This window comes from Papilio machaon, chromosome W, assembly GCF_912999745.1.
Source record: "Papilio machaon chromosome W, ilPapMach1.1, whole genome shotgun sequence".
Taxonomy (NCBI): Eukaryota; Metazoa; Arthropoda; class Insecta; order Lepidoptera; family Papilionidae; genus Papilio; species Papilio machaon.
The window spans coordinates 7,975,232-8,047,320 of record NC_060015.1 but is presented as its reverse complement, the minus strand read 5'-3'; the positions used below and the strand labels follow the sequence as shown (position 1 = coordinate 8,047,320).

At 38.5% G+C, this 72,089-nt stretch overlaps 4 protein-coding genes, 1 long non-coding RNA gene and 1 other non-coding gene across 8 annotated transcripts in view; 3 read left to right on the top strand and 3 right to left on the bottom strand.

The window, feature by feature from the left end:
* Positions 1-39,546: 39,546 nt before the first annotated feature.
* On the top strand, positions 39,547-40,396 carry LOC123723063 (RCC1 domain-containing protein 1-like). The gene is made up of 2 exons (XM_045685605.1): positions 39,547-39,764; positions 39,883-40,396. The coding sequence occupies exons 1-2, from the start codon at positions 39,547-39,549 to the stop codon at positions 40,370-40,372; spliced, it is 708 nt and encodes a 235-aa protein (XP_045541561.1). The 3' UTR covers positions 40,373-40,396.
* Positions 40,397-42,324: 1,928 nt separating this feature from the next.
* On the top strand, positions 42,325-53,542 carry LOC106713457 (putative nuclease HARBI1). The gene is given in 6 exon segments (XM_045685772.1): positions 42,325-42,489; positions 42,799-42,970; positions 43,081-43,271; positions 49,152-49,287; positions 52,914-53,055; positions 53,145-53,542. Coding segments are annotated over 6 exon segments (1,131 nt in total). The 5' UTR covers positions 42,325-42,397.
* A 44-nt stretch (positions 53,543-53,586) lies between these two features.
* LOC106711320 lies at positions 53,587-58,889 on the bottom strand. Its single transcript, XR_006756657.1, has 5 exons — positions 58,779-58,889; positions 58,560-58,692; positions 58,210-58,401; positions 58,028-58,109; positions 53,587-54,020 (listed from the first exon to the last, which is right to left on the bottom strand). It is a non-coding gene; the product is annotated as an uncharacterized LOC106711320 (transcript).
* An 8,784-nt stretch (positions 58,890-67,673) lies between these two features.
* LOC123723205 (putative nuclease HARBI1) lies at positions 67,674-69,165 on the top strand. The gene is made up of 5 exons (XM_045685769.1): positions 67,674-67,879; positions 68,009-68,193; positions 68,277-68,409; positions 68,481-68,622; positions 68,713-69,165. Exons 1-5 carry the CDS (start codon positions 67,697-67,699, stop codon positions 68,841-68,843), a joined length of 774 nt encoding a protein of 257 aa, XP_045541725.1. The 5' UTR covers positions 67,674-67,696; the 3' UTR covers positions 68,844-69,165.
* Positions 69,166-69,172: 7 nt separating this feature from the next.
* Positions 69,173-70,425, bottom strand: LOC123723206. 3 transcript variants are annotated; one of them, XR_006756676.1, is made up of 3 exons: positions 69,965-70,425; positions 69,604-69,753; positions 69,173-69,420 (listed from the first exon to the last, which is right to left on the bottom strand). It is a non-coding gene; the product is annotated as an uncharacterized LOC123723206 (long non-coding RNA). The 3 variants fall into 3 exon arrangements; XR_006756677.1 differs by having other exon boundaries at positions 69,608-69,753; XR_006756675.1 differs by having other exon boundaries at positions 69,667-69,753.
* Positions 70,426-71,414: 989 nt separating this feature from the next.
* LOC123723062 overlaps positions 71,415-72,089 on the bottom strand; it is a 3,937-nt gene continuing 3,262 nt past the window's right edge. The window contains exons 3-4 of the mRNA XM_045685604.1: positions 71,867-72,089; positions 71,415-71,425 (exon numbers count right to left, since the gene is read on the bottom strand). The exon at positions 71,867-72,089 is cut by the window's right edge and continues 1,265 nt beyond it. Coding sequence (XP_045541560.1) covers positions 71,415-71,425; positions 71,867-72,089 — 234 coding nt within the window. The remainder of the gene's footprint in view (positions 71,426-71,866) is intronic.

Below are 72,089 nucleotides of genomic sequence, written 5' to 3'. Positions count from 1 at the left end.
CATCATGGTTTGCAATTGCTGACAATAGACATCAGCCGTAATAGTCTGGCCAGATTTGAGAAAACTGTAATGAACAATACCGGCACTAGTCCACCAAACGCTTACAAGTAACTTTTTTGGGGTTAATTTTCGCTTGGGGCAGGACTTGGCTGGCTGGCCAGGATCCAACCATTGCGTTGAGCGCTTCCGATTATCGTAAAGAACCCATTTTTCATCACAGGTAATGATTCGGTTTAAAATACCTTCATTATTGTGCCGGTTTAGTAATGTAACGCAACAGTCGACGCGCGTTTGCCGGTTTGCTTCAGTCAATTCGTGAGGTACCCACCTTTCAAGCTTTTTAATCTTCCCAATTTGCTTCAAGTGAATTAAAACAGTTTTATCACTAACATCGCAGCCTGCAGCTAACTCGGACGTGGTTTGCGATGGATCCGCTTCCACAATAGCCTTCAACTCTTCATTATCAACTTGAGTCTCAGGCCGTCCACGGGGCTCGTTCTGCAGATCGAAATTTCCAGAACGAAAACGTTGGAACCAAAAACAAACTGTGTTTTCTTTTGCAACACGACCGCCATACACATCATTCACCTTTCGAGTCGTTTCCGCAGCACTAGTGCCACGGCGGAACTCGTACTCGTAAATAATGCGATATTTCAAGTTTTCCATTTTGTAAAATGAGTGACGCAAACAGAAAAAACAGAAGAAAAAAAAACAAATGAATGACGGTCTTCGAACCACAAATACATGAGTCTGTAGCTGTACAAATTTGAATTTGGAATTCCTTACCAAAGAGGAGAAATTCGTGATTAAAGTGGCCAGTACGAAAAACGCCAATTTCATATGTAAGGACCTAATATTATAATAAGAAGAACACATACGAAACATTATTCACAACGACACACAATAACACCACACACACACACACACACACACACACATACACACACACACACTCTACACGCACAACACGTTACACACAAATGTAACATACTGCACTACGCACAAAACACTAATCCAATAATTCAAGTTCATTGTAAAGGAAAGGCGCCGGTGCTTGTCACACAGTTCATACTATGACAGGCTCCAACGCTCAACCTATTTGCATAACCTTATGTTTGTAAAAAATTTAATAAATAAATAATAAATAATAAATAAAATTTAAAGTCTCCCATGCAACATCGTAATTTCTTTCCGTGATTTGTATTTGTCTTAATAATTGCTCTGCCTCACCGGTTATACTTGATTTTAAATAATGTAGTTTTTGAACTTTGGATAAAGAATGATTGTTATGTATAAGTGTTGTATACAAATCTCTAAATGTACTCCAGTCATGATAATTTCCAGGAAATTGGGGTATATTAATTTTTGGTAGCTTGACTTCCTGTGTTTGGTTATGTGTTATATTTTTCTCTAATGACTCAGGTGCTTTCTCACTTAACTCCTCTATTTTCTCTAACAGGTCTGATTTTGTGTTGATATATTCCTCTTCTCCTATGCCAAACATGTCTATAGCGAAATATTTATGCTTTAATTTTTGCTCAGAAGTAGCTATTTGCACTATAGAAAAATGTGTTGTTCTGAATTTCGTCCAATACTCATTTAACGTCTCAACTTTCACTTGAATTGTAGCAACTTTCAATCTTGACTTAGAGGATTTTCTGAAATTTACTCCGATTTTTTTAATAAGTTCTAAAGTAACTTCTTGTTCTGATATTAAGGTCTCCATTTGCAATGTTATTGATTCACTTGTAATTTACAAAATTTTCTAAGTCCAAATTTATTGAAAATTTTTCTAAGTCCAAATTTCTTCAAATTTTTCTAAGTCCCTTGATCAGTGAACTTGAAAATTTTACAAGTCTCGTAATCAGTAAAATATTCTAAGTCGCTTATAAGCGAAATTCTCCAAATTATTCTAAGTGTTTGAATAATCGAAAGTCCCGTTATCTCAAAATCCGGCGTAGATTGGACCATAAAATTGTAGGGGAAAGCACTAGACACTCACTCACTGATATAGATTTATTACTCACAACTCACTTAATAATTCACAAGAAAAAGAACAACTCAGAAAATCTTAAATTAATACAATGTATATTCAAAATAGTTACACCAAACCATATCGCGTTTCGTTATCGAACAGCACCATCTAGTTTTGTAATCGTTACTAACAAATACACTAAATTAGACTTGTCTAATGCTTTTCAGCAATGTTTGTTACATAAAGATTCTCAAGCGATGACGGCCATCACTACTCATGTCGGCACTTTTGTATATAAGCGAGTGCCTTTTGGTATCAAATGTATTCCTGAAAATTTTCAAAAGATAATGGAGGAAACATTGAGTGGACTGTCCTCGACCGCTGTATTTGCCGATGATATTTGCGTCACTGGGCGAGATAAAAAGACTTATTTGGCAAATTTAAGAGCGGTGCTACAACGGCTTAGCGAAAATGGCTTAAGAATAAATTTTAGTAAATGTAAATTTTTTCAAGATAGTGTTACTTATTTAGGCTATAAAATCGACAAGTTTGGATTGCATACCGATGAAAAAAAAATCGAAACCATTGTAGCAGCGCCGCCTCCTACCAATGTAAGCCAACTAAAAAGTTTTATGGGGTTAATCAACTTTTATTCTAAGTTTATTGTTAATATGAGTGACATTTTAAGACCCATGTACAATTTACTAAAAAAAGAAATTAAGTGGAATTGGACATCCGAATGTGATAGTGCCTTTAGAAAAATTAAAAATGTTCTCAGCAGTAGTCCTGTGCTCGCGCATTATGATCCGAGTTTAGATTTAATACTTTCAGTGGACAGCAGCGCGTACGGGCTAGGCGCGGTGTTGACGCAGCGCGACGCGGAGGGCCGCGAGCGCCCTCTGTGCTGCGCCTCGCGCACTCTCAATGCGGCCGAGCTCAACTACTCGCAGCTCGACAAGGAGGCGCTCGCGATCGTGTTCGGCGTCACCAAACATCATAATTATTTATACGGCCGGTTTTTTACTATACGCAGCGACCATCGCCCGCTCAGTTATATTTTCGATAAAAACAAAGGGCTGCCGGTAACTGCCGCTAGTCGCTTACAACGATATGCCGTAAAATTAGCCGCTTATAATTTCGGTATTGAAATTGTTACTTCTACAAAAAATTGTTTCGCAGACGCCTTATCGCGCCTTCCTTTAAAATATTGCGATAAGCCAACAAATTATATAAAGAGCAAAAATACCAGTAGCTATCTTAATTTCGTACAGGAAAACTTTCCTATCAGTTTTAAAGAGACTTCCTCGGCCCCTTCAACGATAAGTACTATCTCGTTGTAATTGACGCGCACTCCAAGTGGATAGAAGTCGAACACGTAAGTTCCATTTCCGCGGGAGTAGTTTGCGACTGTCTTCGGCGTTTGTTTTCGCGCTTTGGGCTACCTAAACGCATCGTTAGCGACAATGGCCCACCATTGTCCTCCGCCGCCTTCGCACAATATCTCGAATGCAACGGTATTAAACACACGTTGACGCCGCCTTATCACCCGGCGAGTAATGGGGCAGCGGAAAATGCTGTTCGCACGGTAAAACGGGTGCTTAAAAAAGCAGTTAGAACGAGTCGACGTAAATAGGGCTTTGAGCAAATTTTTATTTATGTATCGAAACACAGAACAGAGCACGACAGGACGCGAGCCTGCGGTAGCTATGTTCGGGCGCCGGCTTCGTGGCCGCCTCGACCTGTTGTGGCCTGACGCCGCGGAGCGAGTGCGCGCGCGTCAGCTGCGGGAGGAGGACCGTCGTGCGGCACCTCTAAGAGTTCATTCACGGGACGAACCGGTTATGATAAGGAACTACACTAAATCAGGGGGTAAGTGGACGGACGTAGTGGTGAGCGAACAAGTAGGGCCCGTGTCGTATGCCGTTAGAACTAGCGACGGAAGAAGTCACAAGAGACACGTCGATCAAATAGTGTCGAGAAAGTCACGGTATTCGCTTAGTCAAGCGGTAGGTCGCGTGTCTGACGTCGCGAGCGCAGAGAACCAGGCGCCCCCGGGGGCGGCTGACGCAGCAAGACCTGCAGAGGAGGCAGGGGAAGAGGCGGAGACGTGCACCGCCTATCCGCCCGCGTGGGCCTCGGATGATAGTCGCCCGCACAGGCAAGCTGCATTACGTGCGCGTGAAAAATTTAGACAATAATTATAACCATAAGAATTAGTATATCAATGTTTTTGTTTATAGTGTTTTCTTTTTATTGTTTGTTTATATTATATTTGTTAGATTTAAGGGGGAAAGGTGTTATGTACCCGCAATTAGAAAATATAAATATAATGTTCGTAAGAAACGGGATTCTTACCACGATTAGGCTGTTCGAGCTCCCGATATTTCGGCACAGTTGCATGCGCCATGTTCACGGGTTGACTGATGTTGTGCGGTAGTGTAAAAAATGTTAAAGGTAGCCGTATCGGTCTACCTTCTTTCTGATTCGGCGACCACTACCACTGTCCGCGTTCTCACTGCACATTAAGTCCGCACTCGATGTTATTTTTGTTTGTCGACAAACTACACTCACTGTGTCCACATTTGTGCGCGTACTCGAAGTCGGTTGCTGTCCAGTCTTGTTGTAATACTGGATCACTGGATTCCAGGCACTCGACAATTTAAACCCATCTTCGCGATTGAAATTTTTGCATTTAGCAATTTCAATCGCTTCTCTTACCAATCTTGGTATGTAGTGGCGTTCTGTCGATAGTACCTGGGGACTATGAAGTTCAATCCAGTGATTGGTGGAGGGGTCCAAAAGGTGTTCAGCTATTGCCGACTTCTGAGGATCGTTGTTTTTAACAGCTCGTATATGTTCCTTTATGCGACTGGTGATGGTGCGCTTGGTTTGTCCTATATACGAGCTGCCACGACGTTTGAAGTTATATATAGAAAATATAAATTGTACCGTGCGCCGCTAACTGCGGTATGTTATATCAATAAAAATCAGTCGCGTCTATACCGTCTTTCCTTTCACACCCCGATACTTAACAGTTTTGTTGTAATTTTTAATAAGTTTAAGTAAAATACCACAACAACAAAATTCAGAAGACGAAGGGTAGGCAGAGAACCAGGACCAGACATTTGGCGCGGTCCTGGCACACCTCTCTCTATGTTAAGTAAAATAATTAGTCTAAAAAAAATTCTATTCGAAGACAGAATTTCTCGCGGACGAATTCGCGGGCACAGCTAGTAATATTATAAATGCGAAAGTAACTCTGTCTGTCTCGCTTTCACGCCAAAACTACTGAACCGATTTAAATGAAATTTGGTACACAGATGGTCTAGAGCCTGAGAAAGGACATAGCTTACATGTTAACGCGAAAAAGGGGTTGTAAGGGGCTGAAAGTGGGGGTGGAAATTTGTATGGAAGTATCGTCATTTTTACAGTTAGAAGCTTTAAACTTATTTTTTAGGCTGCTGATTTGATATATATAATATGACATTTGAAGTTTGTAAAAGTTTTACCCTCAAGGTTACAATGTAATAAAAGGGAATAGGGGATGAAAGTTTGTATGGGAAGATGTTTATGTGAATATTTTGTAAGTTTAATGTTTCTTGGCATTTTTATAAGTTTAAGTAAAATACCACAACAGCAAAATAATTCACGACCCGTAACCCAGAGGGGTAGGCAGAGACCCAGGACCTACATTTGACGTGGTCCTGGCACACTTCTCTATGTTCTTCTACATTCATACATCAAAGCATAGCACGTCGGTTAAGCAAAATAATTAGCCCAAAAAAAATGCTGCCCGAGATAGTATTTCACGCGGACGAAGTCGCGGGCACAGCTAGTTACTTAATAATAACACGACACTTACAGAGTCATAATAACGGTAGTTATTTGGACTTATTGCATGGGTCTTCCCATGAGTGGGTTGGTAGACATTTTATTTACTTACATAAGCGGTATTCTACCTACTTACAGGGAAAAGATGAGAAAATAGGGTAAAGAAACGCATTACAATTTTTTATTCAGAGTTTTATTGAAAGATTGTAATCAGCGGCCATAGGTACATCACTGTCTGAAGAGCCGTAATAAAGTCGATGTAATTTTGCCGCAATGTCGTCAAGAGAGTCTACAGGTGTCGAATCAATTGCTAATATAGTTGCTCATTTGACCCTGACAACGAAATGAGGCGAAAGTCAAACGAAGTACCAACTGAACTATAAAAGCGTGTCTATAATATATCTATTCACTTCCTAATTAAACAAGTCTAGTAAGAAATATGCCCACACAAAGACTAAATGGATAAGAGATGCCAAAAGACAATTCCAATACTCGAAGGAAAGTTTTTTTATGAGCTTAATATACCTACTCTTGTCATTTTACGATGGTAGTATGTTGAACCGAGGTCGTCTAGATTGTTTCAATGCACCGTGCCTTATCAACAGGATTTCGGTCGCTCAATAATCGTTGGTTTCTGAGACCACTGTAGAAATACATCGTCATCCCTCTCATTATCTTTGACAAATAGAGGTAACAATATATTTTATACAGAGATTTTTGTTTCAGAACCCAACGATTAATGTGTCAACTTACCTAAGTTTATAGGGTAGGGTAGTTTATTATTATTATGATCTACATTGTTTAAGAATCTTACCACGAATATGACGTGATTTCACTGTAAAGATAAATTCGACTAAAATCAGATGAAAATAATTTTATATCGCTTATATTTACTTTACTAACGATAACACTAACAAATAGTAAATACGTAGAAGTGTTCCGTCTCCATAACTTAAGGGTATGGATTAAATTCCGAGCATCGCATACCAATACTTATTGTATCTTAAGTCACGTAACATAATTGTTGTTAACTTGACCTTTAACATCGTGGTAATGAACTAATTACGAAAGCAATTGCGTTTATCAACAAGCTAAGGTGAAAAGTACTCGCTGTTGCAGATATTCTTTTTATTTATTCTAAATTATTAGGGTCAAACGAATTGGAATTTATTTTTTGTCCAATGTCCGCGTAACATATTATACTAGATTCATATTAGAGTACTAGATAGATGAGGTACCGCTATACATAGTTGTATTCATTATTTGTTTTGTTCATTTTTCGTATGCGAACTGAACGGTAAATGTAACAAGTTACATTGAAATATAGTGTGCCTCCGTATCGCATAATAAACGCTGTCATACAGTCAATGGACTCAAAAACATATTTAGAACCAATGTTCTCTCACAACAAACTATTGTTGTCTTTCTGTACCATTAAAACACCTCGTTAATATGACAGTCGAGATCAAGTCAGACAAAAAAATTAATACATATAGACATTTTTAAGTAGGTAGGTACTTTGGTACGATATAAAATTATATAAAGGCCGTTATAAATGGTCTAAATCTTCCGCCTACTGCTTATATTGAAGTAATTGTAAAAATAAAAATTATAGAAATAAAATTATTATTTTTTTAAATTTCCTCTGTCTGTCCACAAATCCGGGTTTGTTCCGGGTAATCAAGTATAACGGGAATTTCAATTAAAGGTAGGTTGTATGAGCGAGAGTAGCTATTTAGATGAATTTAATAATTTATCTTGACTGTTTACCTTACAGTCAGTTTCTAATAAAAACTCTGTGTATAAAACATATCGTCATACCTTTCAATATCTTTGACAAAACAGAGATAACAACATGTTTTATTAAGGGATTTTGGTCTCAGAAAACAACAGTTAGTGAAATACCTATCTTGCGTTCTTTCATTTAATTTTTCACACTTAACGTAACTTTTTTAATATGCACTCTTTGAATGTATAATTATTTTCTGCGTAATTAAATAATTTTATCGTTTCCTTAATCGTTATACAGTCAATTAAGTATTTTTATTTCTTCGTACTATTTGTGAAAATAATGCACATAGATTTCAATTTTATACGAGAAAACAATACATTACGGATCATTGTATGGTCTTTATTATTCTCCTCTCTTCTACGTTCATACATTTACATAATACATACTTGTTTCAAGTCAAGGTTACTCTTTATTGCCCTTTTGCTTTTTTTATTAGTAAATATTAGTAAGATTTATTCAAGCAATGCTACTACTCGATGTCAATGACCAGCATGAAGGGAATTTTGTTATATCATGAAAAAGAAAAACTTAGAAGCAACTTGTAACATTACCGACCTGAAGGTACACTTAGATTATGAAATCATTTACCATTATTCTGATAGTTTTATATAGTGTTTAATAGTTGGAAAGAATATGCACCAGTCCATTATTTACAATAGGCTAAGACGGCACTATACTCGTATAAGACAGTATTTGTTAACTGACATCCACGCGGCTACTGCTCTTTATCTCGTGAGTTACAAATGCAAATACAAGATTTTAAATAAGCCTCCAGCATTTTTTGACAAAAGGAAAAACGGGAATAGAAGGTGTTTTTATAAGATAAGCGGTTGGCGATCAGAGAGTTTCAAAATATTAAGAGATAATTATACATGAAAATATTAAGTACAAAAGTCATTCGATGAGTGTTGCAGGCTTTTGAGGAAGTTCTGTTACTTTCTAAAAGTTCCTGAAACATATTGCTTGGCTTGGATTTTTTTTGGCGAAGATCATTCAGCAGTTTTGCGGAGTAGGAAGTTCAAAACTGCGCAGTTTTCAAATTTCAACCATCACAGTGATGTGCATGTTACTTGCCACTCTGTAATGTGTAACGATAACGAAACTCGTTAATCTATAAAAGTTATTGGAGCTAAGACTAAACTATGGTATAATAAAATACAATAGGAAAAATACTTATAAATATTTGGTTGTTTTTGTTAAATACTCGTAGCAATATATGTAACAAAGTTTATGTTGCATAAAATATCTATCTAGTCACGATGTGGGTATCCTTTGAATTGCACGTAAGTCTTATCGTTTCAGGGTCTCGGTAAAGGAAAAATTCTTTGATCCGTATATGTTGTTGATCCGTATCCTTACTAATATTATAAATGCGAAAGTAACTCTGTCTGTCTGTCTGTCTCGCTTTCACGCCAAAACTACTGAACCGATTTAAATGAAATTTGGTACACAGATATTCTAGAGCCTGAGAAAGGACATAGACTATATTTTAACGCGAAAAAGGGGTTGTAAGGGGTTGAAAGTGGGGGTGAAAGTTTGTATGGAATTATCGTCATTTTTACAGTTAGAAGCTTGATTCTTATTTTTAAGGCTGCAAATTTGATATAAATAATTATGAAATTAATTTATGTAAAAATTTTACCTCCAAGGGTGCTAAATAATAAAAGGGGGTGAAATTTTGTTTAGCAGTATGTGAGGTTTTGGTGAATGTTTTGTTTTATATGTTTTGCTGTCACCCTTACCAATATGTAATCTAGAGCCTGAGGAAGGACATAGGGCACATTTTAACGCGAAAAAGGGTTTGTTAGGGGTTGAAAGTGGGGGTGGAAATTTGTATGGAATTATCGTCATTTTTACAGTTACAAGTTTAAAACTTATTTTTGTGGCTGCTAATTTGATATAAATAAATATGAAATTCAACGTTTGAAAAAATGTTAACCTCAAGGGTGCTAAATAAAAATAGGGAATGAAATTTTGTTTGGGAATATTTTAGACATTTGGCGCGGTCCTGGCACACCTCTCTCTATGTTCTTCTACATCCATACATCAAATCATAGCACGTTGGTTAAGTAAAATAATAATAAGCCTTAAAAAATTCTATCCGAAGACAGAATTTCACGCGGACGAAGTTAAAGGACTGCTCTGTACTTAAGGTTATTAGTGTTACTATTACTTGTGCTAACTTGGCAAATATTTGGTTGGTTTATAACACATACAACTTACCCTATTTGCATCATCTTGCATTCCAGGAATAAGAATGGAATTGATTGCACTGCTCATCTGCTCCAGTAACCACTGAAAATGTAAAAAAAAGTCATTTAAAATTAAACTGTCAATTTTTTTTTAATTATTTCCCATATCTTTGATTCAACTTTTTTACACATTAAAATGGTAATCTAACATTTAGGGAAAGGGAGAAACAATGATTACCGTTTGCCTCTCCCCTGAATTCGGCGACGATATCGGTCCACAATAATTTCATTCAGAATTAAATAATATCAATAATTTATAAGTTAAAGTACATTGGAATATAAGAAGGGAGGTTTTCATTTAAAAGTCAGTTATTGTCTATATTTTTTGAAATGAAAATGTCTTTAAACAGAATAAAAGGTGCGGTTAGTAATATATCCCAAGTATTTTTTGTAATCAATGCATATTATGAAAGCCTTATGTTACCCAATAACTAGCATTAAATTAAAGGCAAGAGAAGAATGAAGTTTGCCAAATAGTTCGTACAGAAACCATAAAATGAAAGAAGGAAGCATATTAGTATTGTTAGTAGAAAGCATATTTTGTTAGTATTATCAGTTATTAAGTAGAGATAAAAAAAAGATTAAAAAATTTTAAAAGTTATTAATGGCAAAGAAAAATAAAATACACAATGAAATGATAAGAGAAAAAAAATAGCATAATAAACTAAATAGTTGGCAGTTTGCCCAATAAATAAAAATGTAATTTAAATTTCGAATCAAGCAAAACAAATGTTAGGAAAGTATTGGCATTCATAAAAGATGGATAATTTTAAGACATTTTTTAGATTATTTGGTTGACTAAAACAAACATTTTTAATAATTAAAAAATTGTTTACGTTTTAAAAAAAAAACTTAAATCGAATATTTATTATACTTTTTTTGTGGGGGGGATAAATTAATCATATTTTATATATGTATGCTTACCGTTGGTTTGAACAAAGTCATTAATGTCGAATACAGTTTCTCGCGCCTTTTATTTAGTAGATCTATTTGGTTATGCATTTCTAATGTAGCCTTCTGCAACTTTTCACACTTCTCTTTCATTAACTCTGCTCTGTAAGATATAAAAGCGCTCTTTCTCACAATTCGGTAAAGTTTTTTTTTTACTTATAAACTTAATAAATAAAATAGAATAATTTTTTCGCGCTGCACAACTTTGCATTTTATAATTTACATTCTGCGTTGCGCAATTAAAAAAATTGAATTTGCGTTTTTGTTTGCATTTTTTTTTTACAAGAAATTAAAATTTGCATTGCCGCTACACGAGAGTAAGACAAACAATATCCAAATGAATAATCTATATTATTAAGTTTGCATAAACAAACTCGAACAAATAAAAAAAAACTTGTAAGCCGTCATGGGACGCCTGCCAGATGTGAAACATCGTGTGTGTACAAGTAATATGCATAAAATATTAAACATTATAATTGAATAAATAATAATGATAATGATAATGATAATTATGATAAAATAATGATAAAAAATGATAAAATAATGATGAAATAATTATGAAATAATGATAAAATAATGATAATAATAATAATGTATACCTCAGCGTACACTCTACTACACATAAAATATATATATGTATATCTTAGTACAGCGGGGCGACCCGTCGCCACGGCAAGCGTCGCCACGCCAACGATTCGGTTTACAAGTGATCCTATAGATGTTTCACATCAAAATCACATACATATCCTATTACCTTATAAGATTTTTTTTTTATAAGAGTAGGGGGCAAACGAACAGCGGGAACACCAAGGTGTTCATCGACGCCCATGGACATCTGCAATACCAGAGGAATCGCAGATGCGTTGCCGGCCTTTGAGAAGATGATACGCTCGCTTCTTGAAGGACCCTAAGTCGTAGCGGTTTGGAAATACCGCCGAGGACAGACCATTCCACAACGCGGCGGCGCGCGTTTTCGCGTAGCTTTCTACCGCGAGGCCAGCTTGGCCTTGTCCTCCAAATGACCTCGAAACTGAAAGTCATTCGTTATTTCAACGCCGAGAACACTGATACTGGCTGAGGCGACCAGGGGAGTGCCCTCAAAACGAAGATCTACGACAAAGGGTTGTTTTTTAGCGGTAATGGCGCACACTTGTGGCTCTGTGCCATACCCGATCAAAGGCCCTGGCCACGTCCAAACTAACCGCCAGGGCCTCGGAGATAAGATTCATCGGAACCAGTGTTTCTCTTCCATGTAAGAATCTGTAATCAGTCAGTACACTTTTACGGTGAGTTTACACTGTCGTAATACCTGTATAGCAACGATATCGCCATCCCTATCATCGTTTTTGGAAAAACAGGAACAACAATATTATTCTTATACAGGTGTTGTGACAGATGTACAATGTTTCGACTTTTTGAATGATGGCACAAAAATAACTCTTCTTACTGTTGCCTCTTTTATTTTGCATGCGAAATGTTCAAATCGTTATTAATTTTATTGTTGATAAATTTTTGTCGTAATTTAATAAAAAAAAATAATTATCTATATTTTTGTAGGCTTTATTTTATGATATGTGTTGCTAGATTTTTTTTGTAAATCTTCTTAAAAATGTTAAGATCATTTATTGTTTATTAACAGTTTTGATAAATTTATTTTTGCGTCTAATCGACTTCTTATTCTTGGATGGTATTATCACAGTTATCGTGCTTTTTTCATATCATTTACTCATTTTAAATAAAAAAATTGAGGAATGAAAAAAAAATTATTCTTTCAGATATTAAATTTTAAACCATCATTGAAAGTATGTTTATATTGAAAAAGGTGATTTCCACCACTTTAAAATTAAACGGCAGGTGAACTGTTTTATATAGGTCTGAACGCACAGCGTTGTTCTTTAATTGCAAGTTAAAAAAAAAACAATGAGCAAGAGGCTCTATTGATGTTAGCACCAATCCCAGGGAGCACCGGGATACATATAATTAAACATAGAACTACACTGCCGTGACACTCGTATTATTACATAATGCCATCCCTTCATTCCATTTGACACCAAAGAGACTACAAGATGTATTAATACAACTATAACGGTAGTAGAATTCTACGGTAAAACAAAAGCGTTGTAAGAGTTCCAATCTCTAAAATTCGCGAGTAAAATTGCAGATAAACACACTTATGTAAAACTACACTGTATGTAAATCACCGAATGATATACAATGTATAACAATATTCAAACTTTATGGCGGCTGGTAATTAGCTGCGAGCGCATATACATATTCTTAATTGAACACCAAATGGACCCACGGAGGTAAGTACTCTGATCTTTTTATATGAGATATCTAAATGTAAACCGCTATAAAATTTGGATGACCACTATTGTATAGATCCCCAGATACCAGGGATCCCCAAACTAATTCGGACAAGTGACCCCTTTTTACAAAATGAACCATTACCACAGACCCCCATGGCCAAATTATCTACTTTTAAGATCAATTATTGTTATGATAATTATTTTTCATTCTAAGTCAGGTCAATAGAATAAGACAGAGTTAGAATTAGCAATGCTTTAAGGTCAATATCGACCCCTTTGGGAAACCCTGGTATAGAATAAACAACCAAAAAACAACCTATAGAAATCCACAGAAACAAATAGTTATAAATACTTCGCCTAGGACAAAAATAAGAGGGAAAAAAATAATCTAATTGGGTAGTGTTAACGATTAAGGGAAAACTGGATCTATCTATAAAAATCCACTAAACAGCATAGTTCTAAACTTTGTACTTGTGTAAAATTCTTTCTTGAATAAACAAGTTGGTCCACAAGAATTTGCTGTCGCAATATTTCTATATTGTAAGATATTTGATGCAAAAGTATTTTAAAAGAATTAAACTAACAGCGAAATAATGAATTTAACTCTACTTCATAATAAACCTCGCTGTAGTATAAACTCAAACCGAACGTAAATAAACAAAATGTCAGACGTTCCGCAACGACGGATGGAAAGAGACTGCCTCGAGCAGCAGCGCATACTTCCTTATAAAACCTTTTGTGAGGCTACCCTCAACAGTCCTAACACGGCCCCTCCTGACATGAGACCGTCCTCGGGCTCGTTCTTCCAGCATCTTCAACACTGGAATTCGTCTGTAACAATGGCATAGAGTCTTTCGATACCAGCTCGTTAGCAGGCGCTATGCGGGCGCGCTGCTCGTCGTCAGGCGCTGCACTGGCGCGCTGCTCGGCAACAGGTGCTGCATTGGCGTGCTGCTCGCGACAGGTGCTGCACTGGCGCGCTGCTCGCGACAGGTGATGCACTGGCGCGCTGCTCGGCGACAGGCGCTGCACTGGCGCGCTGCTCGCGACAGGTGATGCACTGGCGCGCTGCTCGGCGACAGGCGCTGCACTGGCGCGCTGCTCGCGACAGGCGCGGCTGTGGCGCGCTGCTCGGCGACAGGCGCGGCTGTGGCGCGCTGCTGGTAGGCAGGCGCGGCTGTGGCGCGCTGCTGGTAGGCAGGCGCGGCTGTGGCGCGCTGCTGGTAGGCAGGCGCGGCTGTGGCGCGCTGCTGGTAGGCAGGCGCGGCTGTGGCGCGCTGCTGGTAGGCAGGCGCGGCTGTGGCCTGCTGCTGGTAGGCAGGCGCGGCTGTGGCCTGCTGCTGGTAGGCAGGCGCGGCTGTGGCCTGCTGCTGGTAGGCAGGCGCGGCTGTGGCCTGCTGCTGGTAGGCAGGCGCGGCTGTGGCCTGCTGCTGGTAGGCAGGCGCGGCTGTGGCCTGCTGCTGGTAGGCAGGCGCGGCTGTGGCCTGCTGCTGGTAGGCAGGCGCGGCTGTGGCGCGCTGCTTGTAGGCAGGCGCGGCTGTGGCGCGCTGCTGGTAGGCAGGCGCGGCTGTGGCGCGCTGCTGGTAGGCAGGCGCGGCTGTGGCGCGCTGCTTGTAGGCAGGCGCAGCTATGGCGCGCTGATTGCAGACAGGCGCTCTGCTCGTAGACACGCGCAGCTGCGGCGCGGTGCACAACACAGCTACATAGTAGGACACAAGATCCGACCAAATCTGCATCTATATCAATAATGGTGTCCTCGGTTATTTGATCATAACTCTTTATGGTTTCAAAACATTCGATACATGACCATGCGAGCCATGACATCAGTGGCAGCCCGCAGTATGCCAGATACTGAACGTCCCGCAGTCCGTTCAATGCCTTAATTCACAAGACCATGTAGGGCAAGCGTCCCGCAGTCCGTTGCCGATAGGAGCGTCCCGCAGTCCGTCCTCTACATGCTATTAATGGCAGCCCGCAGTATGCCAGATGCTGAACGTCCCGCAGTCCGTTCAATACCTTACTTCACAAGACCATGTAGGGCAAGCGTCCCGCAGTCCGTTGCCGATAGGAGCGTCCCGCAGTCCGTCCTCTACATGACATTAATGGCAAACGGTAGTTTGTCAGTCGTGAAGATACCCTAGAGGCATTTCCTGATACCGAACGTCTCACATTCCGTTCACAATCTCACTTCTGCAGTTGGGTATCCCGCAGTCTACGCAACGCAGAGCATCTCGACAATACATGGACAAAACAAACTGAACTAATAAACGGCATCAATGACTATTACGACATAATGATATACGTCTGACTCAGGTAATGGCTTAACACGCTCAGCGCAACCGACTAGCCTTACAAGTTTACTTTAAAATGAAAATCATGTTGGCATGTAACGTGTTAAATCTTGCCACGACTCGGCTTTACCTGACCCTCACTAATAAACTGATCGAGGTATTCAATTTCAGTCTTTAGTAAAGAACACATCTTTAAATTAAATGAAAAGTCTGATGTTGACTTATTTGGCATCAAAACTTGAAATATAAAAATATTGGTTCAATCTTACCGCAGTACAAATTGAATAGATCGCGTCGACAATCCTGTCTGCTGTGAAATACACAGACAGCGCGTGAGCCTCACTACTCACATATTCCCATGCAGAATAAACGGCTTGGTCCACGTTACCCTTGCTTCGCGAACACTGGTACGACTTTGATATCGACTCAACTTGCTACGACTACAACAATTATCACGGTAACGATCTGACATTTTTCTCTTTGCATTTATTTTCACGAAAATACAAACACAAACACAGAGTGAGCAAAGTGGATAGAATCACGTGGATCCTATCCCACTTCTGATGTAAGATATTTGATGCAAAAGTATTTTAAAAGAATTAAACTAACAGCGAAATAATGAATTTAACTCTACTTCATAATAAACCTCGCTGTAGTATAAACTCAAACCGAACGTTAATAAACAAAATGTCAGACGTTTCGCAACGACGGATGGAAAGAGACTGCCTCGAGCAGCAGCGCATACTTCCTTATAAAACCTTTTTTTTGTGTGGCTACCCTCAACAGTCCTAACAATATATATAATTTGGTATATACAATATTTGTTATTATTATCTTTTCAAATTAATATCTGTCACATTCTGCTAATAACTGAAGATAAAAAACAATCCAGAAATTAAATAACATGGTTATTTGACATCAATATATTCGTTGAAAGTCAAAAGAGAGTAATTCTTATGAATACAACTGATCATTCATATTATTTGAATGTAAATTAGATAATTTTGAATTAAAACATGTACTTCAGTCCTGTTATTTATTTTACGACGACATCTTCTATCTTATTTGAACTCAAAATAAGTATTGTGAAACTCCCATTCGTCTTCACAGCTAAACTATTTTTTCTCTCTCTCTACATTTGCGTAAAATTTACTGCTTAATAAATCTAATACCCTTGTATTTATTAAAGATCTTTTTTGTGCTTACACATTAATATTTCTCAAATACTTTCTATCAAAAATGTTTTCATTCACATTTAAATGATTCATTTATCCTTCCATGTTTATCTTCGCTTTGAATATTAAACTTTTTTAATACCAATATCATACAAAGTACTAAACGCAAGCATCAGTGTCCTAACATTCAGTTTCGGGACCTCGCGAAGCAGGTGGACGCAACCCGTCAGACCATCATACACATGACGGAGGACCAAAACCGAACATTGACGGAGATAAAAGCCGTCCAAAAAAGCAAACAGCCGGCGACAATCGACAACACAAAAGAGCTAATCACAGAAAAACTTACAAAACTAGAAAAACTCATGAAACAAACAGCCGACTCAAAACAAAAGTACATCCCGACACACGATATAAAAGAACAGCTCCAACCTCTGACCGAACGTATGGAGGCAATGAAATCAGAACTGAGAATACTGCGAGAGGCAAGGCAACACACTCCCCCACCCCCTGCCATTAACCTAGCTAAAGAGCTTGAAATGGCAGGAAGGCACACAAGGAGTTATGCCAAAGTCGCCGCCACAATACCGCCACCTAGACCCAGCCACACCATAATCGTCTCATCGACTGACCCCAAAAACACCGGGGAGCACGTCATTGAGAGTATCAGAGAAGCACTCAACACTTCGAAGACAGGTGCAAAAGTAGACCGGGTTAGGAAAGCGAGAAATCAAAAGATTGTTCTCAGCTGTTGTTCCAAGGAGAACGTCCAAATAGTGAAGGACAGAGTGCAGCAAATTAAACAACTAAAAATAGAAGTTGCAAAAACGAGCAACCCGCTGATAATCATTAAAGATGTGCTCTCCTTCCAGACAGACACGGAAATCCTGGAAAATCTAAAGGCACAAAGCTGCTGGAAGAAGCCGGAGAAAAAGACAACACGATGCGGATTAAGTACAGAAAAAGAGCAAGAAATCCTCTGGAGTGTCACCCAGTCTTAGAGGTTTCTCCTAAAATTCACAAGCGGCTAATCTAAGCGGGAAAGATCTACATAGGACTACAAAGAAGAACTGTGTTGGACCAGTTCCCCCTAGTGCAATGCGCTAAGTGCCTTGGCTTTGGCCACACAAAGACCATCTGCAAGGAGAATGACTCTCTGTGTAGCCACTGTGGAAGAAAGCACACATGGGAAAACTGCACTCAGAGAAAAGACGGCAGACCACCGCATTGCGTGAACTGTACGACAGCCAAAATCCCAGACCGAGAGCACAATGCCTTCAGCAGCGAATGTCGGGAAAGGCAGAAATGGGACGCCATAGCGAGGTCCCGAGTAGCGTACTGCTAAAGGCGTCCCAACGCACAGATGCGCAATCCCCAAAAAACCGGACGGTAGCCTCAAATTCACCCAGGCCAACCTTCATAGATCTAAAGCAGCAACATCTGAACTTCTCCAAGTAGCAAAAGACCAAAGGGTGTCGGTCGCGCTTGTCCGAGAGCCCTATATAGGCAAAACTGGTACCGTAAAACAATATCCAGGCACCCAAGTAATCTAATGCACTATCAATAGACAAAAACCAGTAAAAGCAGCGATCATCGTTTTCGGCGACCTCATGAGAGTCATCAACGACCCTCAATTGGTCACTGAAACCGAGGTAGCAGTTCTACTGGTGGCAGGAAACCTAAGAATTGGAGTTGTTTCCGTCTATTACGAAGGGGATGCAGACATAGAGCCCTACCTTAGCAGAACCCAATCATTCTGCGTTAAACTCGGCACCAACAACATCATAGTGGCCGGGGACGTAAATGCGTGGAGCACATGGTGGGGCAGCAACACAGAAAACGAAAGAGGGACGGCATACTGCACATTCCTGGACTAAATGAATCTCCACATCCTGAACGTCGGAAACACACCAACTTTTGAAACATACAGAAGAGGCAAACTCTATTCAAGTATCGTAGACGTAACCGCCTGCAGTGAAAATATACTTGGAAAAATAGAAGACTGGAGAGTGGACAGAGATCTGACAACATCCGACCATAATGCCATTACTTTCTCGTTGCGCACGGGGCAAGTACTAAAACCGATGACACCGTCCACAACGAGAAAGTTCAATACAAGGAAGGCGAACTGGGCAGACTTTGGAACACACTTCAGGTCCATGCTTAAAGAGAAAGCCATAAATGTAGAGCGTGTGGAAAAAACAAGACAATCAGAGGAATTAGATGCAATCACGGAAGCCTACACGGAAGCCATACAGGAATCCTGTGAGAAGGTTATGCCGAAGATAGGCAGCAGGAAGAACAGAATAAGGCCCTCTGGTGGTCAAGAGATTTAGAAAACACCAAGAAGGACGTTCTAAGAAAAAAGAGGAGAATCAGAAATGCCGCGACGACCAGAAGACAATCGGTCATAGATGACTATCTCCAGGCAAAGAAAAATTACGCTGTGAAAGTGGAAGAGGCTCAAACCGAGAGCTGGAAGACATTCTGTTCGACGCAGGACAGAGAGAGCATGTGGGACAAAATCTATAGAGTCATCCGGAAAACCTCGAAAAAACAAGAGGACGTGCTCCTCAAAGACGAAAACGGCACTACCCTAACTCCGGAGAAATCAGCGGAACTCCTGTCCAAAACATTCTACCCTGACGACGACGAGTCGACCGACCATACTTACCACACGAGAGTTCGGGAACGAACCGATAACATTGAGACAGAACATCTTGGAGAAGACGACCCACCTTTTACCACAGCAGAGTTGGAAGCGGTGCTTAAGGGTCTGAACCCCAAAAAAGCACCGGGTCCAGACGGGCTAACAGCCGATATCTGCCTAGCGGCAATCAATGCGGGAAAGGAGATATTTATGGCAATCGCCAACAAGTGTTTATCGCTTAAGTATTTCCCAAAGCAGTGGAAAACCGCCCTCGTGGTTGTACTTCGGAAACCCGGTAAAGACGACTACACACACCCAAAGTCGTACAGACCGATAGGCCTTTTACCAGTTCTCGGAAAAATCATCCAAAAACTTATGGTCAACAGAATTCAATGGCACATCCTTCCAACTCTAAACATCAACCAGTACGGTTTCACACCTCAGCGCGGTACGGAGGACGCTCTCTATGACCTAATGACACTCGTCAAACGGGAAAGGGACAACAAGAAGATAGTCCTAATTGTGTCGCTCGACATAGAGGGAGCTTTTGACAACGCGTGGTGGCCAGCCCTAAAACTCCAACTTTCGCGCAAAAAATGCCCGGGAAACCTCTACAGCATGGTCGAGTCGTACCTCACAGACAGTAAGATCCAGGTCAATTATGCAGGGGAGACGAGTGAGAAGGCTACCACAAAGGGCTGTGTCCAAGGATCTATAGGCGGCCCAACTTTCTGGAACATCATCCTGGATTCGCTTCTCAATCGTCTCTCAGGCAAAGAAGTGCACTGGCAAGCGTTCGCGGATGACGTAGTGCTGGTCTTTGCCGGGCACACTTCCAGCGTCCTAGAGGAACAGGCCAACGAAGTACTCCGAACAGTAGTTAAATGGGGAGCCCAAAACAAGCTGAAATTCGCCCCATACAAAACCAACGCCATGGTGGTGACAAAAAAGCTCAAGTGGGATCCCCCAAAACTATTAATAGCAGGCAAGCAAATAGGACTAGTAGAAGAGATCAAAATACTGGGACTCACAATTGACCACAAACTCACCTTCGTAAAGCACGTAGCAGCTATATGTAAGAAATCAGCTGACATTTACAAACAACTTGCGCGCGCGGCGAGGGTGACTTGGGGCCTCAGTGGAGAAATAACGAGGACCATCTACGTGACGATCATCGAGCCAATAGTGCTGTACGCCAGTAGCGCATGGTACCCGCAAGCGGAGTTACAAATGGTCAAAGACCGATTAAACACGCTGCAGAGAGGATTCGCGCAGTAGATATGCAAGGCGTACCGCACCGTCTCACTCACGTCCGCCATCATCCTCTCTGGTCTTCTACCGCTGGACCTAAGAATTGCCAAATGCGCCACCCTGTTCCTGACCAAAAAGAAAGGACTAAATGACTACATACCGCCAGGTAAAAAACTCGAACTCCACATAACATACTCAAACACACCACATCCCTCTAAACAAATCAACGCAAATTACGAACTCCTGGAAGACACGAGCACGGAAACACTCCGAAAACACCAAATAACCGGCCCTCACATCTATACGGACGGCAGCAAAATAGAAGGAGTAGTCGGAGCTGCCCTATCATGGTGGGAGGAGGGAAAAGAGTCCAGTAACGCAGTTTTCAGTTTGGACCCCCGTTGCACAATCTTCCAGGCAGAGCTGTATGCGCTACACAGGGCTGCTAAGGCGATAAAATCAAAGGACGTTCCGGCGGCAAATATCTTCAGCGACTCAAGATCTTCGCTAGATCTCCTGAGCAACCCGAAAACAAGTCACGCTTTGGAACACACCTGTTACATATATGCCTATAAGGAAGATCGCCAATGCAGCAGTGCGTTGACTTCGCCGCGACCCACTTAAGTGGACACGAGGCGTTGAGGCAGCATTGGCACCAATATTTCATAATTATTAATTGTAATAGATTAAGCAATTCCTTTCCTGACTTCGGAGGGAACATAGCATAGTTAGTAATAAGTTTTAATTTGTAATTTTTTATAATTAAATTAATTATAAGAATCAATCTCGGTTTTTTTTGGAACCTTCGGCTGTGGCAAACATAATTCACCATAAAACAAACAATAGCAGAAATAAACAAAGAGGGAAGAAAACTCCGTCTGTTCTGGCTCAGGGCCCATGTCGGAACACCGGGCAATGAAAGGGCCGACGAGCTCGCGAAGTCGGAGGCACTAAAGAATGCAAGCTCTACGGACTACGATAGCATCCCGATTTCCTACGTCAAAAGGAAGATCAGAGAGGAAACTGTCCGCAAATGGCAGGACAGATATACAACCTCTACCACAGCGTCGGTCACAAGGAAATTCCTTCCGGATGTCCATGAGGCATTCGGAATAATCAGAAAAACAAGACCATCCCCGACCTTAGTGCAGGTTTCGACAGGACATGGTGGAATAGGGGAGTACTTACACAGGTTTAAGATAAAAGACAGTCCTGGCTGTGAATGCGACCCAAATATCAGCGAGTCCGTATGGCATGTGGTCATAGATTGCCCCCGCTTCGCAACAGCCCGCTTAAACTTAGAATTCGCATTAAACAAAACACTAAGTCTGAACAATCTCCACGAAATAATAAAAAACGAAGACCATAGACAACAATTATTTGCATTTACCGAAATGGTTTTCCGTAAAGCAGCAAAGAGACACACCACAATAAACACCAACACAACAATAACCCCACACACACAAGCACAACCAACCAACCCGAATCCACAAAAGACCCAAACACAGACACTCACAATATCACAACTCCTGACCTGGGGAGAAAAAGGTGTGGCTGGAATCAAAATTCGAGGAGTTGCACTTTTTATGGACAACCCCTCAGAAAAACTGGGTATAAGTTTCTGCATAGCAACGGCCAGCAAATATATCAAGATCTCACCTGGCTTGGGTGTCTTGCTGAACGGCAGCACAAACAAAGTGAGCATGAGACGCAAAACTTACGATGCGTTAACGGTAGCTGAAGTCGCGAACCAACGAGCAAAAGTAGTGAGAGTCCGAAACAAGACTATACTACTGTTCTCATGGAATGCAGATGAAACACCGTTCTCACAAGCATGCTCGTTACTAAGAAAGCTCGGCCCCTCCCACTCTGGCTCAGCAGCTGTATCTCGCAGGGTGAGTGTGGACGCTATGGTGGTGCAGCACGAAAAAGGGGAAGTTGCAGATCGCACGGGTTGCTTGACGGGCTCGGAACATCACGAGATCATCGTATATGAGGACAGGGGTGAAAACCTCAGTTACCTACTTAAATACGACTCAGCAACAGCGACTAACCCAGTGGATGCTTGGGGCCACCCCATAGCGAACCTATCAACCCTGAGCGGCTCGGAACGCCTACAGCTCAGAACAGCGAGCGAACGCACGACAGCTATAGACGAAACCAGACAGAGGAGACGCCAGGAAAGATCAGTGACAGGAGGAATGGTTAACGAGCTCCTTAAAATCATTAATGCTGCAGCCCAATCAATACCCGGAGCCAGAAATCAAGAAAGGAGCCACAGCCAGATAACAAACAAAACATCAACCACTTACTCTCCACCGAAAACACCCACCACCCTAACCAGAGCCGACAAGGGAGAAGTCATTCCGCCTCGGCTTCGGCCAGTGAGCGAGACCCGGGACCACTATGTAAACGCCTTCCTCGCGTTTCAAGCCCTCACAAGAGCAAAGAGGGAAGTAAACCTCGCCACCTGCAGGGAGATATTAGACGCATTTGCAGGCAACAACGAGACAATCTTAAAAACCAAGCTCGAGGAGTCAGAAGCTGCCATATACAACAACATCACGTCCGAGACAATCCACGACACAATGAAGACACATATGGCGGCATATAGTAGGTCAGCGGGCTTCGTCGAGCTGGACGAAGCAGAGACGGAAAGAAAAGGGAAGACAACCTATAAATCTCCTCCCGAAGACCCCATTGTTTTCGTAGCCAAAAGCACAAAGGTCGTTTTAGAGCACAAAGTTCTCGAGATGGCGGAAACCATCTTGAGCGCCGAGGACCTAGACAACTGGATTGTGCCGACAATAAGGTGGGTCAATGGTGTCCCTGGGTGCGGCAAGACAACCTGGGTGGTCAATAACTTCAGCCAACAGGGAGACATTGTCATCACCACAACAACAGAGGCGGCTAAAGACCTACGCGAGAAGCTCACGAACCGCATCGGTCCCAAAGCGAAATCCAAAGTGCGCACAATGGCCTCGCTACTGGTGAACGGGCTTAGAGATTACAAGACCTGTTCCCGACTCATCGTAAACGAGACACTCATGAATCACTTTGGAGCGATCGTGATGGCCCAGTGGATCAGTGGCACCAAGGAAGTGCTGCTGTGTGGTGACAACAATCAACTCCCTTACATAGACAGAGAAAACCTCTTCATAATGGAGTACACTCGCCCCAACCTCATAACCAGAATAAGTCAGGAATTGCTATGCACGCACCGAAACCCGTTAGACGTAGAATATGCGCTAAACGAGATCTACAGCGGCATATATTCGTCTAAAACCCAAGTGCGTTCGTACAAGATCGGAAGATACACAGGAGCGAAAATACCTACATCAGTACCCGACACCCTTTTCCTAGTGTTTACCCAAGAAGAAAAGGAGAATCTACACCATCTTGGTTACGGAACTGGTGAGGGATCGCGCCTGCTGACGGTACACGAAACACAAGGGTTAACATACGGGACGGTTATCATCTTGCGTTCCACAGCACGGAAGCTGCAGCTGCACGACAGCGTACAGCACGCTGTGGTAGCGGTATTCAGGCACACGGCCGAATGTGCTTATTACACGGACGACCGCCAAGACGCAACAGCAAGGCTTATCCTAAGGGCAACGAACGCGCCAACCGACAAGATCATCGCCTATAACACAAAAATGGCGATGAGAAACCGAGACGCGGCGATCGTAGAAGGTCTTCTTAGAATAAGAAACACTGCATCCGTCGCCACAGTCTAAAGTCTAAATATTAAAAAAAAAAAATTACAATTAAGTTAAATTATATGTATTTATAAGTAAGTTATATATGTACCAGGAGCGATCAAAAAGTAATGATAATGAGTATAATATAACAACGATTCTACTTTAAATTTAATTTATTTTTCTGCGTAGTCTCTTAACAAGTCGATACATTTAGTCCAAAGTTTCTCTAAACCTAAAATACCCTTTTAAAAAAAATCTTTATCTTGGCTATCCCAAAATGCCTCTACAACAGCCGTCACCTCGCTATCATGCTCAAATTTCTTGCCCCTGAGGTGTTCCATGAGCTGAGGAAACAAATTAAAGTTGCTGGGGGCTAAATCTGGAGAATAGGGTGAGTGTTCGACCAGTTCGAAGCCTGCTTCTCGAATGGCAGCCATCGCAACTTCGGGTTTGTGTGCAGGAGCGATGTCCTGATGAAACAGGACTTTCGCTCGGAGTTTGCCCCGTCTTTTTCCTTTATAGCTTCTCGCAGTCGTCTTATGTGATCAGCGTAGTGGGAGCCCGTTATAGTAGCTCCCTTTTCCAGGTAATCAGCCATTATGATTCCCTCAGCATCCCAGAAAACGGACGCCATAACCTGTCCGCCGAGCTCGAGACTTTGAACTTCTTCGACGTCGGTGAGGATGGCCTTTTCCAAGTCATCGATTGTTGTTTAGTCTCAGGATCAAAATGATGGATCCATGTTTCGTCCATGGTCACAAATCGAGAAAAAAAAATTCTTGGTCAGCCTGGAACTTTGCAAGATTGGCTCTTGAAATATCAACTCGCTTTTTCTTTTGTTCGTCCGTTAACATTCTCGGTACCCAACGCGCGGAGACCTTCTTCATATTCATTTTGCTTGTCAAAATGCTTTGGATGCTGCCATATGAAATCCCTGCAACGTCAGCTAAATGTCTGATGGTTACTCTTCGGTCTGCTAATACGATATCTTCGATTTTTTTCACGTTTTCCTCAGTGAGTGACGGGATTGGGCATCCCTCGCGATGTCCATCTTCTGTGGATGTTCTACCCAGCTTAAACTCTTTTCACCACCGTGCCATCGTAGAATATGGAGGAGCAGAGTCCCCCAGTGTCTGCACGAAATCAGCGTGTATCTCTTTGGTAAACATTTTTTTTCAAACAAAGGTACTTGATAACGCACATGCGCGCGTGTTTCTCCATTTTCGTGTTGTCTCTCCGACTGCTGGTATTTAAATTAATGTAGCTCCTCCAAATGACGTCCTATTTATACAATTGTTTTGCTGGGAAGTAGTGAAGGACCGAAGAAGCGAAAAATTTTTTTTTGGATTTTTATCTTTATTAGAAATACCCGTTTATCATTACTTTTTGATCACCCCTCGTATATATGTCGGCGCCTGCGCGCCACCAGAGCGAAACTGTAAACAACACGTGCACCGATGCCCCCACTCTCCCCACTACTAGCTCAGCCGCTATAAAAGACGTGCAACATTATTTGAAAGGCAGTCTTGGCTCTGGCGTGGCTCGGTGCACTAGTTGTACTTCGCTTGCTTAACCTAGACGCTTTGGATAATTAATTTGTGGAAAAGAATTAATTATTATTCCCGTGCTATAATTTGGTCACTAGGCTAATTATACCCGGTAATTATTTAAGGCTAATTTATTGAATTGTTACTTTGGAACATAGTTTAGTTTAATGATTAATTAACTGTCATTAGTAGATTTTTGCTAAAAACTATTATAAAGTTTAAAGTAGCTTCATTCTTTTTAACTATGGCCGATTCTCTTCCTACATATATATATATATACACAGGTGGGCACAGTTTATCGAAAAGTTAACTTCATCATCATCATCATCAGCTCACTATACGTCCCCACCGAGGGGCTCGGAGCCTACCCCAAGTTAGGGGTGACAAGGCCATAGTCAACCACGCTGGCCAAGTACGGGTTGGTTGACTTCACACATATAATTGAATTTCTTCTCCGATATGTGCAGGTTGCATCACGATGTTTTCCTTCACCGTAAGAACGTCGGATAAATGTACATATGTAAATCGAAAATCGAAAAACACATTGGTACATGGCGGGATTCGAACCCAGGACCTGCAGATTGCAAGTCAAGTGCTTAACCCCTGAGCCACCGACGCTCTCGAAAAGTTAACTTCGTTAATCGTTAATTAAAAAATTAACTTCGTTAATCGTTAAAGCGTAAAATTCTCGAAAATTTAACGCAAGGTAAAGTTAATCGTTAACAGTTAACCATACCAAAATTATACATACTAATTTCACACTTAAGTGCCGACACTTGTTTAAAATATTAATTTGACTATACATTTATAGAATGTACATATTAGTATTAGAGACAAGTATGAATGCATTATAGTATATTTCATTACGAGTGCGGAAAGCCTGTCATTGCAAAGAGTTCCGACAAATATCTACCCGAGCCGAGAAGGTGAGGGTTGACAGTTGGAACAAGTTGTAATGACAGTTTCGCACGTGTACTAAACAACTATTTTTGATACAGTTGCGAAAAAATGAAGCAATTTAATAGAATAATAAAAACACAATAAACTCAACTAACTAAAATGTTTGGAAACTGGCGCCAACCTTAAAAGAATACAGAGATTTTTTTTGTTTTCTTCACCCATTCTGGGTAGGCAAAGGGAACTATGCCCAAACAACCAAGTCTTCAGTAGATTATTTTTATTGATATGAAATGAAAATTAAATTTAATGAGATGAAATAAAATGAAAACTAACCTAATTCATTGAATCAAATCATTAAATCTGATATTGTAACAAATTAGGAGCTTCTTTTTAGAAATATTTGCATGAATCATAAAAACTTCAATGACTATTTTAGTAAAAACTTCGTGGTAGGTTTTTCTTTTTAACAGACATTATTTTGACAGTTGGGAAAGAGAACGCACGAGTAAAAAAGTGTTTTAATACAGTTGCTCAAAAAGTGGCGTATTGCAGGGACGAAGAGCGTTCGGAATGTGGGCTATTATATACTCTTAATGAAATATACTATTTCGAACCTTCTTTTGATTTTGTCCTGTTGGTCATGTCTTTCCCGGACGCTCTGATGCATCACACTTGCACGCGAACTTCACATATATCAATTATCAACTCTTTCGTTCACCATTCGAGTCGCCGACAGTCGCCCAACATAGCTGAACTTACGAGCGTGGGGTGGCACGTAATTTAAACAAAATGACAGCACGTCTCCAAGTTTCTTATTTAACGATTAACGGACTTTTATTAACGGAAGTTGAGTTTAACGGAAGTTAACAAAAGCGTTAACACTTAACTTAAAAGTTAATCCGTTAAGCAAAATGTTAACTTCGTTAATTAACGATTAACGGATTAACGAGTTAATGCCCAGCTCTGGGTGGCAGCATATGGTCCGTTAACTTCGATAATGTGTCCATCACAAAAAAACCAAGAGTAACGGTTTTAGGAGGTTTCTGTATTTGTAATGGCTGTAAGACTTGCGTTGGAAAAAATAATTTCCACTTTTTTGCAGATAGATATACGTGCCATCACAAATCGTGATAGCTTTCCTTTCATCTTCTGGGCTCGATGGGTTCCCAAACAGATTGTTGGGTAGAAAAAGATTCCTGTGTGCTACATCCTCACGGGAGATATGGTCAAACCCAACATTTAAGGGCACAAAATCTTCTAACAGAGCGTTGCGTCCGATTTTTAACCACGTATGAAACGCTGTTTCGCTACATTTAAAAATATTAGGTCCTTACATATGAAATTGGCGTTTTTCGTACTGGCCACTTTAATCACGAATTTCTCCTCTTTGGTAAGGAATTCCAAATTCAAATTTGTACAGCTATAGACTCATGTATTTGTGGTTCGATGACCGTCATTCATTTTTTTCTGTTTGCGTCACTCATTTTACAAAATGGAAAACTTAAAATATCGCATTATTTACGAGTACGAGTTCCGCCGTGGCACTAGTGCTGCGGAAACGACTCGAAGGGTGAATGATGTGTATGGCGGTCGTGTTGCAAAAGAAAACACAGTTCGTTTTTGGTTCCAACGTTTTTGTTCTGGAAATTTCGATCTGCAGAACAAGCCCCGTGGACGGCCTGAGACTCAAGTTGATAATGAAGAGTTGAAGGCTATTGTGGAAGCGGATCCATCGCAAACCACGTCCGAGTTAGCTGCAGGCTGCGATGTTAGTGATAAAACTGTTTTAATTCACTTGAAGCAAATTGGGAAGATTAAAAAGCTTGAAAGGTGGGTACCTCACGAATTGACTGAAGCAAACCGGCAAACGCGCGTCGACTGTTGCGTTACATTACTAAACCGGCACAATAATGAAGTTATTTTAAACCGAATCATTACCTGTGATGAAAAATGGGTTCTTTACGATAATCGGAAGCGCTCAGCGCAATGGTTGGATCCTGGCCAGCCAGCCAAATCCTTTTTTTTTTTTTTTTTTTTAAAGAGGGGAATGCTTTATGCATACGCCGTGCTCCGGGGGGGACACGGAGTTATGCGAGATTCTCTCCCCTAATGGGAGCATACCCGCTAAACCACCTCTGTTCCTCCTGCGCATTGGTGACGGGGCTACGGGCACGCTTTCGCACTCATCCGCGGCCCCGTCTGCGCTAGCCGCCGAAGCGGCTCCACCACTGGGGTGGGTAAACCCACCAACCATCCTTTGGGGAGGCGCGCCGGAACGATACGCGCCATCCTCCTGGCCCTTCGAAGCGGGTGACAGGTCCCCCCGAACCTGCCACCACAGGGCTATGGAAGCCGGAGAGACTGGGTTTTACCCCCGCCTCCCCAGCCACCATCGGCGGGTCCGATGTCGGGCCCCGCCGTTGACCCTACCGGGCCGCGGAGGGGCTGGGTATGCCAGTACCCCTCCGTGGCCCCACCACACATCCGGCCACGAGGGCTGCAGGGGGCAGGATAAACCAATACCCACCCGCACCCCCCGCGGCCCCACCTCCAGGCATGCTCCGAGGCGGACCCCCACAGTCCGCCTCTGGCAGCCTCCTCCGGGTGGGTCGGCCCTGCACGCTGGACCAGTCAAGTCCGGCCCAAGACGACCGGTCCTGCACGCTAGGCCGACCCTGGTTCCTCTTAGCTTCATCGTGGGAGGCGACCACGGTTACTAGAGCCCCACCGCCACGACAAGGCGGGAACCGTTGGTGGGGCCAGCCAAATCCTGCCCCAAGCGAAAATTAACCCCAAAAAAGTTACTTGTAAGCGTTTGGTGGACTAGTGCCGGTATTGTTCATTACAGTTTTCTCAAATCTGGCCAGACTATTACGGCTGATGTCTATTGTCAGCAATTGCAAACCATGATGGAAAAGCTAGCGGCTAAATAACCTAGGCTGGTCAATCGCTCTACGCCACTGCTGCTTCACGACAACGCTAGACCACACACTGCGCAACAGACGGCTACTAAATTAGAAGAGCTTCAATTGGAAAGTCTAAGACATCCTCCGCACTCCCCGGACCTTGCTCCAACAGATTACCATTTTTTTCGAAATTTGGATAACTTCTTGCAAGGGAAAAAATTCAACTCCGATGGGGCAGTCCAAATCGCCTTTAAAGATTTTATTGATTCTCGTCCGACTGGTTTTTTTAGTAAAGGGATCAATGAACTACCTATGAGATGGCAAAAGTGCATAGAAAATAATGGTTCATACTTTGATTAATTAAATATATTATATTAAAAAATATTCGACTTTTTGTTCCTCCCATACAAAACGCCAATTTCATATGTAAGGACCTAATATTAGCAAGCCGTGCGTTCGAGTTACCTGTTCTTAACTTGACTAATACTGCTGCCAGTACGGTTCTTTTATTCTTTTTAGTTCTCAGACTTGGTAAACTGTCTAATAGTTCAGTAAACTGATCTTGAGTCAGTCCTGTCCAAGTATGAAACTCGGCTGGTGCTATATTTTCATACTGCTCAAAATCAAATATTTCCTCCGTAATATGTCTTTGTAACATCGACACGATAATCATTATTTGAGCTGCAGTGAATTCCTCAGAAGAGTTGTCTTGTACAGGAAGTAAATGCCACAGATTTTGCTCCACGTGTTCATTACAGACACGTGCGCTTTCTGGCACGAAATAGCTGTAGCGGCATACCATGCGAAAAACTATGTTCTGTGGAACACGACGACGAGATTCATTCGTACAATGTAGGAAAATGCAACTATTTGCGGTGTTTGGAGCACGAAGAAGACCTGGCAAAATCAGCGAAATTGGTCTTGAATTTGGAACTTCCGATGGATCACGGTCTTGATCAGCTTGCTGTTCAGCCTCCCGAATAAGTCGCTGATGCGTTCGTTCCGTTCTTTGCCAACAGGGTCGACAAATGAACGCAGTAGGCTCCAACTGTCGAGCTACTATATTTTCTATCACTATTTGGGCGATATCAAGATATTGCATTTCTCTGGAAACCCAATCATATCTTCGCCGATTCTCTGTCAATGCACGGCACGCGATACACAACTCTGCCATGACTCGCAGAAATGTTCAAACTTAACAACGGAGATAACAAAAACAAAACAAATCAAAGCACAAGAACTAGTGGGCATCACACAAACATACACGGCAGCGTTGCTTTCGGTACTAAACAATAAACGCGAATGCTAGCAAACGAATGAGCCTGGCGTGATGGCGGTAGTTCGCGGAAAAAAGAGGGGCATCTGCTCGCTGCACCGTATTCCATTGTTCGCGTGAGTGTTTACTTGCGCGGCCATTGTTATTGTCATTTTCTAGGAAAAAGTCCCGGAATCCCAGCCGATTATGCAGTAATATTAGTGGTTTAAATGTTATCTTGTCAGAAATAGGTCAAGAACCACTATATTTTACTAAACGATGTTCAAAATAAAAATATGGTAGAACAAATAATTTGTTTTTGTTTATTAAATTCACTGAAAATGTATGAAGATGTTGAATTTTTGAACTCCAATAAAACCAAGGACAATGACCCTACAGCTTTGGTGTCATAATACTAAATACTCAGGGGGACAAGTTCTAACGGAATACAGCATATTTTTTTATTGGCCGGCACTTTCATATTTGGACCAAAAATGTATGAAATCCCGATGATGTCCTTATCGACCCATCTCAATCACTTCTATACTCTGTAAGATTATAGAACGTGTATTGAACTCCCGCCTCATCGCGTACCTAGAACAGAATGATCTCCTCAGCGACCGACAATACGGATTTCGCCGAAATCGGTCGACAGGAGACCTTCTAGTGTATGCCACTCACCTAATTGGCGAGGCCCTAGAAAAGAACGGGGAGGCCATTGCTGTCTCTCTCGATATCTCAAAGGCTTTTAACAGGGTTTGGCACGCAAGCCTTATTAGCAAGCTTCCAGCCTACGGTATATCCCCTGGTCTGATCGAGTGGATAAAGGACTTCCTGAGTGAGCGATCGCTCCGCGTCGTTGTCGACGGTTCTTCGTCTGACACTATGGCGACTAATGCTGGTGTTCCTCAGGGTTCCGTTCTCTCTGCAACTCTTTTTCTGCTGCATATTAACGACCTGCTCATTCCCGGTATCTTTGGGTATGCAGATGACAGCGCAGTTATAGAGAGATATCTACAGGTAGGTCGGACCAGTCGAGATCAAGTACAGTCTGAACGTGAGGCCATGGTAGAGCGTACTAATCGCACACTCGAGGCAGTCTCATCTTGGGAACAGGCCAATATTGTGCGATTCAACGCCGCCAAAACACAAGCGTGTGTATTCACCGCCAAAAAGAGCGATTTCACCCTAGCTCCCACTTTTCAGAATGTGTCCCTCGAATTCACCAACTGTCTGCAGTTACTGGGCGTCGAAATTTCGTCGAATCTTAACTTCGGACAGTTCATAGAGTCTAAAGCGAAGGTAGCTGCAAGGAAACTTGGAGTCCTTTCAAAGGTACGGCGGTACTTTACACCGGGATAGCTTTTGACCCTGTACAAAGCACAGATCCGGCCATGTGTGGAGTACTGCTGTCATATCTGGGCAGGCGCAGCAAAGTACCAACTCGCGGCATTAGATTCGGTGGAGAGGTGAGCCAAAAAGTTGTTCGGTGACCAAGACCTAAATCTAATCAGTCTTAAGCACAGGCGTAGAGTGGCTAGTCTCTCGGTATTTTACAGGCTGCATTTTGGGGAGTGTGCGCAGGAATTACACGATATAATTCCACCATCACCATTCTACCATCGGACGTTCAGACATACGGCTGGAATCCATCCTTATGTAGTAGACGTGCCACGCGTTCGAACGAAAAAGTTTGAATCGTCGTTCCTTGTGCGTACTGCTAAGGATTGGAATAAGTTGCCGGCGTCAGTTTTTCCATCCAAGTACGATGTGGGGGCCTTCAAGAGTAGAGTGAATAGGCATCTACAAAGCTAGCGCGTACCATCTTTAGACCACATCTTCACGTCATCGGGTGAGATCGTGGTCAAGCGCTAACTTTTTCAATATATAAAAAAAAAAACTGTGCAGAAAAGAGTACGGACCAAGCGTCTGTAGATGTGATTTTATAAAAAAAAATGTGAGCCGTCATGGGACACCTGGCAGATGTGAAACATCGTGTGTGTACAAGTAATATGCATAAAAGATAATATTATTAAAAATATAATAATAATAATAATATATAATAATAATAGTATAATAATAATTAATATAATAATAATATAATAATAATAATAACATATATATATATATATATCGACGCTGGAAAGCATAAACCTCAGTATAGCTTGGCGACCCGTCGCCACGGCAAGCGTCGCCACGCCAACAATTCGGTTTACAAGTGATCCTATAGATGTTTCACATCAAAAAAAAAAACATTCAGTTTAATGCCAAATGTTCGCTCTGCTAAAGAAATGTCATAAATTTCTTCACACATTTCGTTAAATATAATGTTTGGTATGGCTTTAAACACTATAAATTTATTATGTTCGCAATTATTATAAGTATATATTTAAACTGGCTCATTAAATAAAGAAATTCTTAGTTACAACATTGATTTATTTATTAAGATTAAGAAATATTTATAGCCAAACTAAACTATTAAATTTAACAAGAATCATTAATGTAAAATAAATACCAACCTCAATTCTATATATTTACAATTTCTGCATCTTTTTTGACCACTTTCTGAATCAGGACCATCATCTCGGGACGAACCTGGAACTGAGAAAATTTCGTGTTATCAACTATTTTTTTTTTTAGATTCACAAACTAAGGTTGCAGTATCATTAGCATTTATATGACCATTGTTATACAGTCCTTTCCTAGTACGCGGTCCTCTTTTCGCATTCAACGTATTCGCTCCTTCCGAACTCAGTCGTCCAGCGAGGGGCTCATAGCCTACTCATTAAAAACCTCTCTCCTGTTTCTTTATTATTTACCATGGGTTACCACTGCTGTAACTCTGTACAAAAGCATATTCTAACGAATTTTCAAAGAGAGTTTGACAAATGACGATGCTTTTGTGCTGCTATGGAAACCCACTATTAATGTGGTTGTCCAACATTGGCTTGCACATCAAGAAACAAAATGCTTTAAAAATTACACAGTTTGTAATTTATAATAAAAATTTTAAACAATCAATCAAGACTTATTTAAATACATAAATAATAATCTTGTACTGCATTTTTCAGAAGATTTGACATACACAAACTGAGAAATACATTATTGATTGACTCTGTCCGCGAGGAATTGAAAAAAAAAAATTAATTAGTAGCCTATGTGGTTCTTCTAGGCTATGTTCTACATCTAAGCTAAATTTCAACGACATCCATGTAGCTGTTTCAGAGATACCTTGTAACAAACATCCATCTAAACTTTCGTATTTATAATATTAATAAGAAATAGAATAAAAAATAGTAATTTAATATAATTGTAATTGTCAAGCCTCAGCTGAAATTAAGTAAAAAGAGTAACATCTAATTTTATAAATGGCGGCCATTACGATGTTGGACTTTTTCAGTTATTTTATGACAATTGTGCGATGAAGAAAATTGAGAAAGTGTTTCACCAGAAATATTTTGTAATTTTCGAGTATAAGCATAATGTGTAGTTTGTCTATGGTTAAGAGTTGAATTGGAATCAGAAATAACACAATTATTAATACATAGCCATTCGCGTTTCAATGGCGATGTGCTGGGACTGTCTCTTATATCTGCAAACGGCCGAGCTTCTAATTTGCTTGTTGGAATACAACTTATGGGGGGAGGGGGTCTGGTCATTCTGAAATATAATGAAAATTTATAAAAATCTGTAAATGTTTGATACCAATAGTATTAATATTTAAATAGACTTACCTCACACGTATTGGAGGAGGAGGAACCTTAAATACTGGTGGAATATTTGGTGGTGCTTCTAAGGAAAAAAATGAACACATCAAAAAATGTAAAATATGAAGACTTATTACTATTTCAGTACTTTTTAGTACTAGCTGTCGCCCGCAACTCCGTCCGTGCGGTATTAAAAAAAAAAGGCAGTATATGTTTCTTATGATGAGCCAAAGCATGCGCAGGCAATTCACCTGTTCTATAAAAGTGCTGCTCTTCAAATACTGAAGCATGTACGTATTTGCAATTAGGACGAGTGCAAACAGAATTTTGGTAGTTTCGACAAAATGTATAAACACCAAACAGTTGCGATATATCACATTTATGACTAAATTTGCATGTTCCTGGTCGTATACATGTGCCTCTGATAAAATCTCTACACATCGGTTTTGGTTTATCAGAGTCATCATCATCATCGTCATCATTGGATTTTAAATCAGCTCCATCTTGACTCAAAGCATCTGGTGACTCCTCTCCAGGACTCTGATAATCTGAGTCTATGATTTCTTTCTTTAATTCCATATCCATATTTGGTGGTTCATCAGGTGGTGGTGGATCTAGAGGTAATGGAGGTTGCACTTCAGGTTTCACTTTTTCCTTTATCACATAGCTAGATGCATACGGATCAGATGGTGAAGGTGGCGATGCACGGCTAGTAGTTTCATTACGATCTATCTTAGATCTAATGTACTTTTTCATTTTATCACAATTAGGTGGTGATGTATCGTTCACACCTGGTCTTTTGCGGGAACCCGAATCTGTTGAAAATTAAGAATAATAATATGTAAGGTACCTTCTAACATTAGGATAAAAAGTAAAGATTAAGGACAATTTTTGATTTTATATTATTTTAAAATCTCTTCAAAAACATTTATTTTTATTTTAAAAAGGGTGATTGTTTATACTAATTTTTATATTAAAAACATATCTTTTTTTATTATTTTAAAGCACAACATGGAAGAACCCATTTGAGTAGTGGGGAATATCCTAAAACAAAGGGGATAAACATACAACCATTGATTTTTATTACAAATTGATAATAACAACAAATATTATGTTGTTTTATAAAAATAAATTAAACAGTATTGTGATAAAGTTACACATCAATATTTTTGATGTCAGATAAATTTATAAAATCTATATTTACAAAAAAAATTGTAATTACTTCAATTGTGTTTCCTTAAAATTCCTGCAATAATTTTGTGTTTACACCAACCCGAATAACATTTTTCGTAAACTTACAACAAGCAATATTTTATATTCATAAAATACTGTTCATATTTCTTCTTCTTTTAATTAGTACTGGACTCCATCGAAATTTCGATGATTTTGGGACACTGAAAAGGACAACACAAGAGTTAGTAAACTACCTACAGGTTAAAATATCAGAAACTTAGACAATTTAAATGTAGCTTGTTTGTAATACAAGTGGAGTTGAGGGCAGCACTAATACATGTTTTGCCCTTTTTCTCAAAATGTCGGACTTGTGTTATCGTGTATAATTTTCGACTTTTTAATAATTTTCTTGGCTAAAATATACATTATTGACGGTCGAGTTGGCGATTGTAGCTTTTATGGCGAACACAATTATATCTAAGGACTTACTATCCAAAGTTTAAAGTTGCGGAGAGAGGAGTTTTTATTAAATAAAATCGTACTTAGGTTAGTTATTTTCACTACTTTTGATCTTTGACTTTGACAGTTTTATTTTATAAGTGGTCAAAGGTTTTTATTTTATACAGCCGTAAGTCATGTATGCTACCAAAATAAATTAAAAAAAATACTCTATTTAATTCGATTAAAGTTTTTTAAACCAAACGTATTATTTATTTTAATTTTTATTGCGAAATGTATCTTAAATTGATTAAAAATAATAAAAATCTGACATTTATATTGTTTAATTATTTCATAATTTTGAAGACACGGAACGCAAAACTACGAAGTAGCAAAGAGTATGTAACCATTTCATAGTATACTAGCGAAATGTTTACATACTCTTTGGCATTATCTGTTATGGTTATTCAGTTGAGATTTAAACATACTTTTATGTTATGTCTGTTACTGTTATGGCGTCTCCGAATCCTCGAGATTTAGAATCAGGTGAAGCTGAGGTCATGATACCCGGAACATCTTCTGGGTCAGCAGTACGAAGAATAAATCCGTACTCGGAGGAATTGTTGTAAGTCACATTAACGGTAGTAAATTCTTTGTAAATTTGTATTGTAAGGTTGGATATGAGTCACAGAACCGAATCAGTCAACCCCGACACCACGTGGTACTTTCTGCCCTACCCCTAGAGTGTATATGAAAAGCCGGAGGCGCGGAGGGGGAGCAGCCCCCGCCCGCTGTAGCAAGGCGCGGGGGCCTGTGCGAGCCGTAGCGGCTGAGGCTGGTCGCCGAAGGCGACCAAAAAGCCTCAGCTGCGGAGGCGAGTATAGGCACCCGCGCCTTGTTACGCTAGGGCGGAGGGCCTGCTCATCCCATAGCGCCGGAGACGTTGCAAATTTCTTTTGTTAGGGAACCATATTCTGCCCATTTCATATGATTGTTTTAAAAATTAAAATAAATTTGTCTTTTTTTTTTAATTTATTTTAGTAAATAATAAATAAATTACAAACAAATGTCAGTTTTTTATTATTTTTAATCAATTTAAGATAATATTTCGCAATAAGAATTAAAATAAATATGTCTTTTTTTTTATTTATTTTAGTAGCATACATGACTTATGGCTGTGGCTGTATAAAATAAAAACCTTTGACCACTTATAAAATAAAACTGTCAAAGTCAAAGATCAAAAGTAGTGAAAATAACTAACCTAAGTACGATTTTATTTAATAAAAACTCCTCTCTCCGCAACTTTTAACTTTGGATAGTAAGTCCTTAGATATAATTGTGTTCGCCATAAAAGCTACAATCGCCAATTCGACCGTCAATAATGTATATTTCAACCATTTTCTTGCAGGACAAGTTAAGTTTTTTATTTGAACTTAACATAAGAAGTTTTCTACAGACTTTAAAAAAAGTGTATATAATTATTTCTGCAATATAACGTTATTAATTTTTAACTCTTATAAAGGTAAATCAAAATTTAAAACCCAATAAAATAAACAAAATACGTGTAGTTACTAACCTGCCTGCGTAACTTGCAATTGCTCGAGTTGTCCTCTAAGTTCGGACTTCTCGACACAAATTAGGACCATGCATAGCCAGCAAAATTTGACCAGAAAATAAGATCCGTGCTCACGATATGGAGAATATTATAGCACCACTTTTACCAAACTAGGATAAACCACAAGAAAACAATAAAGATACCACAAGTTTGAAAGCGCAAACACTTTACACAACACAAAGGTATCATAAAATGGCTCAGATTAAGAAAAATGGTGACTGACAAAGACAAGAGCAAGAACAAGAGACAAGACAAAAAGCAAAGAGTAAGAATTAGAGACTAACAATAAGAAAGTGTTTTAATTCAACATCAATTTGGTGATTAAAAAAAAACTTGTGAGCCATCATGGGACGCCTGGCAGATGTGAAACATCGTGTGTGTACAAGTAATATGCATAAAAGATAATATTAGTAAAACTATAATAATAATAATATATAATAATAATAGTATAAAAATAATTAATATTATAATAATAATAATAGTATAATAATAATTATTATTATTTATATATATCGACGCTGGAAAGCATAAACCTCAGTATAGCTTGGCGACCCGTCGCCACGGCAAGCGTCGCCACGCCAACAATTCGGTTTACAAGTGATCCTATAGATGTTTCACATCAAAAAAAAAAACATTCAGTTTAATGCCAAATGTTCGCTCTGCTAAAGAAATGTCATAAATTTCTTCACACATTTCGTTAAATATAATGTTTGGTATGGCTTTAAACACTATAAATTTATTATGTTCGCAATTATTATAAGTATATATTTAAACTGGCTCATTAAATAAAGAAATTCTTAGTTACAACATTGATTTATTTATTAAGATTAAGAAATATTTATAGCCAAACTAAACTATTAAATGCGAATGTAGACCAAAGTTATTTTCTCTGTCATATACAGTGAAACCTGGTTAAGTGAGACATCAAGGGACCTGCAATGTCGTTTCACTTATAGAGGTATTCCACTTACCCAGTGTCTCAGATACACAGGTATAAATAAATATCTGTCTCATTTACAGAGGGTTCCATTAATAGAGGTGAGAATACAGGTTATTTTAGTTATTTCAGAATGTGATGTAAAGCAAAACTAAAACTGAAGGTAATTGAAGCTCAAAATTTGTACTTACGTACTTGGAATTACGTGTGGAATTTGTGGGTAGAATAAGAATGAGTAAACAAACAATGTTATCTCAGTTACAGAGGTTTATGCATATAAAATTTACTCGCTGTCTCAGTTATAGAGGTAACTATGATGATAAATCGAAAGAACAAATCCCAGATATAGAGGTTTACCTCGTCCCACTAACAGAGGTAATTCAGTGCCAAAGTGTTGGGACCTCAGCATGAGTTCCAGGTATGGAGGTTTCTCACTTATCCAGGTCCCACTTAACCAAGTTTCACTGTTTAACATAAATCTAAATATTATGAGGTATAGGCGGAAATATGAGCACAAGATATAAGGTTTCTGGAAATAACTTATTTGGACAATGGTTTTTAAAAGAGCCGATATTGGAAAAGTTTCAATTAGTGTCAAAAAATCTCGGCTTAGATTTTAAATTAATGCATATGTCATGGTCTCACATTGTTTTTCAAAGCAAAAATGCAATATATGTATCCGGAGCCTGGGATAACAATGAAAATATTGTGAAAAGACTGGATCTATTTTTCGGTGTTGAATTAAAAGCTACAGACTTATTGGCCACGGGTAACGACGACTTTTTTACGTAGTAGATATTAAAAGATTAACAATATGGATAATGCACCATGAGTTTGATAAAACATTCACATTTTATCCCCTGGATTTAAAGTTTACTCTAGCAAAAATGGAAAAAGAAGACAACGATATTGAAGTTGTTAAGATGATTGTATCAAATAAATCTGTCTATTTTTTAACAAATAAAGGCTGTATTTTTACTGATATACCACCAATATATTTGGATACAAGGCATTGTTTAGGAAGAGTTTGTGATATTGCTTGTGGATATGAGCACTGTATTCTCCTTACTGATTTTGGCCATGTTTATACATGGGGAAGTGGAAAGTAAGCTCTTAATTATTTTGTATATGCATTAACTACCTCGATGAAAATTTAAATATATCATTCATCATCAGTTTTGTTCATTAATAAACATAATCATTACCATGTTTTTCAATTATAGCAGGTTTCAACTAGGCCATGGTGATATTGAATATATAGACAAGCCTCAAGAAGTAGATGCTTTAGCTGGAATAAAAATTACAAAGATTGCTGCAGGAGGTTATCATTGTTTAGCACTAAGTGAATTTGGAGATGCTTACACCTGGGGTTGGAATAATGAAGGTCAACTTGGTATATTGGATAATGTTGAACATCCAAGTATTGAAAATCCAATTCAATATTCAATACCAAAATTAATTGACATCTATGATGAAAATGGTGAAATTGTAACCATAGACATTGCTGACATAGCATGTGGGTCAAAGCACTCAGCTTTAAAATTGGCAGATAATACAGTGTGGACGTGTGGTTATAACAAATATGGTCAATTAGGACTATCATCAAAAATGTTTCCGTCTGTTAAATATTTTAGAAAAGTATATGAATCTTGTATCAATTTCAAGATTATGTGTGGGATATGGTGTACAGTTATTGAAACCACAAGTAATTAGTTTTATAAACATTGAACTTTTCAAAAGCCACCTGGATATATAGTTGGTTTTGCACTATGTGTGACAAGTTAGTCATTCATGTTAACCATGTTTTCCTCAACAATGCAATATTATATTCAAAATTTAAAAACTCTTTTTTCTTATATATATTAGAAGGTGGCATATGAGCAATTACTCACGTGAATTCTCTGGAATAATGAAACAACATCCATAATTGCTGAGAGTATGCAATCTTCAATCAACAAAAAAATAGATGAAGATTGAGTGCAGGGATTAAATATCATTTACTTCCGTATTAAACCCAATTGGATTTATATATAAATGATTGTATTGTTCTGTTTTCCTAGCAAGTAATTGTTTTTAAGTTATAATGTATTTTAAATGTGTCTTCACACATGTAATTATTTTAATAAATGTAAATTAGTTGAATCATTTTTTTTTATTTTCACACATTGAGTTTCTTACAAAATACTATTATCATTTAGGAAAGTAAAAAATAAAACTTGTTTTTTCCTAAATTCTATTAAAGTAAATAAAAATACCTTTATAAGGAAATTGTGGGACAATAATACAGAAAATAATACAGACACAGCTTATTTTAATGTAAAGAAAGAAGTACATTAAGCTATTTTACTTATTCCGTTGGTTTAGCGACCCAAAGTGAATCTTGGCCTGCAACACATACAAAAAAGCTACGAGTATTTTATTAAAATATATTTGTTTGATTATGGGTGTGTTCCGATATGCACTGCAACCACTGTAGAGTGTGACGTCAATTCAGTATACTGTGAAGCCGTTCCTTTATAGCCAGTTATACTGGTTACGATTTAAAACGGAACGCAATCTCGTATACTGTCAGCCGCATTTTTTGACGCAACATTCAAATGAGTGTATTCAAGTTTTCTAGTACATAAAAAAAACTGTTTTGGAGTACTGTCAAATTAAAAATATTTTAATTAATATTAATTATAAATTGAATTTATAATGTAATAAAAATAAGTACTTTTTCATAAAAAAGAATATGTTTTTCATTATCAACACAGTCTAATAAGGTTAATTTTTGCAATTCTTCCATTGTTTTATTTATCAATCCAAACTAATTACAGAACTTTAACATTTTCTGGTTAAACTGTAGCTTTGTTTAAAAGATGTCAGGCACTCGGGTGGTTTTGACTGATCACGTGATCAAAGTTGCAGTCCCTTATCAATTAATAATCCCCTTTACTAATATAAGACATCATGTTACAATTTTAAAAAGTTGTACCTATAACCTCCCGCTCGTGAGACAGTGTTTAAATATTTAATTTTTGGAAATAAGATGAGTGAAAAAATATTTCAAACAAATCATTTATTCTTTTCATCTATAGATTCTTTAGTGTAATAAATTCTTTTTTTTATTACAAATCATTAACATAACTAAGGTAAAAGTACTAATACCCGACATTGAGTTTTAGGATATCAGGTTTTTCTAAGTATAACATTGGTGGAAAACATTAAAAATTGTAACTTTTAAAATAAAAAAAACCTTTATAAATATAATACAAGCTATGTTACATAGATTGAAATATATATCTACAATATACACAATGAAAATAATAGAAAAAAGACTACTGAAATTTTAGAATTAATTCATACTGATTTGAACGGTCCACATCACACAACTGTGCCCCGAGCACGAACGACTTGCGAAAAAGTATTCGTATCGAGATCGACAAAAATTTGTATGAGATTTGTACAGCGCCCCTATCGTGCGTAAAAGTAACTAAATTTGGGAGCACGAACGATTTTTGTTTACTGTCGTATCGCTAACGTATCGACAACTCTACGATACTTGAGACTATAAACAAAAGTGGCAGCACGAACATAGTTTTGAAGTATGGTATCGTAAAATTCGAAGGCTGGCTATGGAGTATAGTCGAATCTTTTGTCACTTAGAATTAGTCGGTGAGAAAAGTTTCGAAACATTTTAAACCGCTTTAAAAAATATTTTATTTAAGTATTAAGTATTTTTGTGTGTTTGTTAAAATGCAAAGGCCACCAATTTACCAACGTAGTGCTTTATTTTATGTTCTTGCTGCAAGATTACTAGAAAATGAGGGAATTGAACGTGAAACTAGGTAAGCAAATCTTATTTAATATAATATTTAACTTTATACTATGAATTTGCTAGCCATATATAAATGTTATATAGTTGACTAAGATAATATACATTTATATATAAAATTAATATTGTAGTTGTACGAATCTTCAAGGTCCGCCTGAGAAAGTACCACCACCTTCGCTAGTTATCCATCCGCCCAGCAGCAGGGTGACAATGTTTAGTTATGGGCAAGCGTGACGCTTACCATCGGCCGAGGGACTTGCTCGTCCAAAAATCTATTGTAGCTATCTAATATTATTTGCTACAATAATAATTTTTTTTTTAGAGAAATTAGACGCAGAGCTAAACTTAGAAAAACAGAAAATCCTCTTGATGTAAATGACGCTGAATTTAAAAATAGATATCGCTTAAGCAAAGAAGCTTTCATATTTCTCTGTGAGCAACTCCGTCAAAAAACATTTTTAAAATCGACTTCCAGAGTTACTCTAGAGCTTAAGGTAAATGTGGATAACTATAACTGGGATGACTACTAATCACACTCTGTGAGTCTGTAATGTGTTTTGCATCAACAAATTATCAAAATTATTAAATTAAAAATATATTAAAGGTTCTTTGCGCGCTATCTTTTTACGCCACTGGATCATACCAGCGGATAGTGGGAATGGCAAAGTATTTAGGCCAAACGACAGTCAGTAAATGTGTCAAGGAGGTAACTGATGCACTTATCACACCCGAAATATTAGGTAATTTTATTAAATTTCCAAATACCAGAGCTGAGAGAGATATAATAAAAAACAAGTTAGTACATTATAACATTTTTTCATCATAGTTTTCAAATGTATTTGATTACAATTAGTAAATATAATTAATAGTAATAAATATATTACTTTGAAGAAATAACTAGTTGAAATATGAATTGTATTTAATAGAAACATGATTCACTATTGCCCGAATACTGAAACGTAACTTAAATATCTCGTTTCGTAAGCATTGCTTACAATTTAACAGACGTCAAAACTTAAGTGGAATACACAAACGCAAATCAAGACATGTAAGCGCGTGATTCCGTAAGTAGACGTATTATTTTTACGTCATGGCAACATCCTTTGTTTTCGGTCAAAGTGTAAAAAAATACATGTTCTCGATTACGTTTTCTTAAAATTCACTTTACGTATCCGTTTCACGCAGCATGGCTTGGACAACCTATAGTTGTAAGACGTATTCATTCCCAAATAGTAAAGAAAATAAAAATAAAAATACTATAAATACTCAAAAATCAAAGAAGGTTGTTTAAAATATCCTTTCTGTTTAAATAATTTTTAAATAAAAAAAAAAAAGAAATTGACCTTACTTTTGTAGAATGGAAAGCATCTGGCGTTTTGTTTTGACAAGTTAACGGCGCGACGTTTAATTCATATTTTGAAAGTTTGAATTAAAATTTTAATAAATTTTAATATCATCAAGACACTTTTTAAGCAGTTTTGACTATGGAAGAAAAGAAAAAAAGGGGATGTAATTACACGATATTTGAAAAAGAGATTCTTTTAAACCTCGTAAACAAGTAAGCATTGAAATTTGTTTTAAAATTTTAATATCATGCCATTCATTATAGTATGAACATATTTTTTGTAGATATAAGGATGTTCTAGAAAATAAGGAGACGAATGCGTCTATTATTTCAAAGAAAAGAAATAGTTGGGACTCTGTGTGCCAGCAGTATAATTCCGTAGCTGTGAGTGGCACCAGGACTTGGCAACAACTCCGACACTTATATGAAAATATAAAGCAACGGTCGAAGAAGAATTTTGCTGAAATCAATGTAGGAAAAGATTATATTGCTCTCAAGCTAAATGTTTAGACCATAAATATTCAATAACTATTATTTATTTAATACCCATAAATTTTTAGCGGCTTCAATTTTTTGAAAAAACTAAGGAAATTAAAAAGAAGGCAGCTATGGATAAAGTATGTTTATTTTAATTTATTATCAAGTAAAAGAATCCATAATAATAAGCTATTCTTTTCATCTGTCCATAGAAAGAAATAAGTCTTACTGGTGGTGGTGCTTATAAAAGTAAACTTACAGAACAAGATGCACAAGTTTTAGCTATGGTAGCTACACAAGTGCAGCCTCTGCCCAATGTATATGATGATGCTGCATTATATTTTGGTTAGTGTAGTGTAATGGCTATGGTTGATATTACAGTTATTACATTACATTAGTATATCTATTCAGCTATTAAAATATGATAGAAAAGTTTTTAAAATTTATGTAGTTTTTGTTTCAACATAGCACTGTTGTATATGGTGGTTGTAAATGTTATTCGCAAAAATACTGGGTTTTTATTTATAAATATATTATATATATATATATATATATATATATATATATATATATATATATATATATATAATAGTAACTATATATGAGCCGTTTATTTTGAAAGTGACCTAACTCCGTTTTTCATTTTTTTGCCAGTTACCATTGTTACATGTACAACTTCATGTTATTTATCAGTGAAGCACTTCAGATTGCTTAAATTCTGAGAAAATACGATACATTTTTTACACATAAGTTTTCCGGATTAATTGAATAACTGAGCCGTGTAGTTTGAAAGTGGCCCAACTCCATTTATAGTTACATCAAGTTATTGTTTCATGCATCTTAAAACATATTAAAAAATTAAGAAGTGAAAAACACATCATAGCTTACAGTGACATGTGCACCGGCCAAAATAGAAACATTAAAGTACCTTTATTGTGGTTGAAAATTGACCAAGCTTTGGATAATAATGTAGAAATTATAGGTCATAATTTTTTAATATCAGGACATTCGTTTTTACCAATTGATAGAGATTTTGCCGTGGTAGAAATGGCATTAAAAAAATAATTTACTGTACGTTCCCCAAGATTATTAAAAAGTTTCGGAAGGGTAATAATTTTATTCTAAATAAAATGAGACAGGATGATTTTGTATCGACAAAATTATTAGAAGACGCAATTTTTAAAAGAGTAAAAAATTCTGATGGAGAATCAGTAAATTGGTTAAGAATATGTTGGATGCGTTTTGTCAGAAATGAACCATATAAATTTTTTTATGAGACATCCATGAATGAAAATGAAAATTTTAAAGTTCTGAATTTATTACCACGTCGGGGTAGTCTAGTAAATTGTTTTGTAATAAATTTATGTTTGTAATTTTCTATGTTCTGTAATTAAAAAATGTTTTGAATCGCATAAATTATGTTTTCGAAGTGTTTTCAACATATGCAAAACAAATTCCGTATTCTTTTTTTTTTAATTTGAAACATCTTAAATTATGTTGAATGGACTTGGGCACCTTCAAATTTTATAATGAATCTGGCTGTTAATTTTGAAAGTGGCCCAACTCCATTCTTGATAAGAAAACGTACGTTATTTACTTAATAATTGCAACTATTTTAACAGGAACTTTAAATTTAACATCCTTAGATACGCTTAAGCAGTATGACTCATCTTATACGTATATTTTTAAATTCATTGAAACGCAAAACTTTCAATATCTCGATTTGAAGATAAATGGAGTTAGGCCACTTTCAAAATAAGCGGCTCATATATATATATAGTTACTTATCAAAATGTTTGTTTTTAGGTGATGAAGCAAAAACTAGTAATGATAAGAGCAGCAGATAATTTGCTTATCATTAACACAAACACAGATAATATAAGTGAACTGAGTGGTACGTACATGCAAAATAATAATGCAGAATTGGCAAATAATATTATGGTTTTATTCTTTAAAACTATGGCTCGGTTGTTAATGGAACAGAGCATATTATGGAGTATGTATGGTGATCGAATGTTTACTGGTTTGTGTGAATGGTGACTTGTGTTATAAAATCACTCTACAATTTTTTGAAATCATTACTTCTATTATTATATTTATTATTAATTTCCTTAATTTTTTTAGATTCTCAAAATAAACTTTCGGGGCGAAGCAATAAGCCTTGTACAATTACATCTAATAAATCTGGTAATTTTTATTACATTTTCTTAAAAATAGGAATATTCAATTCTTTAATTACTAATAATTTAATATATTAATTAAAATAATTTTACAGATAACCATGAATTTACCCACTGCCTCACTACAAATGATTTACCTGAAAATGTACCTAATACCAAAACCTCAAATCTCGGTGAATATAATTGACTCTAATCATAGTTAGATTAACTAAAACTTTATTTAGGTTTTAGAAATATTTATTATATTGTTAAATATATTTATTGCTAAAACTTTTTCAGGACAAGTAAAAATCAAAAAACAATTCTTAAAAGGCATGGCAATGATGTCAAGCAAGCATATTTTAAAGCGAAGCTAAGAAATGCTAATTTAGAATACAGAAATATGATAAGTAGACATAAGTTAGAGATGCAAATTCTTACATTCAGATTAAATAAACTAAAATCATTTAAAAATAAACATTCTTAGATTGATTCCTACTTTTTGCAATTCTTTTAACATATTAGGTCCTTACATATGAAATTGGCGTTTTGTATGGGAGGAACAAAAAGTCGAATATTTTTTAATATAATATATTTAATTAATCAAAGTATGAACCTTTATTTTCTATGCACTTTTGCCATCTCATAGGTAGTTCATTGATCCCTTTACTAAAAAAACCAGTCGGACGGGAATCAATAAAATCTTTGAAGGCGATTTGGACTGCCCCATCGGAGTTGAATTTTTTCCCTTGCAAGAAGTTATCCAAATTTCGAAAAAAATGGTAATCTGTTGGAGCAAGGTCCGGGGAGTACGGAGGATGTCTTAGACTTTCCAATTGAAGCTCTTCTAATTTAGTAGCCGTCTGTTGCGCAGTGTGTGGTCTAGCGTTGTCGTGAAGCAGCAGTGGCGTGGAGCGATTGACCAGCCTAGGTTGTTTAGCCGCTAGCTTTTCCATCATGGTTTGAATTTGGAATTCCTAACCAAAGAGGAGAAATTCGTGATTAAAGTGGCCAGTACGAAAAACGCCAATTTCATATGTAAGGACCTAATATTTTAAGGTTTAACACTGATTTTATCATATCCTTTTAATGAAAGCCATGGAAAATAAAGTTTGATTTGTAAAAATAAAGGAAAGTTCAAAAAGAGAAATGTGTGTTAATTAATGTTGTCCTAACAATAAAGTTTTGATTGGACTGGATGCTGATAGGTTGATCTACAGACTCCTCTGTAATGTCATCTGTGTCCTCCTCTAACACTGCATCATTCTGTGAAAGTGCAATATTGTGTAAAACTGCACATGCTACGATGACAGGTGGAACATTTTTTAACTTCAGTCCCATGCCAACTTGAAGACATGGAAACCTTCTTTTTAATATACCAAAAAGCCTTTCAATTGGGTTTCTCGTTTTGATTTGTGAGTTATTGTATGCTTCTTCAGCATGCGTTTGTGGATTTAATAGTGGCGTTAATAGGTAGGGTCGACATGGGTAGCCACTATCTCCAACAAGTACCATTGTGCCAAAATCTCCACGCTCAAATTGAGCACATAAAGGTGAATCATTAAAAATTGTGCTATCATGCACAGAACCAGGCCATCTGGCAATAAAGTTTCTTATCACTAAATTGGAGTCGCACACTACTTGCACATTAAGTGAAAAGTATCCTTTTCTATTCCGGAACAATTCTGAATTAGATCCTCTTAAAAGTAAACATAAACATGAGTTTTTCTCACCTTTTAAAATAAACACTTTTTCATCTAGTAACAATTAGTAGTTATAGGTGAATATATACCTGGTGAATTTATTTTTATATGAGTGCAGTCTACTGCCCCCACTACTCTGGGAAACCCAGCAATTGAGTAAAACCTGTAAGACATAATACAATTAACGATTGAAGAAAAGTTCGGAGCAGGCCGAAGCGGGCGCAGACAAATGTCGCTACAAACCTATTTGCGATTCCGATATATTCTCGTTCAGTCGGCATTTTTATATAAATACTTTTTAACTCCGCTATCTTTGATGTTATCCTATGCACGATTCTATTTACTGTTGCTTGTTCAACATTGAATGTATCCCCTATCACTCGTTGGTAGCTGCCTGTCGCATAAAAACGTAAGGCAATTAGTATTTGGTCTTTTGAACTCAACGCTCTGTTCCGTCTTGTCAAAGGCTCGATACTTTTTCCAAATATGGAGTCCAAATATAAAACAGTTTCTTTCGATAAGCGAAACCTTGAACGAAACTCTGCATCCGTGTATTTTTCAAACGCATTAATTTTCTTTAAGTTTCGCCGACACACGCTAGGCCTCTCATTGTCCGAAAGCGATGATAATGATGAAACCGACATGTTAACACCTTAGATTTTCACTTTTAAGATAGCTCGCGACCACTCTTAAATTGTTGGCGTACTTAAGTCGACATGACAGTTCTTTTGACAGCAAAATGTCGTTGAGTGACGATCCAGTATAAGAAATGTGATATTGAGTGGCCTTTAAGCATGGTACGACTTGAGTGGCATCAAAGTTGAGATGCGTCTTTAACTGACTTACGAAAATTCCATATCGGAGTTTAAGCGTGGTCTTATAATTTAAGACGCTCTTACATATTTAAGTGACGTTTCAGTATTCGGGCATATCGGGCATATGTAAACTATAAATCTAGGTACACATATTGATATCTATTTTTATCTTACAGATTTTATGCTAAGTATGGTTTCCCTGGAGTGATAGGGTGTATTGATGGAAGTCATTTCCATATCTTCACACCCAATAAAGAAATAGAACATTTATTTTACTGTAGAAAGCATTTCCATTCACTGAATGTTCAAATGGTAAGCAATTGCATACATTATTTAAATATATTTCTTATATTAGGTCCTTACATATGAAATTGGCGTTTTGTATAGGAGGAACAAAAAGTCGAATATTTTTTAATATAATATATTTAATTAATCAAAGTATGAACCATTATTTTCTATGCACTTTTGCCATCTCATAGGTAGTTCATTGATCCCTTTACTAAAAAAACCAATCGGACGGGAATCAATAAAATCTTTGAAGGCGATTTGGACTGCCCCATCGGAGTTGAATTTTTTCCCTTGCAAGAAGTTATCCAAATTTCGAAAAAAATGGTAATCTGTTGGAGCAAGGTCCGGGGAGTACGGAGGATGTCTTAGACTTTCCAATTGAAGCTCTTCTAATTTAGTAGCCGTCTGTTGCGCAGTGTGTGGTCTAGCGTTGTCGTGAAGCAGCAGTGGCGTGGAGCGATTGACCAGCCTAGGTTGTTTAGCCGCTAGCTTTTCCATCATGGTTTGCAATTGCTGACAATAGACATCAGCCGTAATAGTCTGGCCAGATTTGAGAAAACTGTAATGAACAATACCGGCACTAGTTCATCAAACGCTTACAAGTAACTTTTTTGGGGTTAATTTTCGCTTGGGGCAGGATTTGGCTGGCTGGCCAGGATCCAACCATTGCGCTGAGCGCTTCCGATTATCGTAAAGAACCCATTTTTCATCACAGGTAATGATTCGGTTTAAAATACCTTCATTATTGTGCCGGTTTAGTAATGTAACGCAACAGTCGACGCGCGTTTGCCGGTTTGCTTCAGTCAATTCGTGAGGTACCCACCTTTCAAGCTTTTTAATCTTCCCAATTTGCTTCAAGTGAATTAAAACAGTTTTATCACTAACATCGCAGCCTGCAGCTAACTCGGACGTGGTTTGCGATGGATCCACTTCCACAATAGCCTTCAACTCTTCATTATCAACTCGAGTCTCAGGCCGTCCACGGGGCTTGTTCTGCAGATCGAAATTTCCAGAACGAAAACGTTGGAACCAAAAACGAACTGTGTTTTCTTTTGCAACACGACCGCCATACACATCATTCACCCTTCGAGTCGTTTCCGCAGCACTAGTGCCACGGCGGAACTCGTACTCGTAAATAATGCGATATTTTAAGTTTTCCAGTTTGTAAAATGAGTGACGCAAACAGAAAAAAACAGAAGAAAAAAAACAAATGAATGACGGTCATCGAACCACAAATACATGAGTCTATAGCTGTACAAATTTGAATTTGGAATTCCTTACCAAAGAGGAGAAATTCGTGATTAAAGTGGCCAGTACGAAAAACGCCAATTTCATATGTAAGGACCTAATATTAGGTCCTTACATATGAAATTGGCGTTTTTGGCGTTGGCCGTGGACGGCCTGAGACTCAAGTTGATAATGAAGAGTTGAAGGCTATTGTGGAAGCGGATCCATCGCAAACCACGTCCGAGTTAGCTGCAGGCTGCGATGTTAGTGATAAAACTGTTTTAATTCACTTGAAGCAAATTGGGAAGATTAAAAAGCTTGAAAGGTGGGTACCTCACGAATTGACTGAAGCAAACCGGCAAACGCGCGTCGACTGTTGCGTTACATTACTAAACCGGCACAATAATGAACGTATTTTAAACCGAATCATTACCTGTGATGAAAAATGGGTTTTTTACGATAATCGGAAGCGCTCAGCGCAATGGTTGGATCCTGGCCAGCCAGCCAAATCCTGCCCCAAGCGAAAATTAACCCCAAAAAAGTTACTTGTAAGCGTTTGGTGGACTAGTGCCGGTATTGTTCATTACAGTTTTCTCAAATCTGGCCAGACTATTACGGCTGATGTCTATTGTCAGCAATTGCAAACCATGATGGAAAAGCTAGCGGCTAAACAACCTAGGCTGGTCAATCGCTCCACGCCACTGCTGCTTCACGACAACGCTAGACCACACACTGCGCAACAGACGGCTACTAAATTAGAAGAGCTTCAATTGGAAAGTCTAAGACATCCTCCGTACTCCCCGGACCTTGCTCCAACAGATTACCATTTTTTTCGAAATTTGGATAACTTCTTGCAAGGGAAAAAATTCAACTCCGATGGGGCAGTCCAAATCGCCTTCAAAGATTTTATTGATTCTCGTCCGACTGGTTTTTTAGTAAAGGGATCAATGAACTACCTATGAGATGGCAAAAGTGCATAGAAAATAATGGTTCATACTTTGATTAATTAAATATATTATATTAGGTCCTTACATATGAAATTGGCGTTTTTCGTACTGGCCACTTTAATCACGAATTTCTCCTCTTTGGTAAGGAATTCCAAATTCAAATTTGTACAGCTATAGACTCATGTATTTGTGGTTCAATGACCGTCATTCATTTGTTTTTTTTCTTCTGTTTTTTTCTGTTTGCGTCACTCATTTTACAAAATGGAAAACTTAAAATATCGCATTATTTACGAGTACGAGTTCCGCCGTGGCACTAGTGCTGCGGAAACGACTCGAAGGGTGAATGATGTGTATGGCGGTCGTGTTGCAAAAGAAAACACAGTTCGTTTTTAGTTCCAACGTTTTGGTTCTGGAAATTTCGATCTGCAGAACAAGCCCCGTGGACGGCCTGAGACTCAAGTTGATAATGAAGAGTTGAAGGCTATTTTGGAAGCGGATCCATCGCAAACCACGTCCGAGTTAGCTGCAGGCTGCGATGTTAGTGATAAAACTGTTTTAATTCACTTGAAGCAAATTGGGAAGATTAAAAAGCTTGAAAGGTGGGTACCTCACGAATTGACTGAAGCAAACCGGCAAACGCGCGTCGACTGTTGCGTTACATTACTAAACCGGCACAATAATGAAGGTATTTTAAACCGAATCATTACCTGTGATGAAAAATGGGTTCTTTACGATAATCGGAAGCGCTCAGCGCAATGGTTGAATCCTGACCAGCCAGCCAAATCCTGCCCCAAGCGAAAATTAACCCCAAAAAAGTTACTTGTAAGCGTTTGGTGGACTAGTGCCGGTATTGTTCATTACAGTTTTCTCAAATCTGGCAAGACTATTACGGCTGATGTCTATTGTCAGCAATTGCAAACCATGATGGAAAAGCTAGCGGCTAAACAACCTAGGCTGGTCAATCGCTCCACGCCACTGCTGCTTCACGACAACGCTAGACCACACACTGCGCAACAGACGGCTACTAAATTAGAAGAGCTTCAATTGGAAAGTCTAAGACATCCTCCGTACTCCCCGGACCTTGCTCCAACAGATTACCAATTTTTTCAAAATTTGGATAACTTCTTGCAAGGGAAAAAATTCAACTCCGATGGGGCAGTCCAAATCGCCTTCAAAGATTTTATTGATTTCCGTCCGACTGGTTTTTTTAGTAAAGGGATCAATGAACTATCTATGAGATGGCAAAAGTGCATAGAAAATAATGGTTCATACTATGATTAATTAAATATATTATATTAAAAAATATTCGACTTTTTGTTCCTCCCATACAAAACGCCAATTTCATATGTAAGGACCTAATATTAAAAAATATTCGACTTTTTGTTCCTCCCATACAAAACGCCAATTTCATATGTAAAGACCTATTATAATTAATAACATATTTCATAATAGAATGATGCTTTAATTAAATTTCAGATATGTGACAGTGATTGCCAAATTTTAAATGTGAACGCAAAATATGGAGGAGCCACCCATGATGCTTTTATATTTGAAAATAGTTTAGCAAGTAACTTTATGAAGGAGTTACATCGAAATAATGAGCAAGTATGGTTATTAGGTTAGTGTCAGTAGTACTATTATATTGGTAAAATTCAGTACATATGTACACATGAGTGTCATAGAATGTATCTATGTTATTATTTGCAGGAGATTCTGGCTATCCACAACGACCCTGGTTAATGACACCAATTCTAGATGATGCCACAGCCCAGAAGTATACAGCTGTTCATGGAAAGGCCAGGGTGTCAATAGAAAATACTTTTGGGCGATAAAAAAATCGATGGCGTTGTTTATGCAAAGATCGCACACTCCATTATGCACCAGAAAAATGTGCAAAAATAATAACAGCTTGCTGTGTGCTGCACAACTTAGCCATCACATTCAATGTTCCTGAACCAGAACCCGAAAACCCTAACATGCCAGAAGCTGAACACCACTCATTTACTCAATATATTTTTCAAGAAAATAACACAGGAGATGACCTACTTAGGGGAACAGCGATAAGACGTTTGTTGGTAGAGACTATTAATAGACTTCATACATAATTTTAGTATTTAATATTGTTGCAAAATAATTAGTTTATATCTTTTGTAAATTAAATAATAATTAATTAAAAAGTAATATTATAATATCAATGTCTTTCCATATACCTAACAAAAACTTCCATAGCCTGTCTCATAACCGCCAGCCATGCAGCTTGCAATTGTAGCTCTATATCCCTCTGTCTCACTCTTTCTCGTATCTCTAACTCTCTCACTTTCAATTCTTCATTCTTTAATCTTAACCTTTCCTTTTCTGTCTCCTCATATACCCTATCACGCTCCCTAGCATACTCCCTAGATTGCATATCTCCTCTAATTAACATTTTAATTGCTTCGTTGTTGTTTTTAAATTTTTTTTGTGGTGGAGGCTTCCACTCCTCTTCCACAGGAGCATTTGGAGGTGATGTAGTAGGTGCTGGTGGTGACAACATAGATGGAGGTGCAACAGTGGGTTCCTTGCTGGTACCAGGAGTATTCCAATCTAAAATATATTACAATATTTATTAAAACTAGTTGTATAACTTCAAACTTTCGTGGTTTTTACTAATATAATGTTCGTAAGAAACGGGATTCTTACCACGATTAGGCTGTTTGAGCTCCCGATATTTCGGCACAGTTGCATGCGCCATGTTCACGGGTTGACTGGTGTTGTGCGGTAGTGTAAAAAATGTTAAAGATAGCCGTATCGGTCTACCTTCTTTCTGATTCGGCGACCACTACCAACGTCCGCGTTCTCACTGCACATTAAGTCCGCACTCGATGTTATTTTTGTTTTTGTTTGTCGACAAACTACACTCACTGTGTCCACATTTGTGCGCGTACTCGAAGTCGGTTGCTGTCCAGTCTTGTTGTAATACTGGATCACTGGATTCCAGGCACTCGACAATTTAAACCCATCTTCGCGATTGAAGTTTTTGCATTTAGCAATTTCAATCGCTTCTCTTACCAATCTTGGTATGTAGTGGCGTTCTGTCGATAGTACCTGGGGACTATGAAGTTCAATCCAGTGATTGGTGGAGGGGTCCAAAAGGTGTTCAGCTATAGCCGACTTCTGAGGATCGTTGTTTTTAACAGCTCGTATATGTTCCTTTATGCGACTGGTGATGGTGCGCTTGGTTTGTCCTATATACGAGCTGCCGCAGCTGCAGTTGATTTTGTAGACACCGGGTGTTTCAAACGGAATACGGTCTTTGGGCGATCGCAGTTTTTGTGCTATCTTACTGTCAGGGGTAAAAATAGTTTTTATTGCGTATTTGCTCAAAATCTTCGACAGTTTGTCAGTTACCCCTCTGACGTACGGCAAAAAAGCAGGCTGTCTCGCCACCTCCATCGGCCCATTCCGTTTGTGTCGTCGTGCTTTAAGCTTTCCATCATATCCATTCCGCCGCAGTACGTTCGACAAATGTTCGAGTTCACCTGGTAAGTGATCTTTGTCACAAAGATCATGGGCTCGATTCTTAATGTGCAGTGAGAACGCGGACGTTGGTAGTGGTCGCCGAATCAGAAAGAAGGTAGACCGATACGGCTATCTTTAACATTTTTTACACTACCGCACAACACCAGTCAACCCGTGAACATGGCGCATGCAACTGTGCCGAAATATCGGGAGCTCAAACAGCCTAATCGTGGTAAGAATCCCGTTTCTTACGAACATTATATTAGTAAAAACCACGAAAGTTTGAAGTTATATATCGAAAACCGGTACGGGCCGGAATGTGTAAACAAAATACGCCAACTAGAACGCGCGCGGAAGAAGAGTGAGTGTATTCGTGTTTCGGTCGAATTTTTAATAAAGTGTCGGGACAATAATGTTATACCGAAATGTGTTCGAATTAAACCACGTTTAGACATACACGGTTCCGCGAGTATTCTGCATAATGCGAGTGTAAAATTGTTGCGGAGACTGATACGCAATAACCGCTACTTATTTGACAAAGCCCAGTGTGAGTTATATTGTTTACATCTGGAGTGCAGTGAGTTGTTGACAAGCAGTGATTTTGATCTATGTGACCGCATAACCTATCTACAAGCACAACGTACTAGTGAACTCCGTACTACGAAGCTCGAACGTAAGTTTAGTTTTTTGGTTGATAAAAAATCGCAGAGAGAAAGTATTGGAGGTAGCTATGACATCACAAAAACGGTCATAAATTTATCAAATAAAGAGCTTAGTCCATCGGCAGTTAACATTCTCGAAAAGGGATTGAACTTTGCACCGTCACCTAGGCGCATACCGTACGAAAAAGTGATAGGTGGTATAGAGGAAGCCATTAGTCGAAACAAGTTAAAGACAACTGACGCAGACATATTAAGACAGGATGTGGCGGTCACATTACGTAAGGCAAAACTTCCTCCCAAGAATGTTACTATTAAAGAACTGTCCGCAATCAAAGAACTTCGCACTGACCCCGACATACTAGTATTAAAGGCAGATAAAGGCAATGCGACGGTTGTTATGAATGTTAGCGACTATGATAATAAAATCAACACTTTGCTAAATGATTCTTCTACTTATCAACTCATGAATAACAACCCTACGCAACGAGTGAATCGGGAAACCCTAGCTTTAATCAACAAACATAAAGATGTACTGCCATCAGACGTCCATAAGCATCTAATACAGCTTAGAATAGTGCAGCCCCCTAAACTGTATGGTTTGCCGAAGGTCCATAAAGACAATGTCCCACTCAGACCCATACTGAGCCAAATTGACTCACCCACGTATTACCTGGCAAAACATGTTGCGAATGTGCTGCAACCTTTAGTGGGTCGTACAACATCTCACGTGAAGGATTCTCGACATGTCGTACACATCTTAAAAGACACTAGAGTTGAAGCGGATGAGATCATGGTCAGTTTCGACGTCGATTCGCTCTTCACCAATGTACCCATTAAAGATAGCATAGATGTCATAAAGGTGATTCTGAGTAAAAATAACATCCCGATGGAATATGCCAAGTTACTTGAACACTGCTTGGTTACGAGTTACTTTCTGTACAATGGTCAGTATTATAAACAGATTGATGGCGTGGCTATGGGAAGCCCTGTTGCCCCCGTAGTTGCTAACATCTGGATGGAACATTTTGAAAACATTGCCATCACAGCCACACCATCACCAGTTAAACTGTGGAAAAGATACGTAGATGACGTTTTTTGTATTATGAGGGGTAACCAGGCAGACATCGAGTGTTACTTGTCATATCTCAACAGCATCCACGACAAAATAAAGTTCACCTGTGAGGTAGAAAAAGAGAGGAAACTACCTTTTTTTGGATGTTTTAGTTAAGGTTCGACCGGATGGATCACTCGGCCACTCTGTGTACCGGAAGCCAACTCACACTGACAGGTACCTTCACGCGAGCTCACACCATCATCCACTACACCTAAACGCTGTAGTGACGTCACTAGTGAATCGAGCCCATGATCTTTGTGACAAAGATCACTTACCAGGTGAACTCGAACATTTGTCGAACGTACTGCGGCGGAATGGATATGATGGAAAGCTTAAAGCACGACGACACAAACGGAATGGGCCGATGGAGGTGGCGAGACAGCCTGCTTTTTTGCCGTACGTCAGAGGGGTAACTGACAAACTGTCGAAGATTTTGAGCAAATACGCAATAAAAACTATTTTTACCCCTGACAGTAAGATAGCACAAAAACTGCGATCGCCCAAAGACCGTATTCCGTTTGAAACACCCGGTGTCTACAAAATCAACTGCAGCTGCGGCAGCTCGTATATAGGACAAACCAAGCGCACCATCACCAGTCGCATAAAGGAACATATACGAGCTGTTAAAAACAACGATCCTCAGAAGTCGGCTATAGCTGAACACCTTTTGGACCCCTCCACCAATCACTGGATTGAACTTCATAGTCCCCAGGTACTATCGACAGAACGCCACTACATACCAAGATTGGTAAGAGAAGCGATTGAAATTGCTAAATGCAAAAACTTCAATCGCGAAGATGGGTTTAAATTGTCGAGTGCCTGGACTCCAGTGATCCAGTATTACAACAAGACTGGACAGCAACCGACTTCGAGTACGCGCACAAATGTGGACACAGTGAGTGTAGTTTGTCGACAAACAAAAACAAAAATAACATCGAGTGCGGACTTAATCGCCGAATCAGAAAGAAGGTAGACCGATACGGCTATCTTTAACATTTTTTACACTACCGCACAACACCAGTCAACCCGTGAACATGGCGCATGCAACTGTGCCGAAATATCGGGAGCTCAAACAGCCTAATCGTGGTAAGAATCCCGTTTCTTACGAACATTATAAAACTAGTTGTCCCAGATATACTATTTATATATATATATATATAGCTTAGACTAGTGGTAACCAAATTACATATTTGTATGGTAACAGTTATGCCTGTTTAACTGAAACATAACTTTGTGTCATGTGGCAGTAAGATATTTAATTAATTAATATAAACCATAACAATGAGAAAGTGAATTATAAAAATGAGATAATATACCTTCTATATAAAATTCTGAAGAGACTTCAGGTACTGATTTATCAGGTTGAACTGATGCAGTATCAACCTCAGTCGCTACACCCTAAAATGAAAATTAATAAATTATTTTCTAACTTATTTCATAGAACTGAAATGTAAAATTTTCATTCAATCAGAATCAGATGTTAAACATTATGTCAAATACAGCTAACCCGCTGAAACTCAGCTTCTTCTATCACCATACCCGTTGCTGCTTGCACTCCAATTATCTGCATGACCCTATTTTCAAGGTCAGTCAAAGATAATTGAAGTGCTGGCCCACCACCAGTGCCACTAGCGCCCCTATTCATTTTGGCACACTTCTTTTTAGTGTTATTTTTATAGTCACTCTATACCTTTATTAACAAATAGAAAAATTAAAGCAAATTAATAAACAAAAGATTTCGACAAAAAGCATAAAAGAAGGACAAAAAAGGGTTTGAGGCAGAAAAGGTAAAATTGTTCCAAGTCAAGTGCACCAACTAAAAAAATAAAGACCCTTGAGATAACAAACCTTGCGCCATTTCTCTTCGGATCTAGGATCTCCTGTGCCATCACCATTTAATTTATTACTCAGTTCTTTCCACTTCATTTGAACGAAATGCCGACCTCGTGGACCACCAGAAGGTTTGGATAAATCTCCATTTCTGGAACAGAAATTGCGATTTCCATTGGCATTTCATCAGTAAGATCCACACACTTAGTATTGCAAATTAAAAACTTTTAAACTTACACTTCCATAAACTCCACCATCATCAAGTATTGCAAATGACTCGTTCTCATTATTTAAAAACACTAAAACGCGACACGAATAATTAATAATGTAGAATGCTTTCTAAAGTTTGTAAACACAATACTAAAACAGACTTAACCTTGGCGACGTAAGACGCTATGTCAAGTGGTGCCGTATCGTTCAGAAACCGTAAATAATATAAAATATCCTATAAATATAATATGTATATATAATATCCTATATAATATAATATAAAATATCCTGTACTTCATTCAAAGTTTTTCTATATTTTAAGGACTTGGTTTTAATTTAATTTACACTAAATAGGCCGTTAAGCTTAAAGTAATAAAAACTTCACTAATTCGTTCAGTTTTCGGACGTATAATTCATTCAATAGAACGTTCATTAAGCCGCGTTCGCATTTGTCTGACGTGTTGTGTCGTGATGCTTTCTGTCGTGATGGCTACTGTTCACATCTATGTGACGCGTTATGACGCATTTTTAATCAGTTCCGTTATAGCTCTCAGAGAGTTTACACATTCGCAATGTTTTTTCATGAATCATACGATTCAGATTCAGATTATGAAGAAGATATGCAGTTATTGGCACTGGCAACACTTCTAATAAAACAAAGAAAGAGAAGAAGATATATGGATACATCCAGTAAATACAAAAAGAGAGACTAAAGGCGAGTTTCATTGTCTCGTTAAAGAGCTTGAGAGTGATGCTGAAAAATTTCATCAGTATTTTAGAATGTCTAACTTCTGACGCGTCACAACACAACACGTGCGCGTGCACACTAGTCCGACCCGCTGTGTCGTGACGCTGCGCCGTCCCCCGCACCTCACCCAACTGACGCGGACCGGGATCGCTACTGACGCGACACGACACAAGCCATCACGACACACTGCGTCAGAGAAGTGTGCACGCAACCATATTAATTGTATGAGACCGATACCTTTCTGACGCATCACGACACAACACGTCAGGCAAATGTGAATGCGGCTTTACGCTCACAAGGGCTCGTCCTTACTTACGTTAGAATGACGTCACTAACGAAATCGTATCGAACTCTCGATAGTCGACGGAGTGTGCCTCGTGCTGCCGCCTAACGTAATACTCCGTTATCGTATCGAGGACTCGATACCTTTACGATACGAATTCGAAAATTATTCGTGCTCGAGGCTCAGGTGATTTCGGATGCCCAAAATGGATGTAGGGGCGGTAGCCGAGGGGCCAAGGAACCACTCCTCATCGATGCGGTTATTGGTAAACTGGTGAAGCGCAACCGTCGCAACCTTGACGCTGCTTGGGTTGACTATAAAAAGGCTTTCGACTCGGTGCCCCACTCATGGCTAAAGAGGGTCCTCGAGCTGTACAAGGTCGACTGTACGGTAAGAGACTTCCTCGGACATTGTATGGGCCAATGGAGTACGACCATTTGTCTCCTGGGTGAGCGCATGACGGCTGCCGAAGACCGGATAAGGATACGGAGGGGTATCTTCCTGGGTGATTTCCTGAGTCCAATCTGGTTTTATCTCGCCCTGAATCCCCTCAGTACTTTGCTGGAGGATTCTGGGCGGGGTTTTCAACTTCGGAGAGGAGGAGCAAAAGTGACCCACCTTTTCTACATGGATGACCTCAAATTATTTGCTCCTAATTATACCCAACTGCTGGAGTTGCTACAAATCACTAGTGATTTTAGTAATGCCATCAGGATGGAGTTTGGGACGGATAAGTGTGCGGCCGTTCATGTGGAGAAAGGTAGAATTACAAGTTCAGAGGGCACTGATAATCCTCTGAACTTTAGAACCCTTTCTGAGGCTGAAACATACCGATACCTGGGCATGTCACAAAATGTCGGTGTTGATGAGGGCAGCGTGAAACAATCGGTTCGTGATGTGTTTTTTGATCGCCTGACAAAAGTTCTTAACAGTCTTTTGTCAGGCGCGAATAAAGCACGCGCATATAACTGTTGGGTCATGCCCGTCCTCACGTATACCTTTGGCATACTCAGGTGGACTCAAACCGAGCTCGACGCCCTGGACAGAAAAGTCCGCACAGTTATGACGTCCCACAGGATGCATCACCCGAGATCGTCAATTATGAGACTGTACTTACCGCGAAAGCATGGTGGGCGAGGCCTTTTAAGTGCCCTCACCATGCATAACCGCGAAGTGTGCAGCCTCTGTAGCTACTATTTGGCGAAATCGGGTGACGGAATCCACACAGATGTCATATCTTATGATAAAGGACTAACCCCCCTATCCTTGGCCAACGAGCAATGGCAGGACCCGGCAGTGCAGAGCGTCTCTGACCGGGAGGCAATATGGAAAGAGAAAGAGCTCCACGGGAGGTTCTAGAAGGCTCTTCATGAGCCCTTCGTAGATACTGTATCATCCCACCACTGGCTACGCTTCGGGGACCTTTTCGGGGAAACCGAGGGTTTTGTCTGTGCGATACAGGATCAGGTTATTAAGACCAACAACTATCGGAGATACATCCTAAAGGACGGCACCGTCGACATTTGTCGAGCATGTCGCCGTCCCGGTGAGTCACTTAGGCATGTTATCTCCGGTTGTTCGGGGCTTTCTAACACTGAGTATCTGCACAAACACAACTTAGTAGCCCGGATTGTCCATCAGGAGCTCGCTCTAAAGTATGGTCTTCTGGATGTTAGACTGCCTTATTATAAGTACGTCCCGGAAGCCGTGCTCGAAAATAACCGCGCCAGGCTCTACTGGGACCGGTCCATCATCACAGACAGGACTATTCCAGCGAATAAGCCTGACATTGTGCTGATGGACTGGGCACAGTCAGGGATATTTTTGGTAGACATAGCGATCCCCCATGACGAGAATCTCGAGAATGCCGCAACAGAGAAGAAAAGAAAATATCTAAACTTGGCACACGAGGTTTCTGACATGTGGGGTAGCTTGTCGACTGAAATTATACCGATAGTGATTTCTGCAAACGGTTTAATTCCAGTCAGCCTCTCTGGATACTTGAGGAGGCTGGGGCTCCGAGACGGTGTGCTCCGAGCTCAAATGCAGAAAGCGGTGCTTCTCGATACCGCCCGAATTGTCCGCCGGTTTCTTTCCCTTTCTCCCTGACCCTTGGCCGTCTGGTCTCCCCTGTCGAGGGAATCCCGCCTGGCTAGGATTATTTATGTATGTATGTATGTATAGTGTGTAATTTAGGTTTTATATACGTAAATATATACGTAATTATATACGTAAATACGTAGTATATTTATTAGTTTTTATTTTACCATTATTTATTTACTTTATCAATCATATAAAAACCAGCCAGGCGGAGACAGAATTAATATAAAAGGAATAATAATAATGTTTATTTAATTCAGACTACAAAGATCCATATAATTATACTAGGGTTAGTAAAGGCTTAATAAGTAATGTTAGTAACAAAAATAAAGAGAAAAAATAAATAAAACAAAATGAAATAAAATAATGTAGGCTGAACATATGCCCCATAGGCATTACGGGGCATATGATTAATAAAACTTTTATTTGAGACACATGATCGATAAAAGAAAATCAAAGATTGCCTATGGGGCGTATGTTTAGCCTCAGGGCGTATATGTTGCCTCCTGGCGTATGTTTTGCCTATGGGGCGTATAATTAATAAAACTTTTATTTCAGACACATGATTGATAAAAGAAAATCAAAGATTGCCTATGGGGCGTATGTTTAGCCTCCGGGCGTATGTTTTGCCTACGGGGCGTATGTTTAATAACAATTATTATTAGTTTTATTTCAGATACATGGTTGATACAAAATCAACTTTTGCCTACGGGGCTATGTTTTGCCTACGGGGCTAAGTTTAGCCTACGGGGCTATATGTTTGCCTGATAATTCATGTACAAACAAACCATTGTTTGTACATGAATTATTGGGCCGTACATTATCAGGTCGTGCATTATCGTGGCTGTACATTATTGCCTCCCCATTAAATTGGGGCGAGCATTATCGGCACGGGCCGATATTGTACAGCCAAATAATGTACGACCTGATAATTCGTGTCCCATAGAAAGTAGGTGTACACGAATTATCGGGTCGTACATTATTTGGCCGTACAATATCTTGCACGGACTGATAATGCACGTCCCAATAATGTACGGCCAGCGGGGTTAGGCAGTAAAAAACAAAAACGAAACGAAAGCGACTGTCGTTCGATTGTGATTGGTTGAGAGACTGACGTCTGACGTCACGCGTTAAAACCGGACGTTAGGTTAGAAACACGCACGAAAGACGAAAGACGAAGCGTCGTCTATCGTCTATCGTTTTTCGACCAATTCCTTTGAAATTCTTAGGCAGTAACACGAAATGACATTTCCAATCGTTTTAAAAGCGACACGATCGTTCGTTTTTGAGACGATCGACAAAGGTGTCTCGTTTTGCCGCGAAGTCAACCGAATCAACTTTAGTTAAATATCTTAAACTATTTTTTTTTTTTTTTTTTTTTTTTTTTTTTTTTATTTAAGCTTTATTATCCACTTAACAATTAAAATAAATATAAAACAGATCATGTAAAACTAGTTTGTGTGTTTTGTTATGTGGCCCCTTATTGGGTAAAAGCCTCCTCCATCCTCTTCCATCTTTCTCTGTCCTTGGCCAAGTGCATCCAACTTGTTCCAGCAGTCATTATGATATCATCGGCCCATCTTTTCTTTTGTCTCCCCACACTTCGTTTTCCTTTTGGGCCAACCCATTTAGTAGTTCGGTAAGTCCATCTCTCATCTTTATATCGGGATAAGTGTCCTGCCCAGTTCCACTTCTGCTTCAAACTATAATTAAGGGCATCAGTCAATTTAGTTTTCTTGCGAATGGTTGTGTTCCTCGTTTTGTGTATTTTTCGAATTTTAAGTATACTTCGTTCCATTGCATGTTGACATGAAGTTATTTTATTCTTTACTTTTTCAGTGAAGGTCCATGTCTGGCTAGCGTAGGTTAGGCTCGGGAGGATACAAGAATCCATTATTGTCTTTTTTATATTTGTGCTGTAATTCCCTTTTAGGATTTCTTTTTGAGCCCAGTATTTCTTCCAAGCTATGCTTACTCGTCTTTCTATTTCGTTTTCGTTACTATTTGCCTCGAAGGACACCAGTTTACCTAGGTATACATACTCATCTGTATATTCTATTGGGTTTCCATCAACTTTGATTTCTTTCTTTAGACTGTTTGTTAATATTTTTGTTTTGGATGCGTTCATGTGCAACCCGACGTTTTTGCTTTCAGAGTTTAGTCTTCGAAGCATTGATTCTAAACCTGTCGTGGATTCACTAAAGAGAACGATATCATCTGCAAAACTAAGGTGTGTTAATTTGTTGTTTTGAATCCATATGCCTTCATTTTTCCAATCAATATTTTTGAAAACGTCCTCAAGTACAGCTATAAATAGCTTTGGGGACAACGGGTCTCCCTGCCGCACTCCTCTTCCAATAGTGAATTCCTCCCCTTGTTTTTCTAGTTTTACTGTACTTGTGCTCTTGGAATATATGTTTTTTATGATATTGACGTATGTTTTGTTTACGTTGTTGTTTCTTAAAGCAGTCCATATTGATGTGTGTAGTATACTGTCGAACGCTTTGGAGTAGTCCACGAAGGCTATGTAGAGTGGTTTATTGAATTCTTTGAATTTCTCTATAATTTGTTCAACAGTGTGAATATGGTCTATCGTTGAGTAGTGGGATCGGAAACCCGCTTGTTCTATTGGTTGGTTCCTGTCGATATTTGGTGCAATTCTTCTTAATATGATTGATGAAAAGAGTTTATAAATTGAGGATAGCAAGCTAATGGGCCGGTAGTTGCCGATGTCGAGCGGGTTCCCCTTTTTGTATAATAGTATTATGTTTGACTTACTCCATTGCGATGGCACTTGTTCGTTTTCCATTACTAAGTTGAAAAGTTGCGCTAAGTATGGAGTCAGAACTGGTGCCCCGATTTTTAACATTTCGTTTGTGATGTTATCCTCGCCTGGGCTCTTTTCGGGTTTTAGCCGGTTAATTTGGGCCCTGATTTCAGATTCTGTTATTGGGTCTATAAGTGTTTCATCTATATTTTCACCAGTTACATCATTAATATTTTCCTTATCATCTTGTGGTCCCTGACATAGTGGTTTAGCATAGAGTGAGGTATAAAAATCCGTTGCACATTTGATAATACTTTCTCTATCTCGGTTTTCGCCTTTGTCACTGTTCAAACCTTGTATCCAGTTCTTATGCGTGGATAATTCTTTATAGGCTCTTTTTGAGCTTCGGAATATAAACATATTTTTCTCTATTATTTTCCTTCTGTGGTTGGCATAATCTTGCTTGATTGATCTGTTTGTTAGTTTAAACAGTTTCTTTAGTTCCTCTCTCATTTCTTTAGACTTTTTCTTCGTGTGCATGAGTTCAGTTCTTCTACGGATTAGATTTTGTGTGTGTTCGCTAATGATTCTTTCTTTCTGTTTATTGTTTCCTTCCTTTTTCAGACTTTTTGTGATTGCTTCTTCCAGTTGGTCACTAAGGGATTGTACGATCTTAATTTTCTTTAATGGTTCTTGTAATTTTTGTAAGTTCTTTTTCAGGTTTTGTACGTAGTTGGTTTTGTCTTTACTGGACTTCAATTTGTTTGGTAGGTTTGTAAATGTTCTACGACTTAGTTTAGGTTTTTGATAGTTTAGGGTGCATCTTACGATTCTGTGGTCAGACGGGAAGTTTAATTTATTTAGAACTTCTACATTTGTTATGGACTTTGGATTGGGGCTCAATATAAAGTCAATTTCGTTTTTTGTTTGATGGTCTGGTGATATCCATGTCCACTTTCTGGAGCGTTTCTTCTTAAAGTATGTGTTCATAACTGCCAGCTTGTTCTCCTGCGCATATTGTATAAGGCGTTCACCCCTGGCGTTTCGTATGCCATAGCCATATTTTCCCATTACAAGATTTTCATGTGGTTTTGGTTGTCCAATTTTGGCATTGAAATCGCCTATAATTAGTCTGTTTCTATCAGCGAGTTCTTGTGCTCTTGATAAGTCATTATAGAATTTTGTGATTTCTTCCTCGCTTGAACTTTCAGTGGGAGAGTATACTTGAATCAGCGATAGTGGTCCCTGTTTGAAGTTCAGTTTTAGGAGAGCCACTCTTTCTGAAATTCCTAGAAAGCTTGATATATTTCTCGTTAGTGATTTCTTTATTAAAAAGCCTACTCCATGAAGTCCCCGTGTCTCTCCTATATAACAAAATATATATTCTTTGTGTTCTTCGATGGAATAACCCATTTTTTTCACCTCTGCTAGCCCTATTATATCCCAGTTTATTTTATTTATGGCATAATTTAGTTCTAAAATTCTTTCTTTACTTGATAAGGATCTCACATTGAATGTACATATTTTAAGGCCTTGTTTACTTTTGTTTGTGTAATATTTCTTATTTCCATTGATATTTGTATTATATTGATTGTTTATACTTGATGGAGGGTAGTGGTCTCTTTGCCCCGCGGTGACCAGCCGGCTTGGGGTGATATTTTCAGAAGTTGGTTTGAATAATGTTATGATTTTTGTTATAGTTTTGTTCCGGGTGCCGGTAGTCGTTGCTAGTTTTTTGAGGTTCCAGGTTGTGATGCTGTTCTAGTTCGTTCGACGTAGTTGAGAATATTCGATTTAATAACATCTTTTGGTGTATTCTTAGAGAATGACGGTGTTGAGGTTTCTTTCGCATTTATTTTCTTTTGGTTTGTGGAGTTGGGTGAACCTGAGTCTTCTCTCTTCCTTTTATCTCTAGTTTTGTCAGTTGATCTCTTCACTATAAGTTTGTCATATTTCAGGTAAGCGATATTTCCTTTCTTCCTTTCCTCTTCTAGTCTAGGTTGTAGCTGCTTCCTCTTTTCAAGTACTTCTTTAGAGAAATCTTCTTTCACATTCACACCAGGTGGGAGATTGCCTTTATTTTTTAGTATTATATGCTTTTTCCATAGTGTAGCTATAGTGACCACAAGGGGGCGATTTTTATCTTTGTTTTTGCCTATTCTATATAAGTTTTTAATTTCGTGACAGTCGATGTGTGTTCCTGTTTCTATTATTATGTCTTTTATGTAGTCTACCATCTCTGCTTCTGGTTTACTAGGCTCCTCAATTCCAAAAAATACCAGGTTGTATCTCCTTTTTTCCAATTCCATTATGTTGATTTTATGCTCCAATGTAGAAATTTTTGTTTTTAGCTTTGTGTTCTCCTCCGTTATTGCTTTTAAACGCTCATCCATAGCCTCCATTACGTTTTTTGTAACTGATGTTGTTATAGTTCTAGTTTGTTGATTTAGCTTTTCATCCAGTCTTGACAGCAGCAGCTCCATGTTATTGTCCATTTTTGGGGAAATGCTTTTGTTATGGCAACACTACTTTGTTGGTAATTATTCACTTGAAGTTTGTTGTTTTGCTTGTCAGTGTCGGTTTGACATTTAAATTATACACTACTCAATGTCGAGTTGACATTGTTTTCGTAATATTGGTAGCACTGTTGTATAATTTTCAGGTTAGGTTAAGGTCGAATTTTAGTTGTAAGTTTTTTCGTTTAATATAATAGTTTTCACAGTGTATATTATCCGAAACTGTCCTTTGTTAACACAGCAAGTCGATTGTGCGCTGAGACGCCACAAATTAACACTGTTTGCACTGTTATTAATATTTATTCACGAAGACGCTGACGTACGTGTTCGTTGTAAGACTACCGGAAACGAATCTTAAACTATTATTAAATATTAAATAAAACTTCTAAGGTGAGAAATCAATTTGGTATTATGTTATAAATGATTTGTTAGTTGAATAAAGTAAACAATTTATGATTTTGGCATATTATAGATATGTCTCGCATGTGGACCGCCTTGGTGTTAGAAGCTGCAGATGCCGAAGCTAAAAAGATGTCTCGGCAGCGTATGCTTCTACAAAGATTAAAGAATCGCGAACGGTTACTCCAAAAAATTCCGGAGTGGCAGTTTAGAGCTCATTACAGGCTGAATAAGGAAGAGTTCCACTCGTTGTGTGACGAGCTCAGGCACAATACCAGTTTAAAAGGTTCGAAAACAACTTCACTGGAACTTAAGGTAAATTGATTTCTTATGATATATGTTTTTTTTAATATATGTGTGTTAAAAGGTGATTATGTATTTAATATGATTAATGTTAACTTTAGTCACTTTGAGTCTTATACTGACACAATTATTATATTTTAGGTGCTGACAGCATTGAACTTTTATGCCATGGGTTCATATCAGAAAGGTGTTGCTAATGAGGTACATATGAATCAAAAAAGTGTAAGTCGGTGTATCAGAGAGGTGACAAAAGCTCTGAATGAGATTTCAAATAAATGGATACAATTCCCACAAACAAGCACACAAAGAACTAAAATTAAGCAAGGGTAGGGGTTACTATATATAACTTCCGTCATTTTATTTTTATTACCTTGAGCACATACAACTACTTACAAATATTATTTTACAGATTTTATACTAAGTTTAATTTTCCTGGTGTAATTGGTGCCATTGATTGCACCCATGTGGCCATAGTTCGTCCAGCTGCAGATGTACTTTGTTTTTATAACAGAAAAGGCTTTCATTCTCTTAATGTCCAAATGGTATGAACCTTTTTATGTTTGTTATAATAATTATAAGACAATTAAAGATTAATCTCAATTAAATATTTTAGGTATGTGACAGTGATCTCAGAATCACTAATGTTAATGCCAAGTTTGGTGGTGCAAGTCACAACAGTCATATCTGGGCAAGTAGCAGACTGCAAAGCCATATGGAGGCTCTGCAACTATCTGGCAAGTCCGTTTGGTTGTTGGGTAATTGCATTTTTAGTAGAAAAATATTTAACAGGTGATGTTCTATGTTAAATATTATTTGTAACTATAATATTACTTATAACATTTTAGGTGACAGTGGTTACTCTCAAAGGAGCTACCTTATGACACCTATTCTGAATGCAGAACCAGGATCTAGAGGAGAGAACTACACTAGAGTGCATGTCAAGGCCCGAAACTGCATAGAAAGGGCATTTGGTTAAATATAGATTTTGATATTTGTTAGGTCAGCGTATCCTTTATTATCACCCTGATTATGCAGCAGAAATTGTTATTGCATGTGTGGTACTGCATAACATGCTCATAGATTCAAGAGGAACTCCTACAGATGATGCAGAAGTACTTTTGTCCACTGCTCTTACACAACCAACTGTTGTTGAAAACGGGCTGGATGTGATTGTGGGGCGGGCTGTTAGGAATAGACTAATTATTGGCAGTTTTTAGTTTGGTTGAAGAAGCCCACACAATAATGTCTAAAAGTGTATTTTTAAGAAGAAATATGATGAAGATGAATGTTTTACAAATTAAAAATAAACTTTATTTATATACAATTATTTTTTATTTCAATATTCACTTAAACATTAATTACACAAGTTACAACCAAAACCAATGTAAATGTTACATGTTTTTGCATTTGAGACTGCATCTCAAAGCATAAGCATTACATTAATAAGCCAGTGAGTGAGGGTCCTGGATGCCATTTCCCTCTCCTTTGAACTGATGATGGGGCAGCATATACTCTTGAAGAGGAGGCAACATATATATCATTTTGTTCATCATCTGAAATATCATGATAAAGTTAGTAAATATTAATGTTTAAACTGTATATAATAAGATAAAACTAAACATTAAATTGTATCAATTGATTTTAGTTAATTTATTTTACCCAAATGATTAAACAGAAACATGGGCAAATAAATTGAGGTAGGTACTAATTAAATATTTTTCTATTAATACAGTTACCAACTGAAGAATAGATTTGCATATCTGTTTTCTAAATGAAATAACAGGATTGTAATAAATTACTGTCAGTGATCTGCTCCAAAATTTGTATTTGGATAGATGGTTCCTCAACTGGAGGCTCCTCATTTGACTGTTCCTCTACTGGTAGTCCTAAAATATAAAGTTTGGGTGATGAAATGTGATATTCGTAGCTAGGAAAATGGCAACTACAAAACTATTGTTATTAAATACATGATTCAATAGCAAGGGCACTTGCAAAGAATAAGTAAAATAAAAAAGGATGTGTCTGCCAGCATAACAAACATGCTTCAGAATGAATGTCTTGTTTTATGTTTACAATCATTATTACATTAGAACCAACCTTGATCCATTGCTCCATAGACTTGTCAGGATCACTACCTGCCTTACCCAGCAACATCTTTAATAGTTGGCAAAGTTCCTGGCGCCTCACTCTTCCCTGCGGGGTGTTTACCATTTTAAATACGTTATTGACGTACCTTTCCATAAATTCCACCATTATGGCGATTTGCTCATTGCTTGCGTTTTAAGAATTCATTTTACAAAACGTAAATTGAAACACAAACACTTCACTAAACTTTTGTATTTTTACCGCGAGAATATTTGACCTTTATACGTCAAATTCAAATGACACAATGTTGATCGTCAAGTATAGACAATAATTTGTTTTTTTTGACGATTCACCTTCGTCTGCACGAAAGCGACTGTCGTCTGTTACTGCCTAGCCTTACACGGAAAAACGAGAGACGCTATCGCTTAGACGAAACGATCGATCGTTTCGTTTTTAGTTTTTTACTGCCTAACCCCGCTGATAATTGAAGCCAACATGGCGGCCACTCAGCTGTCAGAATCCTACTAGCCAATCAGGAGCGTTTAATTCTCTATGATTATGCTTCGTTTAGACTACTTTACTAGTTTAGTTGATGTTTTTGTATTGCGAAAAATTTCAAATCTCGCGCCCTTTTCGACGGTGAAAATTTAAAATAAATTAAATCAATTTAGTACATCATCCATAGGTTTTAAAAATTACTGGACAATAAATGTCCACATGATATTTGCATACTATTTTATTTTATTTAGTATTATTAATTTAGCAGCAATAACGGTGTATTTTTGAATGAATAAATTTTACAGTATGACATCCATAGTACTTCCTATTTTCTAAATTGATGATATGATTATGTCTTTTGTATTCCCTTGTCTTTTTAATATGTTTCTTCAAGTATAGTTCTCACTTTGGATATGCTCGAGTTTTTATGATTTTATTCAGCGATAATATGTGTAAAGCAGCCTCAAAAAGTCTCCCTTCTCAGTGGAGTTGGTGGAGTTAGTACTAAATAAAACACTGAGGTATAGTACAGCGAAGACAATTTTAATTAAATAGTGAATTGAGGTCAATCCACCTCCGCGAGTCTTTACACCGCGATCTATAAAGACGATGCACGCCATCTGTCGTTCGACTAACAACTAACATTATATGATAACATTGGACATTCCGCCCACCATGGACATACCATGTCCATCACTTACAATACAAAAATGCACTATAAAAACATTTAAAACTTAAACATGTTACATGTGCAAGAAAAAATAACAAAACAATTTCACTAAAAATACTCTTTAACATATACTTATGGTTTCTTAATCAACCGCCCACCGTCTACAAATGTGGGTTTTAATTTTGTACTTAGGCTATACAGAGTAAAGTTCGTATACAAAATAAAATAAAAAATAAACAATAGAAACTATTCATAAACACAATAAATGTATGGACACAACTAATCCATATTGACTTACGAGGTAACTGGTAACATAATCAATTTTGACACAGGTCTTTTAATCTCATTATTTTTAAATCTCAATGTTACGACACGTGTAAGATTGTCCAAACCTGGATGTTTATCTACAATAACTCCGAACATCCATCTGCTAGGTGGAAGTCCATCCTCCTTCACCAAAACAACATCTCCAATGTTAGGCTCGGGAATGCATTGAGCCCACTTGTACCTATTTTGCAACTGACTTAAATATTCTAAAGACCACCTACGCCAAAAATCTTGAAGCATCCGTTGTGTTAGTTGCCACCTTTTAAGACTACTAATATTGGAACCTTCGTAATTGAATTCAGGGACTGTTACAAGCGGTTCCCCTACCAGAAAATGACCTGGTGTCAACGGAGCTGCATCTTCTGGGTTACTTGACATTCTTGAAATAGGTCTCGAGTTAAGACAGCATTCAATCTGACATAGCACAGTTGTCATTTCTTCGAATGTCAAAGTGCTATTGCCTATGACTCGCTTCAAGTGATGTTTAGTTGATTTTACACCCGCCTCCCACAACCCTCCAAAGTTTGGAGCGTGAGGAGGTATGAAGTGCCAATTGGTGCCATTCGTTACGAGAAAGTCAACTATTTCTGGAGCTACACTCGATTTTTCTGCGTTAAACAGATGTTTTAATTCTTTGGCCCC

What these genes read in the sequence shown, in the direction of transcription:
- LOC123723063 (XM_045685605.1), top strand. Translation starts at nt 39,547, where the DNA reads ATGGAAAAAGAAGACAACGATATTGAAGTTGTTAAGATGATTGTATCA. An exon ending in TATACATGGGGAAGTGGAAA is followed by an intron (nt 39,765 to 39,882) that starts GTAAGCTCTTAA and finishes TTTCAATTATAG; the next exon opens with CAGGTTTCAACTAGGCCATG.
- LOC123723205 (XM_045685769.1), top strand. Translation starts at nt 67,697, where the DNA reads ATGTCTCGGCAGCGTATGCTTCTACAAAGATTAAAGAATCGCGAACGG. An exon ending in CAACTTCACTGGAACTTAAG is followed by an intron (nt 67,880 to 68,008) that starts GTAAATTGATTT and finishes ATTATATTTTAG; the next exon opens with GTGCTGACAGCATTGAACTT. An exon ending in CAAGTCCGTTTGGTTGTTGG is followed by an intron (nt 68,623 to 68,712) that starts GTAATTGCATTT and finishes ATAACATTTTAG; the next exon opens with GTGACAGTGGTTACTCTCAA.